The 72089-nt window shown below is 43.6% G+C and overlaps 1 protein-coding gene across 1 annotated transcript; it reads left to right on the top strand.

Annotated features, from left to right (window-relative positions):
• Positions 1 to 55665: 55665 nt before the first annotated feature.
• LOC143765216 (uncharacterized) lies at positions 55666 to 69790 on the top strand. The gene is made up of 6 exons (XM_077251662.1): positions 55666 to 55812; positions 59541 to 59717; positions 62636 to 62815; positions 65543 to 65680; positions 66891 to 67028; positions 69452 to 69790. The coding sequence occupies exons 1-6, from the start codon at positions 55722 to 55724 to the stop codon at positions 69508 to 69510; spliced, it is 783 nt and encodes a 260-aa protein (XP_077107777.1). The 5' UTR covers positions 55666 to 55721; the 3' UTR covers positions 69511 to 69790.
• The last annotated feature ends 2299 nt before the right edge of the window (positions 69791 to 72089 follow it).

Below are 72089 nucleotides of genomic sequence, written 5' to 3'. Positions count from 1 at the left end.
GGAGGCTGCAGTACACTCTATGAGGGGGGATGCAGTATACTCTGAGGGGCCTGCCGTATACTCTGAGGGGGCTGCATTATACTCTACCAAGGACCATGGAAAGTGCATTTTACTATATGTACTATATGGGACTGCAGCATGTCTATTTGTATTTGTCTCGGCAAAATAAATTTCACCTGTACAATATATTGGACACAGTGAATCTGCACGGTTCAATGAACACATGTAGATTCACCTGTGTTCAATAGCTGGCAGTGCTACCAGTTACTGAACGTGTACACCTACCGTAAGGAGGCCGGGAAACAAGTGTCAAATGACTGCAATATTGTCAATCGCGTTTAGCTGTCTGAACTTAGTGCTTGTAAATGTTTCTGTGTGATGGTGCAATATGTTAGTATTTGGGGCCCCACTTTAAACTTTTGCCCAGGGCCCCACTTTGTCTAAAACCAGCTCTGTCTATAATGTTGTATATAAGCCCCCGATCCGACCTGTAAGAGAAGAAAAATAACTTTTATTATACTCACCTGGTCCGGTATGATGGGCGTCGCTGGTCTTGGTCTGGTGACTCCCATCTTCTTGCGATGCCATCCTCCTGCTTGCTTCGACATCCCTGTGTCATCCACTCAGGCTCCTCGGAATTGCACTCCTCTCTGACCTTTCCTGGCGCCTGCGTGCTGCAGAACTTTTCTCTGCCCTCAACAGGGCAGATAAGTATGTCTGCGCAGGAATGCTGTGCCGAGGAGACTGTGTGGATGACGCAGGGACACATCATCCACATGAAGCAAGCAGGAGGACGGGGATCGTAAGAAAATGGGAGGCGCCGGTCCAAGAAGAAGATTGCCCCGCAGGTAAGTATTGCAAAACTTATTTTTCTTCTCTTATAGGTCAGGTTGGGGGCAGATATACAGCATTATAGAATGCTGTATATCAGCCATTAAAGGGTTGGCCATAACTCGTATCGGCCAAACCTTGTGACAGGTTCCCTTTAAGCTTGAAATGAGTCAGACTTAGCTCTACATCAGTATGAGGCTTTACGGTACATCTCTAAACATCTGCTTTCTCCATCGATTGTGCTGTACTGGATTTATCTTTACAAATAAGGCCATATTAAGACATCTGTGATAAAAGGTTGGAGTACAGATAGCAAAGCACAGACTGGCCTAGGGTCTCCTGACCGGAACTTGATGGCCTCATAGCCTCATATATGAAGCTACTAAGTTTGGGTCAGGAGACCCATAGCCAGTTCATACATTTTGGTCCATACTTTGTATTACGCATCTATCTTGGCTTGGCAGGGCTCCGAGTCCTTCTCCTATGGCTGCTGCCCTCTGCTTTGCTCCATATCAGGTTTTACAAGTGGCCTGATGTGCCATCCACACATCATCTCTCTAGGCCTTTTAAGGTCTGTTTGGACACACCCCATGTCTGAAAGTTAAACCCCAACTGTGTCCTACAGACGTGTTTAAATCTGACATTATCCAAGTCTTTGGTTCCTGTTGTTCCCTCAGACTTCTAAGAACTCTTCATCATTATAGCAGGTTGAACTGAAGCCTGTTTGCAATACTATTTGCACCTGTTGCCTTTTAACCCACTACCTACTGTAAACATTCTGAACTGTTATTGAAGACAGTTGATCTGCGTGCTTGCTTCACACCTGACATCTTCCTACTTCTGTCCTCCTGCTTCTGTGACCGCCAGCATGTCCTGCATTGCCAGTTTGGCTGTTGCTTGCATTGCCAGTTATCCATATCCTCATCATACTGTACCACGAGCCTGACAGCCTGCTGTGTTGACACCTGGGGTCCGTGTGTCCACCCTGACCTGTGACATTGTGGACCCGCCTCACCAGGCGAGCCTAACAATTGGCCTGTAATACACCAATGTCTGAATTTTGCCTAAAGAAATTGTTGCCTAAAGTTTCCTTTTCATGCGAATTGTCTACCTGTACACTGGCTCGGAATGGAGTACACTGAACTGCTTTAGTGATGCTTTTAACCAGAAATAATATATTTGAATACATTTTAATATTTATATCTATATTTTCTTTAAAACATTACTTGGCAAGAAAGTTTTTTCAGAGAAGCTGGTATGATGGGGGAGTAGTTTCAAAAGTTTGCGATGGGGTTGTGGCTCCTTTAGTTATAACTTTGCCTGGATGCCCATAGTTGCTAAAGTCAGATTCACATCATCTAATCATCTGGTCAGCTTCAGTTTGTAAAGCAATTGTATTGATGTGACATCTTTAAAGAGAACCTATCAGCACAATTTTGTATTGTAAAGTAAAGACATGGCTGTACTGGGGCTGTAAAACTGATTACACTGATACAGTACATTTGGTGAAGAAATTCGATTTGTGGTTATTTTTTAATCACCCTTTGAAGTTTTCTGCTAATTAGATTTCGGTGCACAGGGGTCGGACTGTACACTGGGTCCTCTTCTACCTCTTTGTGATTCCCTGGCCCCTCCGCCTGCGTCTGGTCTTTGAATAATAGGTTACTGCTGATATTTCAAACAGAGGAGGCAAGTTATTCACAGACTGGGGGCAGGTCATTCACATATTGGGGGAACCACAAACAGGGAGGAGACCCAATGTACAGCCCAGCCCCGTTACACTGAAAACTAAAGGTACCTTCACACTAAACGACTTTTCAATTATAGCGATCCGTGACGTTGCAGCGTCCTGGATAGCGATATCGTTGTGTTGTTGTCCTTTTTGGAAGTGCATCTGAACAGCAAGGTGGCTTGTTGTTGAAGGGAAATAGAGGAAAAAAAAAACAAACTATAAATCTTCAGCATAGCGAGTGTGAGCGAGCTGAGTGTGACCTGAGCGTAAGTGTGGACGGCGGTAAGTGTGACTTGTGATTCAGTGAGGAGGTATTTGGAAGGCCTTTAACAAATACCTGTGTGAATTTGTGTGAGTTGCTGAATTGGGAGTAGCTATATTCACAAGGGGTTAACTTAGGGTGGGCGGTCATAATCAAGGGTTTATAAGGGGCAGCTGTTTGGGGCTCAAGTCCTTTTTGGAAGTGCATCTGAACAGCAAGGTGGCTTGTTGTTGAAGGGAAATAGAGGGAAAAAAAATCTATAAATCTTCAGCATAGCGAGTGTGAGCGAGCTGAGTGTGACCTGAGTGTAAGTGTGGACGGCGGTAAGTGTGACTTGTGATTCAGTGACTTTGGAATCAGGGAGTTTCCAAGGGAGGAATTGCTGTCTGTTTTTAATTAATACTTGTATTTAATTTTTATTTAACATTTCTGTGTGGTGCAATCCCCATTAGGAAATGTGCTCCACTATTGTTAATGCCATCCAGTGCACATCTTGCCACATGTATGCAATCCTTGATCAGCCGGTCGAGGGTGCATACTGCTGTGCGAGATGTGAGCACGTTGTGCATTTGGAATCCCAGATTCTGGTTCTAAATGTGCAGCTGGCAACACTGAGATCCATAGACAATATGGAGAGGAGTCTTCTGCTCACTGAGCAGACGCTCAATGGGATAGATGAGGAGGGGGATGGTAGGATGGAGCTGCAGGACAGTGAAGTAGGTAGCTGGGTGACATTCAGAAAGCGGGGTAGAGGGAAGAGTGCCAGGGAGGCTAGTACTGATCTGGCTCACCCCAATAAGTTTGCTAAGTTGGCAGATGAGGGGGGTACCAGTACAGGGGTAGCACTGCTGCAGCCAGGCATGTCCTCTGAAAGCCGGAGGAGTGACTGCTACAGTAAGGAGGGAAATAGGAGAGCAGGGCAGGCCAGACAGGTGCTGGTAGTGGGGGACTCAATTATTAGGGGAACAGATAGGGCAATCTGTCACAAAGACAGGGATCGTCGAACGGTGTGCTGCCTACCTGGCGCTCGAGTCCGACACATCGCTGATCGGGTGGACAGATTACTGGGAGGGGCTGGTGAGGACCCAGCGGTCATTGTGCACATTGGCACAAATGACAAAGTTAGAGGTAGGTGGAAGGTCCTTAAAGATGATTTCAGGGAATTAGGCTGCAAGCTGAAAGCAAGGACCTCCAACGTGGTATTTTCCGAAATACTGCCTGTACCACGTGCCACGCCAGAGAGGCAACGGGAGATTAGGGAGGTTAATAAGTGGCTCAAGAATTGGTGTAGGAAGGAGGGGTTTGGGTTCCTGCAGAACTGGGCCGACTTCTCAGTTGGCTACAGGCTCTATGCTAGGGACGGGCTGCACCTCAATGGGGAAGGTGCAGCTGTGCTGGGGGAGAAAATCGCTAGAAGGTTGGAGGAGTGTTTAAACTAGGGATTGGGGGGGAGGGTATTCATTTTATAGGAGGGGAAGATAGTGCAGATAGAGACCTGGGCACAAATAAGGAAGTTGGGGGTGGCGGTGGCATGGGGGGTGGGGTTAGAACAGTTAGTAATTTAAGAAAGAATAGAGGTACAGAGAGGAACATCAAGTGCATGTATACTAATGCCAGAAGCCTCGCCAACAAAATAGACGAATTAGAACTAATGTTGTTGGAACATAATTATGACATGGTGGGGATATCTGAAACATGGCTGGATGAGAGCCATGACTGGGCTGTTAACTTACAGGGCTATAGCCTTTTCAGAAAAGACCGTACAGATAAGCGAGGGGGTGGGGTGTGTCTGTATGTAAAATCGACCTTAAAACCCATCCTGCGTGATAATATAGGTGAATCTAATGAAAATGTAGAGTCCCTGTGGGTGGAGATAAGGGGAGGGGGAAAAAATAATAAATTACTGATAGGGGTTTGTTATAAATCTCCAAAAATAATGGAAGCAATGGAGAATATCCTCGTAAAGCAAATAGATGAAGCTGCGACTCAAGGAGAAGTCATTATTATGGGGGACTTCAACTACCCTGAAATAGATTGGGGAACAGAAACCTGCAATTCCAGTAAAGGTAATCGGTTTTTGACAACTATGAGAGACAATTACCTTTCACAACTGGTTCAGGACCCAACAAGAAGGGGGGCACTGCTAGACCTAATATTAACCAACAGGCCAGACCGCATATCAAATATAAGGGTTGGGGGTCACTTGGGGAATAGTGATCACAAAATAATAAGTTTTCATGTCTCCTTTAATAAGATGTGTAGTAGAGGGGTGACAAGGACACTAAACTTCAGGAGGGCAAATTTCCAACGGATGAGAGAGGATCTTGGTTCAATTAACTGGGACGATATCCTGAGACATAAAAGTACACAAAGAAAATAGGAGACGTTTATTAGCATCCTGGATAGGACCTGTGCACAGTATATACCGTATGGGAATAAACATACTAGAAATAGGAGGAAACCAATATGGCTAAATAGAGCTGTAAGGGGCGCAATAAGTGACAAAAAGAAAGCATTTAGAGAATTAAAGGAAGTAGGTAGTGATGAGGCATTAAATAAATACAAAAAATTAAATAAATTCTGTAAAAAGCAAATCAAGGCAGCAAAGATTGAGACAGAGAGACTCATTGCCAGAGAGAGCAAAAATAACCCCAAAATATTTTTTAACTACATAAATAGTAAGAAACTAAAAAATGATAGTGTTGGCCCCCTTAAAAATAGTCTGGGTGAAATGGTGGATGAGGATGAGGAAAAAGCCAATATGCTAAATGACTTTTTTTCATCAGTATTTACAAAAGAAAATCCCATGGCAGCCAATATGACTAGTGATAAAAATTCCCAATTAAATGTTACCTGTTTAACCCAGCAGAAAGTACGGCGGCGTCTAAAAATCACAAAAATTGACAAATCTCCGGGCCCGGATGGGATACACCCCCGAGTACTGCAGGAATTAAGTACAGTCATTGATAGACCATTATTTTTAATCTTTAAAGAGTCCATAATAACAGGGTCTGTACCACAGGACTGGCGTATAGCAAATGTGGTGCCAATATTCAAAAAGGGGACAAAAACTGAACTCGGTAATTATAGGCCAGTAAGCTTAACCTCTACTGTGGGTAAAATCCTGGAGGGCATTCTAAGGGATGCTATGCTGGAGTATCTGAAGAGGAATAACCTCATGACCCAGTATCAGCACGGGTTTACTAGGGACCGTTCATGTCAGACTAATTTGATCAGCTTCTATGAAGAGGTAAGTTCCGGACTGGACCAAGGGAACCCAGTAGATGTAGTGTATATGGACTTTTCAAAAGCTTTTGATACGGTGCCACATAAAAGGTTGATACATAAAATGAGAATAATGGGGATAGGGGAAAATATGTGCAAGTGGGTTGAGAGCTGGCTCAGGGATAGGAAACAAAGGGTGGTTATTAATGGAGCACACTCAGACTGGGTCGCGGTTAGTAGTGGGGTACCACAGGGGTCAGTATTGGGCCCTCTTCTTTTTAACATATTTATTAATGACCTTGTAGGGGGCATTCAGAGTAGAATTTCAATATTTGCAGATGACACTAAACTCTGCAGGGTAATCAATACAGAGGAGGACAATTTTATATTACAGGATGATCTATGTAAACTAGAAGCTTGGGCTGATAAATGGCAAATGAGCTTTAATGGGGATAAATGTAAGGTCATGCACTTGGGTAGAAGTAATAAGATGTATAACTATGTGCTTAATTCTAAAACTCTGGGCAAAACCGTCAATGAAAAAGACCTGGGTGTATGGGTGGATGACAAACTCATATTCAGTGGCCAGTGTCAGGCAGCTGCTACAAAGGCAAATAAAATAATGGGATGCATTAAAAGAGGCATAGATGCTCATGAGGAGAACATAATTTTGCCTCTATACAAGTCACTAGTGCGACCACACTTAGAATACTGTGCACAGTTCTGGTCTCCGATGTATAAGAAAGACATAGCTGAACTGGACCGGGTGCAGAGAAGAGCGACCAAGGTTATTAGAGGACTGGGGGGTCTGCCATACCAAGATAGGTTATTACACTTGGGGCTATTTAGTTTGGAAAAACGAAGGCTAAGGGGTGATCTTATGTTAATGTATAAATATATGAGGGGACAGTACAAAGACCTTTCTGATGATCTTTTTAATCATAGACCGGTGACAGGGACAAGGGGGCATCCTCTACGTCTGGAGGAAAAAAGGTTTAAGCATAATAATAGACGCGGATTCTTTACTGTAAGAGCAGTGAGACTATGGAACTCTCTGCCGTATAATGTTGTAATGAGTGATTCATTACTTAAATTTAAGAGGGGACTGGATACCTTTCTGGAAAAGTATAATGTTACAGGGTATATATATTAGATTCCTTGATAAGGCGTTGATCCAGGGAACTAGTCTGATTGCCGTATGTGGGGTCGGGAAGGAATTTTTTTCCCCATGGTGGAGCTTACTCTTACCACATGGGTTTTTTTTGCCTTCCCCTGGATCAACATGTTAGGGCATGTTAGGCTATGGGTTGAACTAGATGGACTTAAAGTCTTCCTTCAACCTTAAAAACTATGTAACTATGTGTTTGACACGCAGCAGCGATCTGGATCCTGCTGTGATATCGCTGGTCGTTGCTGAAAGTCCAGAACTTTATTTGGTCGTCAGATCGGCGTGTATTGTCGTGTTTGACAGCAAAAGCAACGATGCCAGCAATGTTTTACAATGGTAACCAAGGTAAATATCGGGTTACTAAGCGCAGGGCCGCGCTTAGTAACCCGATATTTACCCTGGTTACCATTGTAAAAGTAAAAAAAAAAACACTACATACTCACCCTCTGATGTCTGTCACGTCCCCCGGCGTCCGCGCTGCTACTCAGAGCTTCCTGCACTGAATGTGTCAGTGCCGGCCGTAAAGCAAAGCACAGTGACGTCACCGCTGTGCTTTAGGGCCGACGCTTACACAGTGCAGGGAAGCTGAAGGCGAGGGACCCGACAGACACCGGAATGTAAGTATGTACTGCTTGTTTTTTTTTACATTTACACTGGTAACCAGGGTAAACATCGGGTTACTAAGCGTGGCCCTGCGCTTAGTAACCCGATGTTTACCCTGGTTACCCGGGGACTTCGGCATCGTTGGTCGCTGGAGAGCTGTCTGTGTGACAGCTCTCCAGCGACCACACAGCGACGCTGCAGCGATCGGCATCGTTGTCGATATCGCTGCAGCGTCGCTTAATGTGACGGTACCTTTAGTAATAGAAAACTTTAAATGGTGATTAAAGAAGAACAACAAAGCGGATTTATTCACCAAGCATACCAATTGAATTAGTATTACAGGCCCATTATGGTCATGTCTTCACATTACATTACAAAATTGTGCTGATATGTTCTCTTTAAGTGCAATGAAAAGTACCTGTAAAAAAGGCTCTAAATTTATAATGCAAATGCACCTTAGATAGTTATAAAGACATCAGACTTAAGTAATTACATGTACACCATGTTACAATTTAGTTAGATAACTAATCTGGGCTTGGTTTTTCATTGTCTCCCTAATGTGTTTTAACTACATTTCTTAGTATAAAGTTTCATCCTAATCTGCATACAATAGTTTTCATTTTATTAGCATGCTAGGAATGCTGTTCTCCATATCACCAAGCTCAATTATTTCTCTTCCTGTTTTTAAAGGATTATCTCAGTAGATCATTGGGACATCTACAAATTGCTGTAGTAAAACCAGAATACAAGTCCATATAGAGAACAGAAGGAGCAGATAACCAGGTCAGACAGCTGGAAAACAACATTGTGTAATGGCTTTGCATTGTCACGTTTACTCAGCATGTGATTTGTTTTTAACCCAGCATATATGATTAATGAGTATTCCAACTGAAATGCGTGATGTGTCAATCACTCATATTTTCTTTGATTGCAGGAGGGAAATCCTTACGTTTTTGGGTTGTTATAGTTATATCCACTTTTCCCAAACTAACAATCTAGAATTAACGAGTGATTGCGTGCCCTTCGGGCACAAGCGGTGATTACGAACCACACAATGGGGTGTACCCACGGAGCAGACTGGCGTATTTGCAGACTAAGGCTACTTTCACACTAGCGTCGTACAACGCACGTCGAAATGCGACGTGCCAACGTACCGACGCATACTGTGAAAATAAAACACAACGGGGGCAGCGGATGCAGTTTTACAACGCATCCGCTGCCCCACTGTGATGTCCGGGGAGGCGGGGGCGGAGTTCCGGCCGCGAATGCGTGGTCGGAAATGGCGGACACGACGCACAAAAAAAGTTACATGTAACTTTTTTTGTGCCGACGGTCCACCACAACACGATGCATCCGTCGCACGATTGATACAACGTGTGGCAATCCGTCGCAATGCATCGCTAATGCAAGTGTGTGGAGAAAAAAACGCATCCTGCAGGCAATTTTGCAGGATGCGTTTTTTCTCCAAAACGACGCATTGCGACGTGCGTCGTACGACGCTAGTGTGAAAGCACCCTAATAGCAAACATAAATACCTGGTGTACCTCTCCTGCCACTCCTACCTTATGTATGAAAAAGCTCTGTAGTTAATACTGTTCAGGTAGAGCTATCCGATAGCGATATCCATGAAGAAAGTGAATGGGTAGAGCTGTCCTATAGCCCTATTCCTCAATGTTACTGAGCGTAAGCTAGTTCAATGGTTGACCGCACTTGGGATCTGCCCCCAAGGCCCTGCCCATGCCCAATGTTTGGTCCATAGACCACGGCTAGGAGTTAGTGCCGCTTTTGTGTACAACATTTTTTGGCTTTTACAATTGTTAAAAAGCTTAATAAAAGACTTCTTTGTATACACAGTTGACAGTAAACCATTTGTCAACGTTAGGAATAAGTTTACCTTGCTTCTGTGTCTCAAATACTTTGACCCTTAAGGTACCGTTACACTAAACGACTTACCAACGATCACGACCAGCGATACCACCTGGCCGTGATCGTTGGTAAGTCGTTGTGTGGTCGCTGGGGAGCTGTCACACAGACTGCTCTCTCCAGCGACCAACGATCAGGGGAACGACTTCGGCATCGTTGAAACTGTCTTCAACGATGCCGAAGTCACACACGCCAATCCAGCGATGACAGAGGGTGATCAGCGACCAAAAAAAGGTCCTGATCATTTCCTACGACCAATGATCTCCCAGCAGGGGCCTGATCGTTGGTCGCTTTCAAACATAACGAGATCGTTAAGCGGGATCGTTGCTACGTCACCAAAAGCGTGGCGTTGCAACGATATCGTTAACAAAATCGTTATGTGTGAAGGTAACTTTATTTGTTGGCTTTTCCTTCCCCTGGAGAAAACCACATATAACTATGAAAACACTGGGAGAGGCAAATAAATTCCAACAATATCCAAGGATTGTCCCTGAGATTTATTGATGGTCATTGCAAAAGACAACATGACAGGAAACTGACGCCATCGCATCTGGACTGGCAAGTTTTTATCTTTGGAAATCAGGTCAATTCTTGGAATAAGAAGTGTCTGACCCTTTGCTTTTCCATTTAAAGCAATGGCATGAATAACATTTGTTTTTAACTTTTCACATAAAGCCTTGTGCCATTACAAAGGCCACGCTTTCTGTTAAGATTACGCAGGAGCATAATTACAGCTCCTGGTTTCAGCTTTAGTTCATGAGGAGGCATCCCAGTGGGATTCAAAGAGTTAAGAAACTCTACTGGCTAATCTGTGAGAATCACACCCTCCTCTTCTGCAATTGTGTGACGGAGCGATATGTTGAGTGTTCACCTTGAACTTGACTAAGAATTTTGTCGTTCAAGGCATGAACGTCATCATTCAATGGCGTAAGAATTGCTTTATTGGCAATTGCTTCTACCGTTGCATCGGTAATTTCAATTGAGTCACCAAAAATAGCTGTAATTAAATCACCCTCTTCAATATAAGAATTCAGGATTTCAATTGTGTCCTCTGGTAGACCATATACATTTGACAACTCTCCATTGCCAAGTTTCAGTAACCATGAGTTGTACTCAACTTCGTCCTGAGACGTTCTCATATTCTGTTGTAACTGGAAACATGAAAACTGATTCCAGGATTTTGAATATTTAATGGTGGACTGTACAATTTGGGCTCTTTTTCCACATTCCACTATTGGTAGGGTTTGACGAAAGTCACCACCGTTTATGTAAACTTTTCCACCAAATGGTCTTTTCTTTCCACATGTCAGGGAACAAATTATCCACCGTGTTCATATTAAAACAGGGAGTCATTGTTACTTCGTCCCAAATAACGACAGATGACTCCCTAAGCTCCTTTGCTTGAAGTGAGGTTGGCTTAATTTTTGACACTGAGGTCTCATTTGTTGCAATTCCAAGGCCAAACTTGGAATGGTAGGTGCTACCGTTTTGTAGTAATGTAGTTGCCAATTCAGTGGAGGCTGCTGTGCAAATAGACTTATTTTCTGCTAGTAGTGTCTTGTGCAAGCAGTTGTACAAAAATGTCTTCCCACTGCCTCCTGGGCCGTCCAGAGAAAAACAGTGTGAGCTAGTGTCGTCTGGCTGTGATGCAGCATTGACTGCTTGCATAATTGCATCAAAAGGTGATTTCTGAGCTTCATTAAGCATAGCTTTCAATTGCTCAGCCTCCTGCTTTATTACAGCATAATTCAGTTGGTCCTGTATTTCATCTGGAACATTTACTGGAGTTGGCAATCCATAGTCAGCACAGGACTTTTTATTGCTTAAGAGCACTTCATTAATATCACGAAGAGCGAGTTGCTCAGCAATTTCTGGAGTATACCTCCTGGTGTAATCCTCCATAAATTCAGTTTTATATTTTTGCCATATATTATTATTATTATTTATTTATTTATATAGCACCATTAATTCCATGGTGCTGTACATGAGAAGGGGTTACATCAAAATACAAATATCACTTACAGTAAACAAAACTAACAATGTCAGACTGATACAGAGGGAAGAGGACCCTGCCCTTGCTTGCTTACATTTTACAGGATTATGGGGAAGGAGACAGTAGGTCGAGGGTTGCAGTAGCTCCGATGGTGTTGAGGTGGCCGTGTGGTCATTACACGCTGTAAGCATCTTTGAAGAGGTGGGTTTTCAGGTTTCTTTTGAAGGATCCAAATGTGGTGGATAACTGGATGTGTTGGGGCACAGAAATCCAGAGGAAGGGGGATATTCGGGAGAAGTCTTGGAGGCGATTGGGTGAGGAGCGAATAAGTGTGGAGGAGAGAAGGAGGTCTTGGGAGGACTGGAGATTACGTGAGGGAAGATATTGAGAGATTAGTTTGGAAATATACGGAGGAGAAAGGTTATGGATGGCTTTGTAAGTCAGTGTTAGTAGTTTAAACTGGATACGCTGGGAAATTGGAATCCAGAGAAGGGATTTGCAAAGAGGAGAAGCAGGAGTGTAACGAGGAGAGAGATTAATTAGTTGGGCAGCAGAGTTAAGGATGGACTGGAGGGGTGCGAGAGTGTTAGAAGTTAGGCCACAGAGGAGGATGTTGCAGTAGTCGGGGCGGGAGATGATTAGGGCATGCACAAGCATTTTGGTAGAGTGAAGGTTGAGGAAAGGATGGATTCTGTAAATATTTTTGAGCTGGAGGTGACAGGAGGTGGCGAGGGCTTGGATGTGCGGTTTGAAGGACAGGGGAGAGTCCAGGATTACTCTGAGGCAGCGGATTTTGGGGACAGGGGAAAGTGTGATTTCATTTATTTTGATAGATAGCTCAGGTAGGGAAGATATGCGAGATGGAGGAAAGATAATTAGTTCAGATTTGTCCACATTGAGCTTGAGGAAGCGAGAGGAGAAGGAGGAGGATATGGCTGATAGACACTCTGGGATTCTGGAGAGCAGAGAGGTGACATCTGGGCCAGAGAGGTAGACCTGAGTGTCATTCATCAGCATATAGATGGTACTGGAAGCCATAGGACCTTATGAGTTATCCCAGGCCGAGTGTATAGATTGATAAGAGTAAGGGCCCAAGAACAGAGCCTTGAGAGACACCAAAAGAGAGTGGGCGATATGAAGAGGTAGTATGGGAGTAGGAAACACTAAATGTGCGGTTGGTAAGGTATGAGGAGATCCAAGATAGGGCGAGGTCTTTGACCCCATAGGAAGAGAGGATCTGTAGTAGGAGGCAGTGGTCAACTGTGTCGAAGGTAGAGGACAGGTCTAGAAGGAGGAGTATAGAGAATTGTCTGTTAGCTTTGGCTGTAAGTAAGTCATTAGTAATTTTGGCCAGGGCAGTCTCAGTGGAATGGTGGGGACGGAAGCCAGATTGTAGGTTGTCGAAGAGAGAGTTAGATGCAAAGGGAGAGGAAAGTTCAGCATGGACGTGCTGCTCAAGAAGTTTGGATGCAAATGGTAGCAAAGATATGGGGTGATAGCTGGACATAGCGCTTGGGTCAAGGGATGGCTTTTTGAGGATAGGTGTGATTGTGGCATGTTTGAAAGCAGTGGGGAAGGTACCAGACATTAGTGATAAGTTGAAGAGATACGTTAGGGATGGAGTTAGTGTCGTGGTGAGGTTGGGGAGGTTGGGGAGGAGGTGTGATGGGATGGGGTCGAGTGCACATGTGGTGAGGTGTGATTTGGAGAGAAGATGAGCAAGCTCCCCTTCAGTGATTTTGGAGAGGGAAGTTATGGGGTTTGGGCATTAATTTGGTATACATAGGGCTTTTGGTGGTTTGACGACAAAGACTTGCCTTGTTGGTCTATCTTATTTTTGAAATGTGTGGCAAAGTCCTCGGCAACGATTAGGGAACTCGGAGGGGGCAGTGGTGGGCAGAGGAGGGAGTTAAAAGTGTTGAACAACTGTTTGGGGTTGTGGGATAAGGAAGATACAAGGGTTGTGAAGTAGGCCTGTTTAGCAGAGGTGAGAGCTGATTTGAATGCGAGTGTTGCTTGTTTGAGTGCAGTGAAATCGTCTTGCAAATGTGTTTTCTTCCAACGCCATTCTGCAATTCTGGATACTTGCCGAAGTAGTGATGTTATTGTGCCTGGGTTGTCTGTTGGTTAGTCGCACTCTGCTATGCATGACAGGGGCGACCATGTCGATAGCTGATGCAAGAGTGGCATTGTAGAAAGTGGCAGTGTCTGTGTCGTGGAGAGAGGATATGGATGCTAGTGGTAGGATAGAGTCAGAGAGTGTGTGGGTGTCTAGGTGTGCGAGGTTCCTGCGTGGGTGCGCATGTTGCTGGACATGGGTGATAGGTGAGGAGGACAGAAATGAGAAAGTGAGTAGATGGTAGTCAGATAGAGGGAGAGGGCAGGTTGTGAAGTTAGATAGGAGCAGAAATGGGTGAAGACAAGGTCTAATGTGTGTCTGTCTGTGTGGGTGGCTGAGAGGACCACTGAGTAAGTCCAAAGGATGAAGTAAGGGACAGGAGTTTGGAGGCTGCTGACTGGTGGGTGTCAATGGGGATGTTGAAATCACCCATGATGATGGTGGGAATGTCAGCAGAGTGAAAATGAAGGAGCCAGGTGGAGAATTGGTCAATAAAGGCAGTGGTCGGGCCCGGAGGTCAGTATATGACGGCCATTTGGAGGTTGTAGGGGGAGTAGATGCGGACAGTGTGAACTTCAAAGAAGGGAGGATAAGGGAGGCTAGAGGTGGGACTGGATTAAAGGTACAGTTGGAAGAAAGGAGAAGGCCCACTCCTCCACCATGTTTATTGCCAGGGCTCGGAGTATGGGTGAAGTGGAGGCCACCATAACATAGTGCAGCGGGGGAGGCTGTGTCAGAGGATGTCAGCCATGTTTCGGTGATGCCCAGAAAGAAAAGATTACGAGAGGTAAAGAGGTCATGAATCACATGGAGTTTATTGCAGATGGAGCGGGCATTCCATAGTGATCCAGAGAGAGGGTGCAGGGGGGTGAGCATCATGGGCACGGATTTGAGGTTGGAAGGATTTTGGGTGTTTATATTGGGTTGGGAGCGATAGGAGGGGGTAATAATGGGAGGTATGAGCTGTGTGGGTCCAAGATTGGGAGATATGTCTCCAGCAGTGAGGGAAGCAGAGAGAGACAGAGCAGGTGGGAGAAGGAGAGTGGGCATCTTGTTTTGTATTTTATTAGGAGAGATCTGAGGTTGAGGAGCAGGTCAGCTGAGGAGGTCAGGTGGGGAGACAGGAGGGAAGGAGAGATTATTACTTGGTTAGAGGGTGCTGGGGTTTGGGGATAGCGAAGGAGGCTGAGGAGTAATGGAGCCAAAACTGTTAGAGAGTATGTCAGCATGATGAGTGTAAGTGTGGTGGAAAGGGAAAGAAATTCAGTACATTTATTAACAGAGGTTAGTCTTACCATCTGTTCACTTCTGGCTCATTTCTGGCATATTGCTGTTGTCATATTTGCTGTTATCCTTCTAGAGACGGACCACGGTCCAGACAGACCTGTGTCTCTGAATTTATAACAAGCTAAGTAGTGCACATGAAATAGGCCAGGTGTGATCAGGAGGCAGGAGCAGCAGGGAGACTGGTCACAGACACAGGAGAGGATTAATTAGAAGTCAGAAGGGAAATGCAAGGGGAAATAGATCCAAATGGAAAGATAAATCCAACTATGTATTGGCATCAAGCAATTAAAATGAGAAAACATGCAGGGGAAGTAAAAAAAAATACAGTAGTAGCAGCCAGCGGACATACCAGGAAAAGCAGGGTGAGGAAGATCAGGAAAGTTGGGTGATGGTGATGGGATTGGCGGTGCAGCCAGCGGACATACCAGGAAAAGCAGGGTGAGGAAGATCAGGAAAGTTGGGTGATGGTGATGGGATTGGGGGAGCAGACAGCGGACATACCAGGAAAAGCAGGGTGAGGAAGATCAGAAAAGTTGGGTGATGGTGATGGGATTGGGGGTGCAGACAGCGGACATACCTGAGGATGAAGCAGATCGATTGTCAGATTGATAGCAATAACGAAGTATAGTAATAATAATAATAATGAAGCATCTATAGCAGGGGGTTATTTTTCTGGCATATTTCTGCTGTCATATTTGATGTTATCCTCTTAGAGACATCCTTCTAGAGACAGACCACGGTCCAGACAGACCCGTGTCTCATAATGCCAATGGTTTAGCTGGTTCCCCATATACACAAATTATAGCAAATAATTTGCGAAGTTGGTAGGGCATTTGGAAAGCAATTGCATCCGTTATACCATCTTCCCATTGAGAATCGTCTTCAAAAAGATGAAGATCAATGCACGCATTTTTGTACGTGTCATGTACGACTCTTACTTGAAGGAGTCTTAGGTAATACAGCTCACTATCTGTTAAAGAGACTGTATACATTCAGTCAATTGTTTTCCCAAATTCAGCCCGTCATTTTTTTCCATCCTTCTAGTACAGCTTTTCTATCCTAGACATAGTGTTCAGGGATTTCAATGTACAAATACTGACAGGTGGAAGCATCAACTCTGTTTAGCTCAAAATAAGCCTGCAGAGTAGAGGCTTTTGAGTCTGAAATAACCATATCCACATTGCCATCTTCGAAACACACTTGCTGCATGTTTTCAAGGTGAACAGCAAGCCTTTTAATGGTATGTGAAGCATCATGCATTTTATTTTTTCTGATTCTCCACATGCCCTCAGGGGCGCTTATATACCGAGAATCTAGGTACATGGCTGGTTCATTCCAATTTAATGTATCAAACTTGATATTGGCACAGTCATGTCCTTTGTATACATATTTGAAAAGATATTTAACACTTTTTATCGAAGCACATATCTCAACATTGATATGGCAATTGTACTTGAGTAATAAATAGGGGTTGTTTTGAACTACCCATCTATTGTCGATTTCTCCCGTTCCTCGTCTGGTTTTCCCAGTATTCCATCGACGGTACTGTGGATAACCATCAACATTGGGGTTTATCTCTGTATTAAATTCCTTTGGGATTTTTTTGCGCATTGACCATCTGTCATGCATGTAGCACCAGGTTGATCTTCGCCACATGGGCCATCAATCATGTGCTTCATCACTGCCTCATGCAGTTTTGGATTTGCTGTCTCATTTGGGATTTCAGCAGTGAGCAATTCGTCAATAATTTCTTTGTCCCTCGGTTTATCTCCTCTCCGAGGATTAAGAGTATGCGAGCATGTGGTAGTACACACTTTTGAAATTCCATTACATGCACATAGGCATATATACGGCTAAAAATGTGTTTTTTCAAAATCTCGTTAAGCACGGCTTGGAGTTTGATTTTAAATACTCGTGCAACCAAATCTGGTCTGAACTCTGGCCTTTGTCATGGTTCTAAGTTTTCAGTAATTTCTTTCCACTTTGGGTTATAGGTCATCGAAACAAAATGATCTGGCTTTCCAAATTTTCAGACAATTGTCATGGCGTCTTGGTAATTTTACTGCATAGCTCTTGGGCTTCTAATGAAAGTACGAGTAACGAAAGGACGGTAAAATTACTGGTGTCCCAGCTTTTAGCCCCTGGTGTAATGCAGCATTATGGATGTGATCCATAACACCGGCATAACTGTCGACTAGTGTTGAGCATTCCGATACTGCAAATATCGGGTATCGGCCGATATTTGCTGTATCGGAATTCCGATACCGAGTTCCGATATTTTTGCGATATTGGAAATCGGAATCGGAAGTGTACGGTGCGTATGGTTCCCAGGGTCTGGAGGAGAGGAGACTCTCCTTCAGGCCCTGGGATCCATATTCATGTAAAAAATAAATAATAAAAATAAAAAATATGGATATACTCACCCGTCCGGCGGACCCTGGACCTTAGCGGTGTAACCGGCAGCCTCCGTTCCTAAGAATGTAGGGAGTGAAGGACCTTCGATGATGTCGCGGCTTGTGATTGGTCGCGTGAGTGGTCACATGAGCGGTCACGCGACCAATCACAAGCCGCGACGTCATTGAAGGTCCTTAACTCCCTGCATTCTTAGGAACGGAGGCAGACGCTTGGACTGGTGAGAGCCAGGGGCCGTCCGAGGGTGAGAACATCCATATTTTTTATTTTTATTCTTTATTTTATACATGAATATGGATCCCAGGGCCTGAAGGAGAGTTTCCTCTCCTTCAGACCCTGGGAACCATTCCGATATTTTGTGTCCCATTGATATGCATTGGTATCGGGTATCGGTATCGGCGATATCCGATATTTTTTGGATATCGGCCGATCCAATCCGATACCGATACCTTTGCATATCAGAAGGTATCGCTCAACACTACTGTCGACGCGTAATACCTTTTGATTTTGTTTTATATATTCGATTCTGTCGGATTCACTTTTGACATAACTGTCAACGATAAATTGTTGTGTCAACTTCCCAGCATTTAAAAGGGGATTGAACTTGTCACGAATGGCAAGCCTCTATGTATAGTACTGCAACAAGTTGATTTTTTCTTGTCGATCTTGATCCACTGGTATGGATGGTAGATGAATGTCACCAATTCCTTGATGTTGCACACTTAGGGCAATTGGAGTTGTCAAATTTATTGTCCATCCACTGTCCCCATATGGGAATAGAAGTGGATAGGTCATTGCATCACACTTTCTATGAAAAAAGCTGATTTGAACAGTTTGGTTTTCACTTTTGAGGTGAACTCTGATGTCCCTATTAACCCCTTCCCGCCGCGGCCCTTTTTCGTTTTTGCGTTTTCGTTTTTCGCTCCCCTCCTTCCCAGAGCCATAACTTTTATATTTATCCTCTCTTCCTCTATTTCAAATTCCCTCCTCATTGGGAAGGCTCTTGTCAGTGGGTAAGGCTACTACTACTAGGTCAAGACCCGTGGAAGCGCATTTGCGTGAAACGGCCGTCGTCTTGTGGAAGCCCGTTTTTCCCTGCCTGTCCCGCATTTGACATGTTGCCAGAATAAAGTTTGGATTTTACCTGGCTGGTGAGTGCCGATTTTTCTTCTACTCATTTGCAGCGGTGTTTTGGACTCATTTCAAGCGTGAGCACCGGCCATCCGTTTTTTGCTTCTTGGTATCAGAGTCACACGCAGATAGCTCAGGTGATAGAACCAGCTGGTTGTGCCGTTTCTTTTTTCTGTTTTTTGGATTTCTACTTTCACACTAGCGTTGTTGGCTGTACGTCGCAATGCGTCGTTTAGGAGAAAAAATGCATCCTGCAAAGTTGTCTGCAGGATGCGTTTTTTCCCCATAGACTAACATTAGCAACGCATTGCGACGTATGGCCACACGTCGCAACCGTCGTGTGACGGTTGTGTCGTGTTTTGGCGGACCGTCGGCACAAAAAAAGTTACATGTAACGTTTTTTTGTGCGTCGAGTCTGCCATTTTTTACCGCGCATGCGCAGCCGAAACTCCGCCCCCTCCTCCCCGGACCTTACAATGGGGCAGCGGAAGCGTCGTAAGACTGCTTCCGCTGCCCACTGTCACGATATGGCATGAAATATCATATAAGTTTAGTTCTCTTGCTAGCATGCTGTGGGCTAAGCCCCCTTCTTGGAGTGATTCTGCAACAGCTTGTAGCTGCAAATTCCTGACTTTCTGCTCCCAAAGCCCTCATCCCCTCGCCAAGGTATTTACGACCGGCATTTCCTGCAGTGTAAACTCTTCTCCAGCTATAACTGGATTAGAAACTTCCAGAATCCATGAAAGTCCTTTGTTTTGTTTTTGTAAGATATTAGGCAAACCATTTAAGTTAAGAACACGAAAATATATATTCTTAATTCCCCTAGGTGGAGCTATCCATCCCTCTAAACGCGGGCTTCTAACTCCATCTGGTAAAGAAGTAGGGATTTCTCTGTAAATATGCATGACAGATAGGACATATTTGATCTCATTAGAATGCCCACGTTAATACGAGATGAATGCTGGGTGTGTTGTGATTGTGACATGTTCTGGAGCAGAGATACAAGCATTAGAAAAACTTGTGGTAAAGCTAGTAAGACTGGAGAGGTAGGACGGACTGGGTAAACCAACCCCTTTCTGTGATGTCACAGGCTGCAGCTATAAGTTTTTGGCCAGACTCCAGCAAGGGTTGGTCTATCTGCTGGAGCCTATGTGAGCCTGACGTGAAGAGCTGTTCCTACCCATGCATTGGGACAGATGGAAACTCCACTAGCCTGGTTGCCTGCAATGCTTTGAACACATGTAAGTGTTATTCTCATGTAATCCTTGTTTTCTTTTATATAATTACCTTGTACATATTTGCAATTGTCTCATTTGTAACATCCTTGTAAAATATACCTTTTATAAACACTGCCTGAAAATCATTTATGGGGTATAATATTTAATATACCAGATTCGTTCTCCTGTTCTAAAACGTACCCTAAGTCTCCTGAAGGGAATTACGCTACTGTGTTGGGTTAGCTTCGGACCCGTTTAATCGAAGCTGGTGGCAGCTGACCGTGTGCAGGCATTTGGGTGCTGTAGCGACTGCGGCGTTGATAATTATTGTTCCTGCCTGAGTGGGAGTAGTTTATCGCGTCGCTGCAGCGTGCCCAATAGCCAGTACATAGCAGGCAGCCTTTCTGGTGACTAATTACCCTAGGTGCAGTACCTAATCTGACCTGAGAGTAAGGGGGGCGCCAGAGAGCTGCAAGTGTTAAGTGGAACTGTAAGCGGGATACATAAGTCCCTGCAGTTCGTGGTATATTGAAGAGCAGTGGGATACCTAGAATAAGCCCCTGCTGTAAACTAAGAGGTCAATAGCCTTGTGTGTGTCTTTTTATCACATTGTGGAGTGGAGGGATCACTAAAATAAGCCCCCCTGCACATGTGATAGCCATCTGTTGGCCTAAAGTCACCCCGATCCGTGACGTAGGGGTGACGGTCACGGTGTGGATCCCTGACAAATTGGTGAAACCAGTCAGGGGTTCGTGACACCCACGTCGGGCATTTCTTTCACAACGCGCGTCGGCACGTCGGGCCGACGCATAGCGATGGCCCCGTGCCGATGCTAGTGTGAAAGCAGCCTTAATTGCTTTCATCTTCAATCCAAGAGATGATAGCAGTCTGGGAGGCACTTTTTATTTGCTTTACTTCTTGTACTTAATGCTTCTTCACTGTTCAAGATATAAATGTGAGCAAACTTGGGAGTACTACCCACAGCGAGATGCAATGGGGCAGTTCTGTGGTAAATTTGTCCATTAATTCGAAAACAGTATGGACCATGCCCAGGAGGTGGCGCAACTTGTGCTCCCATTGATGCCAAAGCAAGCAAGCTATTGTATTGCCTTATATTAGCCATAAAGTTATTGGAATGCTGATGCTCTCCTTTCATCAACCTGACTAATTGATCATCCATACGAATGGGACGTAATTGGATGCACCCTCTCTTGCAGCAGGAAGGGAATGTTTTGTCCTGCGCCATTTCGTCTTTGAAATTTTTAGATTGGCAGAACTGACATTGAAATGTCAGTTCGCCAGCATAGAGCTCTTCAATAGGTGTCTCATCAATTTGACTGAGAAGTCCTCTAGCGGCAAATGTAACTTGCCGTCGTTGAGTGGCTGTTGCATTTTGGACACGTATTCCATCTTGTTCTCTTTTTTGTAAAATATGTGTATCACTTTGTGCATTGCGTGTTGCTCATTGTCATGCAGCATTAGATGCTCTACGTGATTCAGTTACTTCATTCGTTTCTCTTGATTTGGCCGCCCTCTGCCAGGCTGCATCAGCAGTTCTTCGACAATTTCGTTCATCTTCTGTTTCATTAAAACACAGGTTACGCATCCGTATGCAATTCACTTCTCTACATGCAGCAGCGCGCTCAATTTGATCCATCTTCGAAATGTTGAAATTACACACACACACAAGTTCTCCCATAAAAATATTTAAAAAATGTAACAGTGGGAAATAGTTTGTCGTGATGCCAGGTGCGTATCAGACAGTTAGAGATGGGCATCTGAACACAGGGCTGATAACAAATCCCATATCTGCGCACTTCAGAGAGGGTAATGTGACAAATGATGACTTGCACAGTAGCTGCCACTGGAAGTAGAGTATGATGGTGGTGGTAGTTGCTTGTGCAGCTAATCCCCAGTCATGAAGTAGTAGGTAATTGTTGGTCAAATTTACACTCACAGTTGAAGGTTGACCCATACATGCTGACCGGCAGATATCTGTGGCATACTTGTCTTATCCAGGATCGGCTCCAGGTTTTTGTGGGCCCCGGGCGAAAGCATATACCACAATCCCTGATGCACATATACAGCAGAGAAATACAGGTCCTTCTCAAAAAATTAGCATATAGTGTTAAATTTCATTATTTACCATAATGTAATGATTACAATTAAACTTTCATATATTATAGATTCATTATCCACCAACTGAAATTTGTCAGGTCTTTTATTGTTTTAATACTGATGATTTTGGCATACAACTCCTGATAACCCAAAAAACCTGTCTCAATAAATTAGCATATCAAGAAAAGGTTCTCTAAATGACCTATTACCCTAATCTTCTGAATCAACTAATTAACTCTAAACACATGCAAAAGATACCTGAGGCTTTTAAAAACTCCCTGCCTGGTTCATTACTCAAAACCCCCATCATGGGTAAGACTAGCGACCTGACAGATGTCAAGAAGGCCATCATTGACACCCTCAAGCAAGAGGGTAAGACCCAGAAAGAAATTTCTCAACAAATAGGCTGTTCCCAGAGTGCTGTATCAAGGCACCTCAATGGTAAGTCTGTTGGAAGGAAACAATGTGGCAGAAAACGCTGTACAGCGAGAAGAGGTGACCGGACCCTGAGGAAGATTGTGGAGAAGGACCGATTCCAGACCTTGGGGAACCTGAGGAAGCAGTGGACTGAGTCTGGTGTGGAAAGGCGTGTGCAGGAAATGGGCTACAGGTGCCGCATTCCCCAGGTAAAGCCACTTTTGAACCATAAACAGCGGCAGAAGCGCCTGACCTGGGCTACAGAGAAGCAGCACTGGACTGTTGCTAAGTGGTCCCAAGTACTTTTTTCTGATGAAAGCAAATTTTGCATGTCATTCGGAAATCAAGGTGCCAGAGTCTGGAGGAGGACTGGGGAGAAGGAAATGCCAAAATGCCTGAAGTCCAGTGTCAAGTACCCACTGTCAGTGATGGTGTGGGGTGCCATGTCAGCTGCTGGTGTTGGTCCACTGTGTTTCATCAAGGGCAGGGTCAATGCAGCTAGCTATCAGGAGATTTTGGAGCACTTCATGCTTCCATCGGCTGAAATGCTTTATGGAGATGAAGATTTCATTTTTCAGCACGACCTGGCACCTGCTCACAGTGCCAAAACCACTGGTAAATGGTTTACTGACCATGGTATTACTGTGCTCAATTGGCCTGCCAACTCTCCTGACCTGAACCCCATAGAGAATCTGTGGGATATTGTGAAGAGAAAGTTGAGAGACGCAAGACCCAACACTCTGGATGAGCTTAAGGCCGCTATTGAAGCATCCTGGGCCTACATAACATCTCAGCAGTGTCACAGGCTGATTGCCTCCATGCCACGCCGCATTGAAGCAGTCATTTCTGCCAAAGGATTCCCGACCAAGTATTGAGTGCATAACTGAACATTATTATTTGATGGTTTTTTTGTTTGTTATTAAAAAACACTTTTATTTGATTGGACGGGTGAAATATGCTAATTTATTGAGACAGGTTTTTTGGGTTATCAGGAGTTGTATGCCAAAATCATCAGTATTAAAACAATAAAAGACCTGACAAATTTCAGTTGGTGGATAATGAATCTATAATATATGAAAGTTTAATTGTAATCATTACATTATGGTAAATAATGAAATTTAACACTATATGCTAATTTTTTGAGAAGGACCTGTATAGGTGTAGTACAATGCCAAACATTTCACTTCTTACATTACATGAGTGACATCTATTGTAAATTCTACAGTAGCTCAGAAACCGGCGAATCCTCGCAGCGCACAGTACGTGCTCTGGGGGAATTCAAAAGTCTGAAGTCGCACACCACATAATCTTCCATACACTATTATGGGCACCACATAGTCCTCCATACAGCATTATGAGCACCACATATTGCTTCATACACTATTGTGGTCTCCAAATATTGCTCCATACACTATTATGGGCTCTATATATTGCTCTATATTGCTCTATACAGTATAATGGGCCCCATATAATGCCCCATACAGTATAATGGGCCCCATATGATGCTCCATACAGTATAATGGGCCCCATATAAAGCTCCGCACAGTATAATGGGCCCATACAATGCTCCATAAAGTAAATGGCCCCATTTAATGCTCAGTACAATATAATGGGCCCCATATATTGCTCCATATAGTATATAATGGTCCCATATAGTACTCTATACAGTATAATGGGCCCCAAATGACAACATTTACAATTAAATGTTTCCTATCCATGTAATCATTTCATTATTTAATTTCTTATCCGTATCTGTCATAATTACATACATTTGTTTTTTTTAGTTTACTTTCACTCTGTATATACTACAATGACAAAGGTATCATATGACTACAAAGGTTCGTTACTGCCACACTTTTTTGAATACTTTGTTCATATATTCCCGCACTTTTTGAATTGTATGCTATCATTGTGTTTGGTCTTGATGAAGAGGTTTGGAAACCTTGAAACGCGTTAACACAATAAGCTGCATTCATGCTTTAACCTTGTGTGTGACTACACATTTGAACTTTGGGTAGCGCGGACTCTTTTTCTGCATCTCTATGCAATGCTCGGCATAGGGCGCACTGTAGTAACATCATCGCTCCCTCTGCCCGAGACGTCACAGAGAGTCAGAAGACGCTGAAGAGACCGAAGCAGCATGGAACGGGGAGAGGTGAGTATTTGAGGAGCGTGCTGGTGTCCCCAGCGGTGAGTGGTTCCCCATTCGTCCAAGGCCTTGGCTCTTGCCCAGGTGCGTCGGGTGGTGATGCCGGCTCTTGTCTTATCAATTTAATTCACTGATTCTTAGGCTGTCCTTCTGGTAATCCTCACTCAATATTTCTTAATTATGACAGAGATGTGCTTCTCCTCTGAGGCATTTTTTTCTTCATGGGGGTGCAACAGAAATTCTTTCAATCCGAAGGCTGTCAGTTCCCCTCCTTTTTTCTTGTTCCCTTCTAGACCCAGCAATCGGGGTCTCCCTGTTGCAGTCTGCCTTCCTCTACTGAGTTCTCTCTCCTGCAACTCTTATCATTAGCTAACCCCAGGGAGCTTGCTCCAGCTCTTTCCAGAAACTTCTGCATAACAAGCAGAGCTGAGTCATATAAACAAGTCCCTGCAGCAGAAGAGGAAAGATTAGTGCTTGGAGTGCTGCCTGTTTGTAACAGTGGTGGAAGCTCATGGACTGCTTCCAGATCCCCAAGGGTTAAATGTGTTTTATGTACTTGTATGTGATACAGATAGAATACCCCATGGGGCTGCAGTTAGCTGGGACAGGGTTAACTGTAGTGGCCAACCCAGATGGAAGGGGGGAAACTGAGTGTTAGAGGCAGAGGAAGATGGTGACAGTTCAGTTAATGAGAGGGCAGGAGTGCATATGCGTCAGGAATAGTGGGCTGCTAGGGACAAGTGAGCTCAATATTCAGGACAGCAGATTGCTGTAAATACCTTCCATGTGATTCCATCTAATGGCCAAGGGTAACCTCAAGATGGACGTAGCCTGGGCTACACTCAGCTTGTGAAGCTGGATGAAAGCATGGACTCAGACTACATGCGGTGGAAGGTATCACAATCCAGAAATGCTGTTAGAGGTGAGGAAGATCCCCAAGGGTTTGAAAAGCCAGAAAGGGAATATGCCTCCTATCCCGAGAACCAGGGCTAAAGTTGTATCCAGTACCTGTGGGAAAAATGACAACCCATTGGGCCTTATTCTTTAAACCTGCTTGTAAATACTGTACAGCAGAGGTGTCAAACTGCATTCCTCGAGGGCCGCCAACAGGTCATGTTTTCAGGATTTCATTGTATTGCACAGGTGATAATTTAATCACCTGCACAGAATGATTCTAGCACCTTGTGTAATGCTAAGGAAATCCTGAAAACATGACCTGTTGGCAGCCCTTGAGGAATGCAGTTTGACACCTTTGTTGTACAGACTGCCATTCTCTAAGTAAAAGTTTGTTTTTTATTAGCCACATGTCTTTTGGATTGTTTGCTGCCCTGGTTCCAGAAGAGGCCTGCCAGACAGAAGTAAGGGTACCGTCACACAGTGCCATTTTCATCGCTACGACGGCACGATTCGTGACGTTGCAGCGTCGTATAAGTATCGCTCCAGCGTCGTATACTGCGGTCACACGTTGCAATACACGGCGCTGGAGCAATAATTTCATGACGTATTTGCGATGTAGAAGCCGTTGGTTACTGTGCGCACATCGTATACAACCTGTGTCACACAATGCAATCATGCCGCCACAGCGGGACACTAGACGACGAAAGAAAGTTTCAAACGATCTGCTACGACGTACGATTCTCAGCGGGGATCCGGATCGCAGTAGCGTGTCAGACACAGCGATATCGTAAATGTATCGCTGGAACGTCACGAATCGTGCCGTTGTAGCGATCAAAATTGCACTGTGTGACGGTACCCTAAGTGAGAAGTACCACATACACTGCAGCACACCAGGACTGAGACACCCCTTGTCTGTAGGATGCCAGAGTGAGTGGGGACAGAAGCTCGCCCACGACTACCTCACTTGAAGTTTAGTGTTAGGACTCGCAAATGTGAGGAACCTTGACGTGGGTTGCAAGCTTACATATTTTGGCCAAAATATCGACCAATACCTCATATTTCTATACATGTTTTTTGCACTTCATTTTTCAGGGTGCAGCCAGGCCCAGTATTTTTGGCCTTGTAAACTTAGGTGTTTGCCCTCATGGGATGCATTTAGATACTGCTGGGCAAACATTGGTTTGCTGCATCCTAAGAGTGCCCTAGTTCAGAGACCTGGACAGGTAAGCACTGCAGCCCCATTGTGCTGTGTGTCAGCAAGTCTCACAATATATTACAACATACAGTTTACACAGAAATTTGCATGGAGAACACTATGCATCCGGTATCCCATGAGATGGCCACTTTGTGGGATACCACAATAGGATTAATTGTTGTCCTTCATCTGCTATGGAGTCTTATACAGGAAAGATATACTGTATATCTTTGTACTGTGTTAACCAGTAGATAGAAAAATATTTAGAATTGAGAGTCCTCCATGGTTGATATCTTTTAACGGCTAACTGAAAAGATGGTAGCTAATTGCAAGCTTTCGAGACTACTCGGGTCTCTTCACTAGGCATAGACTGATATAAAATCTAAATAATCACATATTTATACAGAACACAGCACAGAAATAATGCAATAGATAAGACAAGTGACACGGAGCAGAACTATCATTATGGGAGAGTGATAAACAGTTGTGGCCATAAATATTGGAACAGTTCATAGATAAGGATTGTGAATGTTTTATTGTCCTCTGATTGGGGTCTGGTTCTGTGTTGTGATGCCCCCAAAAGGTCTGAGGAGCAAATTCCTTAATTGATGTAAAAAGACATAAATCCATTTGCCACATTCATTCCTGCACTGAGAGTGTCAAAGGTTGTCATCAGTTTATACTCCCAGACTCTTCTGTCTCTCTGAGATTTGAAGTTACCTTTTAATGCAAGTAATTTTATGTCCATGGTGCTGTGATCTGGGATACAAAAATGTTTGCCACAAGTAGATCCATTCTTTTTTCTGTTATTGTGTGGTGATGAGAATTCATCCTTGTTCTAAGCTTTTGCTCTGTCTCCCCTAAATACAGATCCCCAGTTGGACATTTAGTACAAGTAATTAAGTATACCATATTGGATGTGATGTAGCTGAAAGTACCTGGGATCTTGTAGTCCTGATGTGAATTGGGGATCTTTATCTTGTCCGTGGTCATTATAAATGGACAGATTTTACATTTTTTCTGGTTGCAAGGAAAGGTTCCTGCAGCTGTTGGAGAGGACAAGGAGCTTCTGACAATGATGCTTCTTAGATTTGGGGGCTGCCTAAAACACAGTAGTGGGGGGTCTGGAAAAATGGATTGTGATCGGGCATCTTTTTGTAGTAAAGGTTGTAATTTCCGTGCAGCTCCCCTTAGCTCCTCCAGAATTGGATTTTAGGTGACTACTAGAGGCACCCGGTTATTTTCTTCTTTATCTTTGTAATGTAGCAGGTGATTCCTTGATATTCTAGTGGCTCTTGTAATTTGGTTTCAAATTGTTCTTGGATGGTAGCCCTGATTCAAAAAGGTGTTTCGGAGGCGACCAAGGTGTTCATCTCTGTCCATGGGGTTGGAACATATACGATTGTATCTGATGGCTTGGCTGTAGACAATAGAGTTTTTTATTTGTTTTGGGTGAAAACTTCCATTTAATGTATGTTGGACGGTCGATTGGCTTCTGATACAGGGATGTCTCAATTTCATTGTTTTGTAGCTTAATGATTGTGTCCAAAAAGTTAATTTCAGTGCTGGAGTAGCTGAGTGTTAAGTTGATGGTGGGATGTAATTGATTAATGGAACGTCTTTAGCTGTGGCTCAGACTCTGTCCAGATGATTAAAATATCATTAATGTATCGGTAGTCGGCCAGAGGCCTAATGGGACATGAGGACAAAAAGTCACTTTCAAGCTTGGCCATGAAAAGATTTGCATATTGATATTGTGGAGCCATTTTACTTCCCATTGCTGTGCCATTCTCCTGTAGATATATTTTGTTGTCAAATTCAAAGTAATTGCGGGTGAGGATGAATTTTATAAGTTTCACCACAGAATCAATGTATTATGTATGTATGTATGTATGTATGTATTATCTATGAACTGTTTCAATATTTATGGCCACAACTGTTTATCATTCTCCCATAATGATAGTTATGCTTCACGTCACTTGTCTTATCTATTGCATTATTTCATTCTGTACTGTGTTGTGTATAAATATGTGATTCTTCAGATTTTATATTAGTCTATACCTGATGAAGAGACCTGAGTAGTCTCGAAAGCTTGCAATTTGTTACCATCTTTTCAGTTAGCCATTAAAGGTATCAACCACTGAGGACTCTCCATTCTAAATATTTTTCTATGGAGTCTTATAAGAACCATACTATGTGTCCCCGAGAGGAAGGCAACACCACTGTGGTACCCAAACTCCTGGGGTGCCACACTTGTACTGCTCGAAAAGCATAGACTTAGCGCTTATATGTGTTTTTAAATTTGTTTTAATATACTTCAAATAAATGTGATTTTTTTATATTTTTTTATAATGTATTTGCTTGCGGTTGCTGTACTCTTTTTCTGTGTTTGTGTGATTTGTTACAGCATAGTCTGTGTATGTCCAACCACCCTCTTATGGAGGATAGCCCTGGCATCTTTAGTTAAGCACCAGGCTGTCCTAAATGTAATGACAGTTTAGGTTCCTGGCCCCCTTTTACCGTAATCAAATTAAAGTTTATGCTAGTTGTTCTTTTGGCCAGTTTTACTCCCTGGTTACCTGAAGAACCTTAAAGAGGTTGTTCAGAACTTACATATCCGTAGGATATGTCATGTAAGATTTCTGGACACATGGGACCAGGGCTTCCACTAGGAATTTAAGGGCCCCATAGTGGCAAAATTTTTGGGCCCCCTTGAGACTCCGCCCAGGCTCCACCCCAGCTCTGCCTCCACCGTCCACTCTTGGAAAAACTTAATTTCTCCATCATGTCAGATATTAGCAGTTCCCATCAAACACCAGAACACATTCATAACCATAGGAGCATATACAGAGATAACAAAACCACTTGTTAACCTCAATAAATCCAATGAAGGAGAATTGGACTAGTGTCCGTTAGAGGGACCTCCCACAGTCCCACCGCCCACTCTTGGAAAAACTCAACTTCTCCACCACATCCTTACCAATCAAATATTAACAGTTCCCATCAAACACAAGATAACATTCATAACCAGCAGCTTTTGTTCTGGCCAAAATAATTTTTAAGCTGCCACCATGAGACGGTAGACTCTTTTAGCCAGGCCCTACTCTACTCTAAACTATTAAAAATAAACATATTTTTATGTATTTTTCTTTAAGGGAATGAGTCACCTACATTTTTTTTTAAATGACCATTGATACCACATACAAGGGACAAATATCACACCATGACCAGACCATATATTACCATCACATAATGACCGAATAATACCACATACAAGGAACAAATACCGTTACACCATGGCCAGACCACATATTACCACCACATCGTGACTGAATAATATCACATACAAGGAACAAATACCACCACACCATGCCCAGACAACATATTACCACCACATAGTGACTGAATAATACCACATACATGGAACAAATACCGCCACACCATGGCCAGACCACATATTACCACTACATAGTGACTGAATGATACCACATACAAGGAACAAATACCGCCACACCATGACCAGATCACATATTACCACCACATAGTGACTGAATGATACCACATACAAGGAACAAATACCGCCACATCATGACCAGATCACATATTACCACCACATAGTGACTGAATACTACAATACTGTACTGATCATTAATAAAAAAAACAAACACAATACTAAGTGCCATTGTATACAAGAACTCTGTATTTTCCCTCAGTTTACAGGTAATACAGTGATCACTGGTGACATTATACACAGGAGCTCTGTATACAGTGTCAGTGTACAGATAATACAGTGATCACCAGTGACATTACATACAGGAGCTCTGCATATAGCATATAGTGTATAGTGTCAGTTTACAAGTAACACACTGACTCACCAGTGACGTCTCTAGCTCAAGTTCTTCATCTTTGCTTTTCTTTTTTATCCAGCACACACCGCTGTCACTTCTTCCAGCCAGGACTCATCTCTGCATAAAATAACAGTTACCTAGAGAACTGCTTCCAGAGCACATTCCCCACTTTTTCCCTTTCTTCTACACTACACAGCTGAATACAGACGTGCATCCACAATCAATATACAATTGGTTATTATGCAACCCACCATTCCAAATATAAATTATAATCCGTCACTGTGCACCCACTAACTATAAATAGCCACTTTACCCATTTCTATCAATTAGCACCTGTACTATTTCCCCCTATTCATTGCCAGTCATTTCATCCTCAACGCCTCCCACTATGTACCTCCAACTCTAACCTTAACCCCCATTCATTATATTTACATGCCTCTCCCCCCCAATTCATTGTCATGTCTTTTTCTCCAACCCTCTATTCATTATCAACTGCTCTACCCCACATTCATTTACTCCCCACCCTCAAAATTCAATATTTGTTCTCCCTACCCCCACCTTCAATTCATCATTTGCTGTCAACTTCTACAAGCGAGGTGTCTACAGTTGCTTAACCCCTTCACCCTCGGAGCTTTTTCCGTTTTTCCGTTTTCGTTTTTCGCTCCCCTCCTTCCCAGAGCCATAACTTTTTTATTTTTCCGTCAATTTGGCCATGTGAGGGCTTATTTTTTGTGGGACGAGTTGTACTTTTGAATGACATCATTGGTTTTACCATGTCGTGTACTAGAAAACGGGAAAAAAATTCCAAGTGCAGTGAAATTGCAAAAAAAGTGCAATCCCACACTTGTTTTTTGCTTGCCTATTTTGCTAGGTTCACTAAATGCTAAAACTGACCTGCCATTATGATTCTCCAGGTCAGTACGAGTTCATAGACACCTAACATGACTAGGTTATTTTTCACCTAAGTGGTGAAAAAAAATTCCAAACTTTGCAAAAAACAAAACAAAACAAAATTGCACCATTTTCCGATACTCGTAGCGTCTCCATTTTTCGTGATCTGGGGTCAGGTGAGGGCTTATTTTTTGCGTGCTGAGCTGGCATTTTTAATGATAGCATTTTGGTGCAGATACGTTCTTTTGATCGCCCGTTATTGCATTTTAATGCAATGTCGTGGCGACCAAAAAAACGTAAATCTGGCGTTTCGATTTTTTTTCTCATTACGCCGTTTAGCGATCAGGTTAATACTTTTTTTTTATTGATAGATCGGGCGATTCTGAACGCGGCAATACCAAATATGTGTAGGTTGGGGTTTTTTTTTATTGATTTATTTTGATTGGGGCGAAAGGGGGGTGATTTAAACTTTTATATTTTTTTTATTTTTTTCACATTTTTTTTTACTTTTTTTTTTTACTTTTGCCATGCTTCTATAGCCTCCATGGGAGGCTAGAAGCCGGCACAACGCGATCGGCTCTACTATGCAGCAGCGATCATAAGATCGCTGCTACACAGCAGAAATGCAGGTGTGCTGTGAGCGCCGACCACAGGGTGGCGCTCACAGCCACCGGCGATCAGTAACCATAGAGGTCTCCAGGACCTCTATGGTTACAATGTACAAGCATCGCCGACCCCCGATCATGTGACGGGGGTCGGCGATGCGCTCATATCCGGCCGCACGGCCGGATGCGGTAGTTAAATGCCGCTGTCTGCGTTTGACAGCGGCATTTAACTAGTTAATAGCGGCGGGTGATCGCGATTTCACCCGCCGCTATTGCGCGCACATGTCAGCTGTAAAAAACAGCTGACATGTCGCGACTTTGATGTGCGCTCACCGCCGGAGCGCACATCAAAGCAGGGGACCCGACATCTGACGTACTATAACGTCAGATGTCGGGAAGGGGTTAAAGACATGGGAGTAGTGTGTGTCCCTAGGTAGCACCTATGTAGAGAAGGACTAATAATTGTGCCAAGTTTCATTGCTCTCACTCCGCAGGATGTGGGTCAGGGGAAATCTTTAATGAACGCCCCTCGTATATGATGTGCAGAGCAGAGCACCCAATAAAATGAATGGGAGAAAAACTGCAGTACTAGCAGTGGCCACAAAACAACATAAATTGCTGTGTTATTCAGCTTTGCGCCACACAAATATCCAGGCACTACTGGAGAAGCTACCAGATTTGGGGTACTGGGTATAAGAACCCCACCAACCTCATGGTGATAGATTACCAATGTGTCCTAAACAAATATACTGGGAACAAAAAGCACAGCATACATTGTTTTTCTGCTAAAATGATAGAAACCACAGCAGATTCCTAACCAACCTCATAAGGCTACGTTCCCACGATGAGCTTTTGGTGAGTGTTTGACATTGCAGACTATCTGCACCATTTCTGCACCCATTAAGTGAAATACGTTAATTTTGTTTTTTCTAAAATATGGGATATTAAAAACTCACCAAAAACTCATCATGGGAACGTGGCCTAAAAGTAAACAATGATGGAAGCCGTTGGTGTCACTTATGAAACAAATCCAACACTGTCATTATTTTTGTTTTTCTGAATAATGGAAATATATCCTCCATAATATGGTGCGGTGCACGGACTCCAACTGGGCAGCAAAGTCAAAGAGAAAACGGGATTCCAGCATCCTCTTGATGCTGAGATTAAAACATGACTTTTAATGATAACATTTAAAATGAAAAAATCATAGTGATAAAATAATTGTGGGGGAAGAAACAGGGAAGTGAGGAGTGAGAAGGGGGAATTAGGACATCTGTCTACACATTTCAAGCTCAAGGCTCTTAGTCAGGACTACACATTTCGAGCTCAAGACTCTTAGTCCTGACTCCTGACTAAGAGCCTTGAGCTCAAAACGTGTAGACAGATGTCCTAATTCCCTCCTCACTCCTCCATCCCTCCTTCTTCACCCCACAATTATTTTATCATTATGATGTTTTCATTTTAAAAGTGATCATTAAAAATCATGGTTCTTATTATTCCCAGGGAGACTTTTTCTATACCTTATTATATATTTTAATGAAGAGTATGTTTTAGGTTTGAACACTCAGCTGATGCACCTGGTTTGATGACGTTGGGTCACAAGAACCTGTCACAAGTAATATTTGTATTGTGCTATATGTAGACATGCACTGGCTGTGAATAAGATTCCTATAAACAATAAACCAATTGCTTCTATTGTTGTTAAGTCATAGATAGATTATAATCCTGCTATGTGGCATCCACACCCTGCTGAAACTGTGACATCTATGTCATATGCATGTAACCCATTGTTAACTAGTCTGACATAATAAAACACTAACTGGTGTTGGGCATGGTGTGTTTTACTTACCCTAGTTTTAGTAGGTGTATGAAAAATTCATCAAATACAGTGAGACTTGTCATACAGAATAACCGCAGTGGAAACACATCATCATGACATTGTGTATACAAATACACCCTTTCTTTCTCAGCACAGGAACATTTTTCTAAAAACACATCCAATTGTGGAGCTTATTATTATTCCAAGATCTCCTGTATTAACCCCTTCACCCTGAAGCCTGTTTTCAACTTCCTGACCAGGCCTTTTTTTTCAATTCTGACCACTGTCACTTTATGAGGTCATAACTCTGAAATGCTTCAACGGATCCTGGTGATTCTGAGATTGTTTTCTCGTGACATATTGTACTTTATGATAGTGGTAAAGTTTCTTTGATATGACTTGCGTTTATTTGTGAAAAAAACAAACGGAAATTTGGCGAAAATTTTGAAAATGAAAATGTTGCAATTTTTAAACTTTTAGTTTTTAAGCCCTTAAATTAGAGAGTCATATCATACAAAATAGTTAATAAATAACATTACCCACATGTCTGCTTTACATTAGCACAATTTTGGAAACAGAATTTTTTTTTGTTAGGAAGTTATAAGGGTTAAAAGTTGACCAGCGGTTTCTCATTTTTACAACAAAATTTGCAAAACCATTTATTTTAGGGACCAGCTCACACTTTGAGGGGCCTATATGACAGAAAATGCACAAAGTGACACCATTCTAAAAACTGCACCCCTCAAGGTACTCAAAACCACATTCAAAAAGTTTATTAACCCTTCTTGTGCTTCACAGGAATTTTTGGAATGTTTAAAAAAAATTGAACATTTAACTTTTTTTCACAAAATTTTTACTTCAGATCCAATTTGTTGTATTTTATCAAGGGTAACAGGAGAAATTGGACCACAAAACCCTGACCACACCCCTAACCCCAACACACATCTAACCCTAATACCAGCCCTAATCTCAACCCTAACCATAACCCTAGCCACACCCCTAACCCTGACACACCCCTAACCCTAATCCCAACCCTAACCCCAACCTTAAACATAATCCAAACCCTAACTTTAGCCCCAACCCTAACCTTAGCCCCAGCCCTAACCCTAACTTTAGCTTTAACCCTAACTTTAGCCCCAACCCTAACCCTAACTTTAGCCCCAACCCTAATAACTTTAGCCCCAACCATAACCCTAAAGTTAGCCTCAACCCTAACGGGAAAATGGAAATAAATATATTTTTAAAATTTTATTGTTTTTCCCTAACTAAGGGGATGATAAAGGGGGGTATGATTTACTATTTATAGCGGGGGGTTTTATAGCGGGTTTTTGTTTGGTAGCTGTCACACGCTAAGAGACACTTTTTATTGCAAAAAATAGTTTTTTGCATCACCACATTTTGAGAGCTATAATTTATCCATATTTTGGCCCACAGAGTCATTTGAGATCTTGTTTTTTGCGGGACGAGTTGACGTTTTTATTGGCACCATTTTCGGGCACATGACATTTTTTGATCGCTTTTTATGCCGATTTTTGGGAGGCAGAATGAACAAAAACCAGAAATTACTGAAATTCTTTTAGAGGGGGCGTTTATACACTTCCACGTTTGGTAAAATTGATAAAGCAGCATTATTCTTCGGGTTAGTATGATTATAGCGATACCTCATTTATATCATTTTTTTATGTTTTGGCACTTTTACACAATAAAAACTATTTTATATAAAAAATAATTGTTTTTGCATCGCTTTATTCTGAGAGCTATAACTTTTTTATTTTTCTGCTGATGACGCTGTATGGTGGCTTTTTTTTGCGGGACAAGATGACGTTTTCAGTGGTACCATGTTTATTTATATCCGTCTTATATCCGGCCAGCGCAATGTGTGCTAGAAGTGACTCATCGACAAGGGACTTGCGACCTAATGGTGTAGTAGCATAGACATCCGTTAGTGCCTGGACAGCGTGTGTTATTACTACCAGAGTGACAGGGTAATGACAGTGACAGGTATACGACTGACTGTGATGCACCAAAGGATAGAATAAGAGAATAGAAACGCTTGTATCTATTGTAAATGTTTTCATCATCTGCGCTGTTGCATACCAAGCACCTGTTTACACTCTTTTGAAGAAGAACTAAGAAATAGGCATTGATCGTAACCATAAACACAGTGGGCAGCCAAGGAATGTAAGTGCACCCATCAGCTATTTGGAGAAGTCTGGCCAAAAGTGGTCTTCATGGAGGAATTAGGGCCAAAAGCCATACCTTTGAGAATTGGAAAAAAAATAAGAGAGGACTGTTCTCAAAGGGCATTGTGTTTTTGCATAAGAATGCACACATTTGCCTATAATGTTGATACTCTCCAAAAAAGGTTTTAAAGCATCATTCCTATAGTCCTGATCTTTATCCACAGTTCCGTCACCCATTTTGTCTCTCAACAGATGCCATACGAGGGGCAAGATTCACATCTGATGTACCTAAAATATTGTTTAATGAGGGAAAATGAAAGCTTATTGACATATTGACTGTGTTTAGAAAAGCAGGACAATGTTGAACATTGATTTATTTGTCCTCCCTGATAATTGATTAAAATAATTTCTACTGCCACAATGTGGATAATTTTTTACTCACCCTCCGGTATATAGATACATATTGACAGGTTAGGCGATTAGCTCAAGGATCAACATTTCCTGAGTCACAGGCGCTTCACACAGTCCATATGAGGCAAGTTTGATGCAACTCTGCAACTGGCCACAAACAGTTTTTTTGGATCCGTGTATAATTCAGCAAAAGTAACACTGAAAATTAAATTCCCAGGCAGTCTGTCCGCTACCTATACATGAAAATCCTGACTCAAGAAAGTTGGGCATAGTGCACAGTATCCCAAACAAACAATTGTTTTACTTTCCGAGAGCACAGAAAGCAATTCGCGTGGGGATAAAATGAACGAATGTTGCCAAATAAATTGATCTTGATTGGTTTGGTTGGGGGGTATCCCGGCTGTTACCCACTCGGAGCGCTGTAAGTCAGAAGGAGTAGCTGAGTCCAGTTGGGTAGTCGAGTCAGGCTGTACAGGTGAGGGCGGGGACATGCCCATTTCCAATGGGACAGCCACTACAGGGACTTGTCCCTCTCTTGGTTCTACATGGGGCTGCTCAAGGCCTTCTTCTTGACAATCAGCAACGACTGGCGAGGGTTTTTCAGGAGCATTTTATATCTCCTCTATCTGATCAGGATCTTTTGACAAACAGGGCAGTAGCATATTCCAGATTGAATTTCGTAGATGGGTCCTTCTGAGTTGATTCTTCTCTTCACCCGATACGAGATCTTCTCCCACTGGTACTCCAGCTTTTCTCGAGGACGTTTATCTCGAACCAGCACCCGGTCCCCAGATGGAGAGCTATACCTCGCAGAGGAGTTGTTTCTGGATGCTCGAGTTCCTGAAATCTGGTCTGTACTAGATCCGTGGGTAGTCCTCCTCTAGATCCAGCTCCAGCTCGAAAATCTCTTTTCCTGGGCGGCCAAACAGCAGGGTATACGGAGTGTAACCGGTGGTGTTGCGGTTGTTGTATACCCACAATAACTCAGCTACGAATTCAGGCCACCAGGCCTTGCCTTTCGATCTTCCTCCAGCGTCCTTAACATCTGAATCAGAGTGCGGTTGAACCATTCACAGGCTTCATTTCCCTGAGGGTGGTAACGCGTTGTCCAAGATTTTTCAATCTGGTACAGACGGTGCAATTCTTCCATCACTTTCCCAAGAAAACAGGCTCCTTGATCGGAGTGGATTCGCTTCGGGCAGCTGTACACCTAGATGAAATTTTTGCAGATGGCATGTGCAGCGGATTCAGCGGTTTCATCACATGTGGGGGTCACAACGGCAAACTTCGAGAAGTTGTTAGTCATCACCAGACAATGTTCATATCCTTGATGAGCTGGGCCAATTGTCAGATAGTCTATCATTAGTACTTCCAGGGGAGCAGAGGTCACGATTGTCTGTGTGGGAGCTCTCTGTTCTGGAGGTTTTGCTAATTTGCAGATTCTACATAGCCGACATGTTTCTTCCACCGCGGCCTTCAGCCGAGAATGATAAACTAATTTTTGTAGCCACTGAAAGGTCTTCTCCTGACCGAAATGAGCTCCTCTTTCATGCGCTTCTGTGGCCACCTTGGTTAGCAACACCTCAGGGATCAACACCTGCCAGGTGACACCCAGCTCCCGCTGAAGCTGGATCTTCCTATACAGTAGCCCTTTCCTCAGTTGGAGCCTTTCCCACTGCCGAAGGATCTGCAGAGTCCTCAGGGACAGAGCGTCTCTCTCTTTCTGACTGGGGAGTTGTTTTAGTGTAGCCCACTGTCTCATTTCAGCGAGTTCCCCATGTTCTTGCTGTAACTGGACCCACTCATCAAGGGACCATCCCAGTATGCATTCTCGATACACTACCTGCACCTGCTCCTGCATAGTTGCCACTGTCCTGGTAGAATCCCGGAACTCAGGGACATCTTCAGCCTCCAGCTCTGCATCTCGGTTGGGCCCAGGTTTCCCATGTGTCACTCTGGATAAGGCGTCTGCCTGAGTATTCATAGAATCATAGAATGGTAGAGTTGGAAGGGACCTCCTGGGTCATCTGGTCCAACCCCCTGCTCAAAGCAGGATTCACTAAATCATCCCAGACAGATGTCTGCCCAGCCTCTGTTTGAAGACTTCCATTGAAGGAGAACTCACCACCTCTCGTGGCAGCCTATTCCACTCATTGATCACCCTAACTGTCAAAAAGTTTTTCTAATATCTAAGCTGTGTCTCCTCCCATTCAGTTTCAGCCCATTGCTTCTAGTCTTTCCTTGTGCAAATGAGAATAAAGATGATCCTTCTACAATGTGACAGCCCTTGAGATATTTGTAGACAGCCATTAAGTCTCCTCTCAGTCTTCTTTTTTTGCAAGCTAAACATTCCTAAATCCTGTAAAAGTTCCTCATAGGACATGGTTTTCAGACCAGTCACCATTCTGGTCGCTCTTCTCTGAACTTGCGCCAGTTTATTGATGTCTTTTTTAAAATGTGGTGCCCAAAGCTGGACACAGTATTCCAGATGAGGTCTGACCAAAGAGGAGTAGAGGGCAATAATGACTTCACGTGATCTAGACTGTATGCTTCTGTTAATACATCCCAGAATTGTATTTTCCCTTTTTGCTGCTGCATCACACTGTTGACTCATGTTCAGTCTGTGATCTATTAGTATACCCAAGTCTTTTTCACATGTGCTGTTGCTTAGCCCTATTCCTCCCATTCTGAAAATGCTTTTTTCATTTTTATTGTCCAGATGCAGTACTTTGCATTTTTCCCTTTTAAAAATCATTCTGTTGGTTGCTGCCCACTGCTCTAGTTTAGTTATATGTTTTTGAATCCTCTCTCTCTCTCTCTTCTCTAGTATTAGCTATCCCTCCCAGCTTTGTGTCATCAGAAAATTCCTTCATCTAAATCATTGATTTAGATGTTGAACAATACAAGGCCCAGGACAGAACCCTGTGGTACCCCACTTGAGACATTCTTCCACTGGATTTGCAGCCATTTACGACCACTCTTTGGGTCCGATCACTAAGCCAGTTATGAATCCACCTAACAGTTTCCTTGTCCATTCCATACTTCCATACTTAGTCTTTTTTCAATAAGAATTGTGTGAGATACTTTGTCAAATGCTTTGCTGAAGTCAAGATATACTATATCTACAGCATTTCCCCGATCCACCCAGTCAGTGATTCTGTCATAGAAGAAAATTAAGTTAGTCTGACATGACTTATTAGTTACAAACCCATGCTGACTGTTTAATCACTTCATTCTTACCCAGGTACTTACATGCATGTTGTTTAATAATTTGTTCAAAGATCTTTCCTGGTATAGACGTCATACTCACCTGCCTATAGTTCCCTGGGTCCACCTTCTTCCCCACATTTGCTCTTCTCCAGTCTTCTGGGACTTCTCCTGTTTTCCAAGAATTTTCAAAGATTATGGAGAGTGGTTCAAAAATTTCTTCTGCTATCTCCTTCAGTATTCTGGGGTGTAATTCATCTGGACTTGGCGACTTGAATTCATTTATGTTAGCTAAGTATTTCCTCCCTATCTTTCCATTTAAAGATATCCTGGATTCTTCTATTCCCTTAATAGGACAGTGAAAATCAGTTGATGATAGATTTTCTTTCTGAGAGAAAACAGATGAAAAAGTTCGGCCTTCTCAACATCCTTTCTTACCATTTTTTCATTTTCATCCTGTAAAAATCCTATAGCATCTTTGACTTTTCTTTTATTTTTGACATATCCCCAAAATCCATTATTATTGCTTTTGACATCTCTTGCAAGCCTTAATTCATTGTCAGCTTTAGATAATCTGATTTGTGCCCTGCAGGTTCTGCAGACAGCATTATATTCTTCTTTAGATATGCCTTTCTCTTTCTTTTTGATACATTTCTTTCATCCTTTTTAGCATGTGTTCTTTTTAGCATGTATTCTCAGATCCCCTCTTGTATGCGATTTTATATAGAAACTGCACCATCCGAGCCACCCAGCGCTGCTCCAGGGACCCTAGTTTCACATTTTCCAGATGGGCTAATGGGTTATTGTCAGTGCGTACCAGAACTTCAGAGCCAGACAAGTATTCAGCAAACTTCTCCGCCATGGCCCACACTAATGCCAACAGCTCTAGTTTAAATGAACTGTAATTGTCTGGATTCCTTTCGGAGTCATGGGGAGACCAACTTGCTTAGGCGATTATTCGTTCTTTTACTTCTTGGATGTGGGACAGCACAGCTGTGAGTCCATGCAGGCTTCCATCAGTGTGCAGAATAAATGGTTGTGAGAAATCGGCGTAAGCCAACACTGGTGCCTCCGTCAAAGCCACCTTCAGAGCTCGAAACGCTTTCTCCTGGCATTCTCCCCATGGGATAGTTCTGTTTTTCGCGCCAGATGGCTCCCCCTTCAAAAGTTCTAACAGCGGGTTCACTATGCGGGTAAAGTTCTTCACGAATTGCTGACAATACCCGGTAAGCCCATACATCCTTCACCGTCTTCGGGGTAGGCCAGTCCTGTACTGCAGCAATTTTCTTACTTGACAGTCTCACTCCTTCAGCAGAGATGACAAGTGCTCAATTTGGGTGTGAAACAGATGCCACTTTTGAGGTTTCACTTTCAAACCGTGTCTTTGTAGGGGGCTCAACACTTGTTCAAGTCTGTGGAGATGTTCTTCGAACGAGGCAGCATACACAATGCTCTAAATAGATGAGAGTGGTCTCAAAGTTCAAATCACCTAAACACCTCTCCATCAATCGCTGGAAAGTACCAGGAGCGTTAGCCAGGCCAAACGGCATCCGGTTGAATTCGAATAGACCCATAGGAAGTATAAAGGCCATCTTTGCTCGGTCCTGCTCGGACATCGATACTTGCCAACAACCGCTGGCTAGATCTAACAATGAGAAGTATTTTGTGCTTCCTAAGGCAAAGATTCTTCAATCCTTGGTAGCGCGTAGGAATCTTAGGAACAAAAATGCAAAATACCATCTTTCATTTGCACCAACGCAACGGGAGCAGCCCACGGGCTCTGACTTTTTCGGATGACACCACTCTGGAGCATCTGGGTCAGCATCCATTTCACTTCTTGGTACATTTGCGGTGGAATTTGTCGGTACCGTTCTCTTATGGGTGCGGTATTTCCAGTTGGAATTTCATGCGTGATTGCTGTAGTGCAGCTGAAATCGTCCCCATGACGTGAGAACACATCCTGATATCGCCCTAATAAAGCTTCTACCTGCTGGACTTGTTGCGGTGTAAGTTCTGTCAATTCGGCCCACATACTCTCTAGAATACGGCGCTCCTCCCGCAGGTGCTGAGGTTCTGGAACTGAAGACGTATCTACAGCCATGGTCCAAGGATCTCCTTGTTTCACCATCAATTGTATGGCCTGTGGTGGTATCAGTTCTTCTGGCATGCCCAGAATTTGCTCTACTTCACTCTTAGATGGGAGTGTAACATTACTTTCTCCTAAATTAACACATCGTACTGAGACCGTCCCGTCATGGACAGTGGCTATTGTCCTCACAATTAGGAGCCCTGTGGGTAGTTGTTCCATCATAGCTGGCTCTATCTTCCAGAGGGGTACAAGCCCAGAAGGGCAAGGTTTGTCCTGGTGGCAAGACGAGATTGGCAGAGGCTGGAGCAATCACTTTTCCCAACATCTTCCTATCACTAGAGGTCTCTTGGGCTTGGGCCATACAGATTAGCTGCTGGAAGACTCTCCTTTGGGGAGTGCAAGGGCTCCACTGTTTCAGGAACACATCTGGGGACTCGTTGATGAGAAGATTTCCGAATTCTTTCAGCACGTTCATCCCTAGAATGACAGCATGTCTGTTGCCTGCATTCCCAGCAGTGACCACCACTCCCTTCTGACCCATGTCTTTCACGCAGACGGTTGTTTGCATCCAGACCACCCCTGCGACCGGGATGGGCAAGTGATTGGCAACCGTCAGCTTTATTACTGAGCCCCATTCAGGAAGCATCGCCTTGTGAAAGTGTCGTCGAAAGTATGTTTCAGGCATGTTGGTCCCTAGCGAGCCAGTATCTACCAGACAACGTACAGCCCGACCATCCATTTCGGCCCAGACAAGAGGAGACTAGATTTGTGGGACTTCTGATACTCCCTCTTGACTGTTCAGGCTCTGGGCGGTGCCCCCCAGACTCGGAGCCTCCTAGTTTAACGGACAGCATTGAAGGGGCCAACTCTGTGGTGCTCACCTCCGAGCCAAATGTCGTTTCACCACAGTTGTAACACGTGGGGAGTTCCTCTCAGCGGGGCGTTCTTGTTTCATGAAGAGGTTCAGGACCATTTCTGCCCCCAAGTGGATTTGATGAAACTGCTGGTTTCTTTTTTGAATCAGCCAACTCTACTCATATATCCTGAATTTCTTTCCGCAGCTCTTCCACCCATTTTGGTTCTGTGGCCATTGTTACAGATAACGCTCCGCTCCAGACCTTCCCCATCGGGACTGTCGCCCCCTGTTCCTGCTCTCGCATGCGCACCTCACTCCCCACTTCGGAAAAGGTCATGTGTGGATTTACCTGCAAGCGCTTTCTCAAAGCTTGTTTCAACAGCACGTCTCACAATCCGGTCATCACCTGATCCCGCAACACTATGTCAGTAGACTCTATGCCTATGCCGTCTTTTCTAGTAATGGCAGTATGGATCTTCTGTAGCGCGTTCATATACTGGGTCACCGTTTCCCCCTCCCTTTGTACCCGGCAAAATAAACGCATACGTAACTCCCCTATGTCCGTGGGGTCTCCATGGTTTTCCTTCAATCTTTGTAACACTTTGTTAAAGGTGTTCCGTTCTCGGGGGGGTCGTAGCATGACTGAATCCCTCGCCTCTCCATCTAAAGCCGTCATGGCAACCTCCGCTTCTAATGCAGGCATCATGGGGTGCATCATCATCATTCCCCGTATATGCTCAGTCCAGCTCCATAACATGGTATTGTTCCCAGTAAACTTCGGTAGGTTGCTCAACAATGCCCCCAGGGATATGCTGGACCTATGGCACACTCCAACTGCTTGATCTGACACCTCGGTGCTGTTGGACCGCATCCTGCCGACTACACCAAGTGTGAGCAGATTGCGGGATGCAGTAACGGACAGGAGGCAGATCAAGAGTTAACAGATTTAATAACAGGGGTATACTCCACGCAGGGAGGTAATGGGTTAAGCAGGGGGTAGGGGAGGTGATACTATCAAGGTATGAGTGCAGGGTGAGGTAACAAAATAAACAACTGTCCATGAAAGGGTTAACTTATCAGTTCGCCGGTTTCCTGGCTGCAGAGCCTTGGGTTCCAATGGAGGTGCCTACGCAACTGGCGTTTTGATGACTCTGGTGTCATCCTGAAGAAGCTGGAGGTCCGGTTCCCGGGGATGGCGGGGAGTCCTCATTGTACCGAGCGGGGTCCTGGATCCAAGGTTCATCATACGGGGTGCAGCACAGTCTGTAACACCACCGGAGCGTAACTCAGCTCGGCAGTAGTAAGCAGGTGAGGAATGGCACAGTTCTCTATCAGTCACCTGGTCTGTCTTAGGTGGCACGTGCACAGTAACCACTGGCCCAGAGCGTCTGTAGCTTTCTATCACGGGAGACCACAGGCACACGGCAGATGTCTGTCCACAGTCAGTGTACCTGGACGTAGGGAATCTACAGAGCGGGCCTGCGCTATCATGATGCTCAGAAGACTTCCCCTGCTGCACGCTCTGTCTTCCCACTAAGTCTAACCTCTCTTTCCTGCACACAGGACCTTTTATCATCATCATCACGCCCCCTGCTGTCAAGGGCAAAGGTCACTTCGGGTTGGAAAGCTTTCCCTCAGGCAACAATGGTGACAGCCCCAACAGTTCCGGAACCGGCGCAAGAGGTACCCCAGGTCCGATCCATCTTCTTACACAAGAGAGGGGGAGGGTGTCACTGCTATACGCACACTACTGCACACCACGTAATTTCCTCTATGTCAACTGGACAATTCTATTTCAAGGCAGCTTAGATTGCAAGTGCTTGCCCTACTGCAAAAAAAGAGAGTGATGGTGGGAGGGGGGATGAATGCCCCCTTACCAGTGGCTTCACAGATGTATACGAAGGTAAAGAATAGTATCTGACTCCCAGTACAATACCTAATAGCCCTCCTTAGGTCAAATATCACCTATAACATTGGTATCTTCTTATGTAATAGAGTAAATGTTGATGGCCCTTCCGTTTCGAGGGCCAAGGAACTGCCACTTGTACACCTGCATTAACCCCTTAATGACGTCAATACGTCTTTTAACTGACCTGAGATATAAGAGAATAGCATTCCCATACAGGTGACAATCCAGCAGCTTTCGACTGTACACTATAGCTGGCAACTTGCTGCATCAACCACGATCAGTGTTGTCACCGTCCATATATGTTTAACCCCTTAGATGCTGCTGTCAATAATGACTATATTGTATAAATGGTTAAAAGAGTGTGAGGGCTCTGTCTTTATCCCCATCGGCACCCTGAGATCATGATTGTGTGGTTCTCATGTTTGCCATGGCAAATCATGAGCAAATAGCGGCCTTAGAGTCTGCCGGCTATAGCAGCATGTTCAGAAGTCAGCGACATTTAGTTGTTAAAAATCAACATTTTCATTCCTATCATGCCACTTTGAATAAATTCCTGAAAAGCACCTGAAGGGTTAATGTAGCGCCCCCACTGCCGCAGGGCCGAGGGGTACCTGGTACCGGGCCTCTGAGTCTCTGTTCTGGGGTTGTCAAGGTGGCTAGACCCGGTCCGTGACCCTGCTGAGGGGCGTACAATGAAGGGTGTGGATGGAATGATGATGATGTTGTGGTGGTGCGGTGCAGGTCGCAGTAAATAACGAGGACACCAGGTTGCAGTCTCTTTACCTCTTTACTGAAGGTCCCAGGATCCTCAGTCCGGAATACGGTTAACCGGGCTGCGCAAGTCCGGCCGGTCCGATGGCACCTCCAGAGTTCCCTTTGCAGGTGGAAATCTGTGCCTACCTTATAGCGCTTGTGTGTTGTGGTCCTCCCCTGCTGTGCTTACGGGATAGTCCCCACAACTGTTGTGTCTGTTTCTGAAGTTCCCTCACAACTCGATTATGATGTTCTTCTTCGTCCCCCAGATGATATGGCTAGGACGCACCCGTATGACGGGTAGGCTCGGAGTTCTTCCTGGACCCTAGTGTCGCCCTTCTCCTATTGTTGCCCCCTGTGTCTTCGTAGGTGATTTGTGTGAGACAGCCCGCCTATAGCTGACTGTCCTGCCGTAGGTTTGAAGTATTGCTTGGAGCCTAGTACTTCCTCGGCGTTCCGGCCACCGGCTACGCGCCTCAGTAGGATGTTGCCTCGTCTTACAGCACGACTCCTACTGGTATTTCTCCTTGTTGCGTTGATCTCGTTTCTCACTCAGCACAATATACCTCGCTTCTTGTCCTTTCTTAGGGTACCGCCGCGATCAAGTGCAGGCACGGTCCCATAACGTTCTCTCTGTTCGCTAGGCCTCTGTCAGGATCCCACCTCTGACAGGGACCCCTCTGAGTCTCTCCCCGCAACACCCTCTGCCACAGGGTGTTGCCTGTTCGATTCTCAGTCAGCTTCTGACTAACTTTCTATCCAACCCCCAGTTTTACCAGATTGTGAGGAGTGGCCTAATACATAGCACCCTTAGCTCCCCCTGGAGGCCAGACTGTGAAGTGTATTGGTGACTGTGATACCTGGTCAGAAGAACTCCTTCAGTGCCATCAGACGTACCATAGCCCCCCTTAGCGGCGGAGTATCAGTACTGCAATGACCAGGACTCTGGGGCGCTGCACTCGCCCCCGGTTAAATCCAGTACTCCTGGACTGGGAAGAAAACAACAATACATATCAGCAAAAAGACATACAATTTTGAAATGCAATAACAATAAGCAAGTTTGAACAGAGCTTCCCTTTATGGGAGGTGAGGACACTTGAACGTTACAAACATGGTTAAATACTTTAAATAACATACTATACATAACTTTTCTTACCCAACTGGGTATTCTACTTAGTGCAAATTTCTGAATAATAATTTAACATTGCCTTTAAGGACGTACACGCTGAATCCACTAAAGACCTTCTTATAAAACATTATAAGGCTAATCAACTTTTTCTTCATTTTCCATCTTTACATCTGCAGGACCGCCTGTCTATCTGCCCCAGGCCTACTGCCTCTCGTTCTGTTGCAGGACCGCCCCTTTCCGCCCGGACCTACTGCCTCTCTGCTACTATACACAGTATAGAACGTATCATCCATCTCTCAGTTCAAGATCTCTGAGCCATCTCTGTATGGCTCCTAGGAGGACTCACCGATTAACCCCGTATGGGTTCACTTCCTGTCCTCATTCTTCTAGCAACATCATTAAACATTTCTCACAATTAACTAGCTCACTACATATAACTTTTTTTATACGTAAGCATTATTAATACTTTCTTTTAAAGCATCATCATTCTTTAAACGCTATCGATGAACGTTCCCTTTAAGAAGGAACCAAGTCTCTATGAGGTAGTGCAACTTCTCAAGTGCAAGTCTGTACACAGCAAGGACTCCGGTACTGCTTCCAGGAACAGTTTCTTCGCAAAGAGTCCTTTCTTTTATAAAACCAGTAGAGGGCACCTTTAAGAAGGTGCAAACTATTTACAAGGAGTTTGTAATCATGCAGTGTTCATGATCCAGCAGTTCTTTCAACAATGATAAAACAGGAAACAAAAACAAAAAGCAGAAGAAGGGATCCCGGGTAAACAAAGGGATCCCTTTAAGAGTTACCCTGATCGGGTGATAGCAGCAAGAGGACAAACAGTTAACTATTTACATATCCATGGCATCGAGGTTTACTCTCGCTCTGGCGGCCGTAGCTCCGCATAGACCTCGCCCGGCAAGGTGATCGGCGAGATCGGGGCCTTTAAGAAGTGCTCCATACCTGTGGCCCGATCCCAGGGTGTAAGGAGCCGGAGTCTATAGGTCCCAGGGAAAGGGGGTACCGCGACGGGGCCTATCAGCAAGTCCTCTGCTGGCGAGGCAGGGTCGTTCTTCATACCTGCTTCAGATGCGGTCCCTCCGGTGCCGATCTGCTCCGTCTCCGCTGGGGTCTGGAACGCTAGTTGCAGGGCCTTGCGCTGCGGCGTTGTCATCTCCGTTTGCAGCACCTCGCTTTCCGGCAGGGCCTTGCTTTCTGGCTTCGGAGCGCTGAAACTTCTTTCCTGCTCCGGACCAGACGAGGCTGCCAACAGACGTCTGATGAGGCTCCCGATGAAGGTCTTCTTCCACCCGGCCTCAGTGCTCAGCTGCATCCGCCGAAGTTGCTCGCCGAGCTTATCCACTCCGGCCTGCAGGAAGTCAATATCAGCGGTGGAGGCCTGGTTGCGGTGCCCCTCCGAGTAGCTGGGGGAGTCCTCGGCTCCGACCCCACGCTCCGGCTCCGGGCGGCTGGCCATGGCATCCTCCATGTGGTTGACTTCCTCGTTGTCCTTTTCCCGCTCTCTCCTTCGTGGGTGGTTTCGCTTTCTTTGCCTCCGCCCTCCATTAAGGATTAGGAGGCGGATCTCGGCTGCTGACGGACACGTCCTCAAGGGACAGAAATACTTAGACTGGGCGGCCATTGTCTTTCGCGCTCTTCAGCTTGTTTACGCCCACTTCACGCCCCTCTTCTTCTCCTGCGCTCTCCTTAGCGCTGTAATGGCGGCGGTTTTTGGCGGGAACTTTTGGCGGCAAGTGGCAGTCCACAGTCTTTGCAATAAGTCACAGTCCAAGCACAATAAATCACAGTTCCAAGGCACACATGACCTGATTCTTCAGGCTTAAGTAGATCCTGTTTGTGACGCCAAGTTGTAGCGCCCCCACTGCCGCAGGGCCGAGGGGTACCCGGTACCGGGCCTCTGAGTCTCTGTTCTGGGGTTGTCACGGTGGCTAGACCCGGTCCGTGACCCTGCTGAGGGGCGTACAATGAAGGGTGTGGATGGAATGATGATGATGTTGTGGTGGTGCGGTGCAGGTCGCAGTAAATAACGAGGACACCAGGTTGCAGTCTCTTTACCTCTTTACTGAAGGTCCCAGGATCCTCAGTCCGGAATATGGTTAACCGGGCTGCGCAAGTCCGGCCGGTCCGATGGCACCTCCAGAGTTCCCTTTGCAGGTGGAAATCTGTGCCTACCTTATAGCGCTTGTGTGTTGTGGTCCTCCCCTGCTGTGCTTACGGGATAGTCCCCACAACTGTTGTGTCTGTTTCTGAAGTTCCCTCACAACTCGATTATGATGTTCTTCTTCGTCCCCCAGATGATATGGCTAGGACGCACCCGTATGACGGGTAGGCTCGGAGTTCTTCCTGGACCCTAGTGTCGCCCTTCTCCTATTGTTGCCCCCTGTGTCTTCGTAGGTGATTTGTGAGACAGCCCGCCTATAGCTGACTGTCCTGCCGTAGGTTTGAAGTATTGCTTGGAGCCTAGTACTTCCTCGGCGTTCCGGCCACCGGCTACGCGCCTCAGTAGGATGTTGCCTCGTCTTACAGCACGACTCCTACTGGTATTTCTCCTTGTTGCGTTGATCTCGTTTCTCACTCAGCACAATATACCTCGCTTCTTGTCCTTTCTTAGGGTACCGCCGCGATCAAGTGCAGGCGCGGTCCCATAACGTTCTCTCTGTTCGCTAGGCCTCTGTCAGGATCCCACCTCTGACAGGGACCCCTCTGAGTCTCTCCCCGCAACACCCTCTGCCACAGGGTGTTGCCTGTTCGATTCCCAGTCAGCTTCTGACTAACTTTCTATCCAACCCCCAGTTTTACCAGATTGTGAGGAGTGGCCTAATACATAGCACCCTTAGCTCCCCCTGGAGGCCAGACTGTGAAGTGTATTGGTGACTGTGATACCTGGTCAGAAGAACTCCTTCAGTGCCATCAGACGTACCATAGCCCCCCTTAGCGGCGGAGCATCAGTACTGCAACGACCAGGACTCTGGGGCGCTGCATTAATAAACTACCTGACCGCAGTTTTCAGTATGTCAGGAGGTGTTGTTTTTAAAATGGTATCACTTTTGGGCGTTTCCCCAATATATAGGACCCCCAAAGTCACTTCAAACATGAATAGGTCCCTAAAAAATAATTTAGTAAATTTTCAGGGAAGTCCCCTTGAGAAAGCAATCACATCGGAGGGCGAAACGCGTGTCGGGGGTTTTTGCTGTGGATCCCACCCGGTGTCTTTTGCCCTGGTGCCTTATTTTGGTAAGTGCTGCTTCTTACAACTGCTGATTCTGTGTAGTGGGGTATTTCCCACCCACTTGTTGACTTATTTGCTGACTTGGTATACTGATTATTGGCAGCACTTTCACTTTGCAACTTTTTCATGTTGGCCGCATGGGCAGCTTACACCGGGGGATACCCACTTGCTTTTAATTATCCTTATGCACTCTATTTATAATTGGTGTTTGTACTGTATGCACTTTAAGCTTGTTAAAGATAATTTAATAAAATATTATTTTTTATTACCTATATGCTCCGCTTGTACTCCTTTCTAATTAAGTGAGACTGGTCAGTTTTTTAAAATTTGGCTCTGTCACTAATAGGTTAACTTTGCCTCTGTATATAAACAAACACCCTATTGTAGTATGTTACATGGAATTGTTCTACATGAATTTTGAAGAAGATTCTGTTCCAAAATAAACTTCAAAAGCAGCAAAATACTTCTTGCATAAGTTTTCTATTCATTTCAACAGGAAAACATGCTTATAGTGCACATGGTACTGTTTTCCACGTTATTTAATGTAGAGAAAGATGGAACATTCTTCAGGCAATTCTGCTTGAAAAAAATGCTCCAATTTTTCAGTCACAGGATACAACGGGCACACGGCAGATGTCTGTCCACGGTTAGTGTACATGGACACAGGGAATCTACAGCGCAAGCCTGCGCTATCACGATGCTCAGAGGATGGAGCACCAACTTTCACCTGCGGCGCGCTCTGTCACGTGATCGCTCGGCAGCAGGAGCTGCTGGAAGCTGGAAAAAGATGCAGCGAGGGCGTGCAGGGAAGGCAAGTAGAAGGTTTTTTTATGCATGCAATCAAGAATAGGGATGAGGAACCATGCATACAAGGTTATTGGTGAGGAGCCATGCATACCAGGACAGGGATGAGGAGCCATGCAGACAAGGACAGGGATAAGGAGCCATGCATACAAGGATAGGAATGAGGAGCCATGCATACCAAGACAGGGATGAGGAGCCATGCATACAAGGATATGGATGAGGGGACAATGCATAACCAGCTTATACTCGAGTCAATACGTTTTCTCAGTTTTTCGTAGCAATATTAGGTGCCTCGGCTTATACTCGGGTCAATTTATACACGAGTATATACGGTACTTAACTAACTGAAATAGAAAAAAACATTCAAAATCACGTCAAAAATCTTTTTCAAGTGTTTCGTTTAATGTCGATTTTTCAGCCATAACAATCAATGTAAATAAACTCTGTGTGAACATACCCTAAGAGTATGACAGAACTACTACATAATGTTCCTAAGGACGTTCAGTGGTTGTATGTATCCTTTACATTCACATGTCAATATGCTGATAACGCAAGAACAAACAATAAAAGCATCATCATTATTATTCATACCTTCTGTCATTCAGCAAATGACCAGATGTATTATAAACATGCCTATCATCCTCAGCATTCCCGAAAAGCAAAATAAAAATGAGTTTGTGTTGTGAAAGACGTTCTCCACCTGCACTGATTTCTAGAAAGCTCTTATTAATACACTGAATGATTTCATGTGACAGGGCTTGTTAGAAAGGATATTAACATAAGAATATATTAAAGGAGTATTCTCATCTCCAAGATCCTATCGCAATAAGTAATAGGTGTAAAACTAATAATAGCTCCAATAAGAAAAGTAGTATAGTTATTTTGCTTCGCTATGTTGCTTAGGCTAGTTTCACATTTGCGTTTAAATCCGCAGCGTTTAAAACGCATCCGCAAGTGGTGGAAAAAACGCATATAAACGTGTACAAACGCGGCGTTTTTTAGACGCATGCGGTGTCGCATGCGGCTAAAAAAACGCCGCGTTTGTACGCGTTTATATGCATTTTTCCCTGCGTTTGCATTTTTGGTACGCATTATGAGAAATTTCACAAGAGAAAAATCAAGATAACCAGACACCACAAATGGGACTACAGAGGGCGTGTATTATGACGAAACGCGGAATGGTATAAATGGCCCCCCAAAAGAAATTCATGAATAGCTGGTTTTTGGTCATTCTGCTTCCCAAAAATCGGAATAAAAAGCGATCAAAAATGTCACGTGCCCGAAAATGTTACCAATAAAAATGTCAACTCGTCCCGCAAAAAACAAGACCTCACATGACTCTGTGGACCAAAATATGGAAAAATTGTAGCACTCAAAATGTGGTAACGCAAAAAATATTTTTTGGAATAAAAAGCGTCTTTTAGTGTGTGACAGCTACCAATCATAAAAATCCACTAGAAAACCCCCTATAAATAGAAATCAAACCCCCTTCATCAACTCCTTAGTTAGGGAAAAATTAAAAAATTAAAAAAATGTATTTATTTCCATTTTCCCATTAGGGTTAGGGCTAGGGCTAGGGTTAGGGTTAGGGCTAGAGTTAGGGCTAGGGTTAGGGTTAAGGCTAGGGTTAGGGTTAGGGCTAGGGTTAGGGCTAGGGTTAGGGTTAGGGTTTGGATCCCTTTATCACCTTGATGGTGTGGGGTGGCTTATCAGTGTCTAAACTTGTTTTTCTCTATTGAAACGCATGCGTTCAAAAACGCAACCAAACGCATGTGCTTAAAAACGCATGCGTTTACATAGACAGCAATGCGTTTTTTGTAGCAATCCTTGCGCAATCGACCGCATGGGTTTCCTGGCGGCAAATAGACGCCTCTAGAAATTACTACATGTTGCATTTCCACACCAAGCCGCAAACGACGAAAAAACGCATGCGTCGTCAAACGCGGCAAAACGCGAGAAAACAAAAACGCATGCGTTTTTAATGTTAAATATAGGAAAACAAAACGCATGCGTTTATATGCAGTACAAACGCTGCGGCAACAACCGCAAATGTGAAACCAGCCTTACACATGTGCAGGCATTGCAGTAGTTTACATATCCATGGTTATTACCACTAGTGACGGTTAGGTAGATAGTTGCTAGTGGTCATAACTATGGGTATCTAACTACGGCAATGCCCTGCATATGAGGTAAGTGACATAGCGAATCAGAAGAACTATACTACATTTCTAATTGGAGGTATTTGCTAATACTATTATAATTACATCTACTACATAATGACAGGTGAGCTGTCATGTGCCCTTTAAAGGGAATCCGTCGACAGGTTTTTGCTATATAATCTGAAGATAGCAGGAGGTAGAGACTGAAACACAGAATTCAGGGATGTGTCACTTGTCAAAGTGCATGCAGTTGTTTACTGACTGTGAAGTATTTATCACTAAGAGATTAACAGTGCTGGACTAGTCCAGCAGCACCCCTTCCTGTAATAAGCACCTCACTGTCTATGGACTTTGTACTTGGAGAGCCTGGTGTGGGCGGAGTTAGCTTTCTCAGCTCTGCTTCATTCTAAATTTAAAGCTCTGATTGTGTCAGAATTGCTGTACCCAGTAAACTAAGTGGTACATTGTTGCATTCACCTTCTCTAGAGGTAGCTAAAACCTGCTGACAGATTCCCTTTTAAATTACCTATTACATAGTTTTAAGGTGAACAAATACATTAGATGTTACTCCCAAATGCTGTTACTCCCGACCTCCATATAGATGACTGTGCACGTGTTTTCAGTGGGGAGAGAGAAGTAAGCCACTGACAGACTCCTAGTACTGTAGAACCCTGGCAATAAAAAGATCAGACGTTGTAATATAAGAAGCTTGATCCTTTGTCTGTTCGAATATAGTCTGGAGACCTTCTTTCACATTAGATCTTCAATATTGGAAAGTTCAACTAACATTATTCTAATGTGTATGGGGGCCTCCAATATGGGCCATCATTTTTTGATTACTGGAGATAAAACTCCTAGCACCTCATCTGATCCATAGAATGGAGAGGTTGAGAATTGAACTATTAGGCATAGACACAATTGTACTAGCATGGGTTAACAATAAAGGCAATGCAGTGCTTAATTCAGTGTTGCCACAAATGGGTTAAGCTACTGGCCATCATATCTGAGTTCAATTTATGTATTTAACACCATGCTGTATAGCAACTTTCATTGGATCAGCAACAGGACCGAACTAGCCAGCCGGCAAATCTATCAAATGCCAGATGGGATGGTCTGGCTGCGAGTCACATCCACAGGGTATTGATACTGTTAACAACTGTGGATGAGCCTTAAGCCACCATGCTTTGTCACTTGCCGCATGCCGGAGGACGTTTGTGACACAGGTTGCCTTGGTCTAAACGATCACGTCACTGCATCGCGCCACCCTTGTCCACTGCAAGACAAGATAGAGGACGAGACAGCAGTTGCAGATGGATAAGGTGAGTATAAGGGTTTTTTTGTGAGTTGTGATGATCATAATACTTTGAGGGGGATAATGAACGTTGTGGGGGTCCATCTTACGATATGAGGGTCTGTGGAAGGAACATCATAACATGGGGGCAATGGGAGGACCATCATACCGTGTGACGGGACTATCATTCTATATGGAGGGGCAGTAGAGGGACCAAAATAATGTATTGGAACTGTGGAGGACCATCATATTGTGTGGGGGGAACCATCACACAATATGGAGGGCTGCAGGGAACCATCATACTGTGTGGAGGGACCATAATACAGTATTGGGGCTGTAGAGGTTGATCATACTGTGTAAGGGGACCATCATACTATATGGAGGGCTTTGGTGGACCACCATACTGCATTGAGGCTGTGTGAAGCAAATATACTATGTGTGGGGACTATCATACTCTGCGTAGGGCTGTGGGGCACCATCACACTGTATTGTAGTTGTGGGAGAACCATCATACTGCGTGATGGACTATAATGTAACCATTATACTGTTTCAGGAAACCATCATACAGTGCGTGGGGACCATCAAACTGTATTATGACTGTGGGGAGGATCATACTGTATTGGGGCTGTAAGGGACTATAATACTGTATTATGGCTCTGGGGGATCATCATACTATATGGAGGACTGTGCGGGGACCATCATACTATGTGTGGCGACCACTATACTATATCGGGGAAGCTATGGTGGAACCATCATACTGTATTGGGGTTGTGAGGGACCATCAAACTTTAGTTGAGGGCCATCATATTGTGTGGGGGAGCCATTATACTGTGTGGGGGCAGTGGGGTAACCATCATACTGTGTGGGGAAACCATTTCAACAAATTAAATCAACATTAAATCAATAACTTAATCAAATCTACTATGTCAACCCAGCAATACCTAGGAGACTAACCCCCGTCTAATAAACATTGTGACAGTGCAAAGAGGCTTTATATATGTGTGTATGTATAAATATAATCGGCAGGAATTCTCCTACACCTAGAACTTTTTAGACCCTGGATGAAAAGAAATCCCACCGAATGCTCCAATGGACCAATGAGGGATGGCTCAAGACTGGCATGAGCCTGCTGAAAAATGTTCTAGAAACAGCTTGTGATGGACACAGCTTGACCCTGGAATAATCTTAGAAGATTATGCAATTAAATTATGTGAAAAAGGAGGAGGGGTGAGACCTGAGGACTATGTGAATAAGGTGGGCTGTACTACCATGTGTTCCCTTGGTTTCAGAGAGAGGGAATTTTTGAGAACACGAGTTCATGATAATTTAGGCCTCCACTGTGTCTCCTGTGGTTTTTCCTCCTCGTCTTGGTGATCTGCATTCATTTTCCATTCTTGCTTTCCATGATACACAGTTAATACTAATTAGATCAAATTTCTGAGTTCTGTGAGCCCCCTTTTTTCCTGCTACTTTAGTATTTGCACACCTGGATTTCTGTGAAATATCCATGCCCAATGTAGTCATACGTTAATTGTTATAAACTATAGAACAATTCCACATTACTCATTGCATCATTATGGCACCAGCTTCTATGAGTAACTATGGATTCCTTTCCTATTCTTGTACATACCCTAGTGACCCAAAATGTAAAGTAGATGGATGACTCACCTGTCTATAAGGACATTAGCTCCAGGCATGGCCACAATAGCAGCTTAGTTGGATAGTGGGAGGAATCCTAACTTGCTCCAAAAAGGTCCTCACACCTCTACATGCCACCACCCACAGTAACAAAGCGCAGATATATATAATGGCCTGACACTGTGGTGGAAGACATCATTGCCGCCATGATGAAGATAACACACGTCTCCGTTCTGCTCTTGCTGCTTCCGCTTTCTACCTTGGTCATCAGTGCGTCAGTGAATATCAATGATAAAGGTAGGTGGAGAGACATCCTTTAGCCATTTGCTACTTTAATATTTATAACAACTTTTGTCCTTTTCTGATAACTATAAGGTCTTTTCATATGATTCAGGTACCTCTATAGAGTCAGGAACAATACATCCAACGGGTGCATATTGGTAATAGATTAGAAGGCCACAAAAAATCAGAACATTATTGATAAAGACCCATCAGCCACTCCACAACTGATAAATCCTAGAAAGAAAAGAACAAGGAGTTACATGGCTAGAAACAGTCAATATTTTACTCATGTATATACAGAAAGCATGTAGGATGACAAACACCAGCACACTGGTCATCAGATAACATTAACAAGGTTATTATGAGGTGAGATGAGTATATACTGTATAACATTGAGCAGTCCATCTCACCCATCATAGAATACACCTAACTCAGGTTGCCAGACCTCTATAGAGTCAATAGTTGTACAAAGCTATTATCAGGCTTACATTGTAGTCTATAGGGCCACACTGTACCACCATAGGCTCCAAATTTCATACTGACCTTTTTATTTTGTATTATTTTTAACCTACAATAACTATAACTATTACTGAAGTACTGACATTTGGAGACTGTGTGCTACCATACAGGCCGGCCTGGATCTGGCTTCTCTAACTCATGCTATTCTTACTGGAGAAGGTTAAGTATAGGCATACATTTTAAAGGACATCCGTTAGCAGGATCAACCCTCCTAAGCCGTTTACATGGGCATGAAGGTCACAAAAGTTGAATAAAGTGATAATCGTTTGATGTTTGCGATCCAATGTCTTATTCTAGACAAATCCACATTTTTGTTACTATGTAAATGGGCTTTTAAGATCTATGGGTGGGATACAGATCTCACTGGGAATTTGCCTCCAAAGCTTATTTTAATTGAAAGAAGGTGTTATAAGTGTGGTATATAATGGTTACCAGTGAAATGTTTAGTGGCCGCTCTCTGCTTTCCTGATCTCACTGCAGAGCTGTGTGCAGGTTCCTCTCGTCCTCAGCTTCCAGCTCACAGGCAGACAGGGTTGCAATAGTGTTACAATACAGCAGAGCTGTGAGAGCTGCAGCTGCTAAGGTGCTTGTAAGGAGACAAAGTTACAGTATTTTTCTGATTATAAGTCATTTTGAGTGTATTCACGTACTTGTAAGCAGGTGCTGAGACACAGTACACAGGGATTGCAGAGCAATGCAGTATAACAATATTATTTAATTTAACAGTAAGGATGAAAGTAACCTCGCAGGGAGTTAATAAACAGTCAACAAGAATTAAAGTAATAGTAAGAACTGATGCGATAGTCTGAGGTTTAAACAACACTTATCGTGACTACCGCTGGTCCTCCTTGGTATACAGTCCGATGGGGGTTGTAGTGCCAGCAATGGCCGGCATAGGGTCCTCTGTCAATGGTCCAACTTCTGGCAGCAGCGGGTGGTCTCTGGTTTTACCCGCTGAGTCCCTAGTCCATAAGTCTGAGCAAAGTGAGGCAAGCTGCAGAAGTCCCTGTAACGATTGTGGGCTGATGAGTGCTGGTCGGCAGAGTAAACCGCTCCCCGGTGTCATGTAACCGGCCCACACTTCTCCATTTATCCGGGCGCACGGCGCTCTTCTCAGTCACAATCCCACTGGAGCGTGTGGGTAAGCCTGGTCGCGGCACGTCTCGGCTCCGTTGGATGTGGAGCGGGCTGTTCAACCTGCTGCACTCTCCCTGATGGCAGGAGACCCTCTGCTGCTTCTCATGCTCTCCACTCTCCTCCCGGCTTAAACACATCCCCTCTTCCTGGATCATGGGACCTGTCCCATCCCCTATTCCTTCCCCCGGGGCAACATAGGACGCAGCCTCGACAGTTCCGGACCCAGCTCAATGCAGGTACCCGCCGCCTGGTCTTCTTCCTTCCATACTCACCTACTGCAGGTCTCCTCGGTGTACAGCGCTCCTCTTCTGAGTGACTTCACTGCTTTTCAGACTAGCTGGCTCACTCTATGCTCTATGTGTGAGCCTGAAGTCTCTTTTACAATGAAAGCTTATAGTACCTCTTTCTGATGCTCTAGAGACTTACATTGTAAAAGTCACTTCCGGGTCACATACAGCACAGCGTGACCCAGAGGGTCTTCAGAGTGGTGACGTCACTCAGGTGAGGAGCAGAACAGCACTGGACACCAGAGAGAGCAGCAGTAGGTGAGTGTATTAATACACTCACACTACAATACATGCATGTGCACACATTTAATAATTAAAAAAATTAGATGAGAATGCTTCTTTAACTGCTTGACTCCCTTTAAATGAATGGCTGACTGCGTAATGCATTTACTGAACGGCTCTGTCACAGCAAGAGCAGCTCTTCCATGGACCTGGATCTATGAAGCAGGGATTTGCACTGTAATAAGTGTTGGATGAGCAAAATATTAAATTGGTATACACTTTTTAACATAAGAACCGAATATATATATATTCATAGTGCTCTTCAAGTTCCATTTTTGGACCATATACAGTATATATAAAATATATATAGACAATATTTTACAGGCATAGTAAGTAAAGCTTTATAAAACTGTCTGGAGCCTGTTCACCTGGTGTAATTTCTCTGCTTTTCCACATTAGTCTTTGTTTAGATGGCTTCAGTAGTGATATCTAATCTACAATATGTGGCCGCTACAGCCAATCACTGGGTTCAGCAGTGACACTGAGGTAGATAGGCTGTAGTGGTCATGTGTTGAAGACGGGAAGTCATGCTGCAGCTGCGAAAACCAAGAATAGTGGAGAACAGTGTAAAGTGCCAAAGCAAGGCAGTCGCCGTGGGTGAGCTGCTGCTCCCACTCCTGGTGTCCCCTTCCTGGTGTGCTGCTGTGTGGGGGGTGCATCACACTTACTTCTGGCCCACGGGCCTCCATTGACTCCAGGTCTTCTTCTTCTAGAACCATGGCAGCAATCAATCCACAGGAAAAGTGATTTGTAAAACCAGTCAAACTTTTACTTGACAACTGTCAGTATTTACAAGCAGGCATATAGGATAAGGCCCAATGGGTTGTCGTGTTTCATACAGTTAATGGACACAACTTCAGCCCTGGTACTCAGTATAGGTAGAGTGACCCTCTTGCCATTTTCTCTAGCACTAGGAATTCTTTGCCACCACTAGCAGGGCACCCGGATTGAAACACCTCTAGCCTCCTTGAGTTTGAGTCCATCTTTCCCTGTAGTTTCACAGTGAGCCCAAGGGCCCCGACATCCATCTCAAAGTTCCCCAGGATGTCAGACGGAATCACACAGAAGGGTATTTTTGGCAATCCACTGCCCCGAGTAATAGGCCCACATTGTCCCTAGCAGCCTATTGCATGAGACTGCTGCTGTCACTTCACACTACTGTCCTCCACTGAACTGTCACTTCCTGAACTTAGCACTAACTCTCAGTTCCGCCTCCATTAACTGGGCCAACCATTACAGTTAACACTGGCGAGGATAGACTTGTAGCTTCAGTGGGTGTTACCCTTGACAACATGCATGAATATATAACCCCAGGGAGCAGACCATCAGCTCCACCATGCCTACAGCAGCAGAGAGGCGGCCCAGGGACTGCAGAGGGTAAGTAATGCTTATTGTGTTACTTTCAAACATTACTTGCCCCCAACCTTTTGTACACCAAAATCTGGTCATAACATAATATAACTGCATGTATATATTTAGTAATTGTTAAAAATTATTTGTTCAATCATTTTTCTACAGGCTTGTATAATAATATCATCTTCAATATCAAGCCAGGAAGTTGCCCCCCTCAGAGGTACTATATCAAGAGTGAACACGAGGTATATCACAGGCTCTGTGTCCGCGACACCGAATGCCCAGGGGACTTTAAGTGCTGTCTTGATAATGGCCACACCATTTGCAAACCTCCTGTCAAGGGTAAGTTTAACTGCTAAACCAAGCACCACATGACTACTGTAAGCTTTCTGTCCCGAGTATGCCAGCTTCTGATTATACTTACTGAATGCGGTAAACTAATCAGTTTGGATCAATCTTAATAATATGGAGAATAAACAGTAGGACATGTACAAACTACTGTATATCTGCTTAGAAAAACGATTGTTTATGTGTGTGATTGGTCCATACAGAACACAGAAGATAGTGGTAATCAGGAGAAAACACTCATAAAATGTATTTAATTCAGGGTAATTTGTCATCAGAAAATTAGTTATTGTTTAAAGTAGATCTGTCACCAGGTTTCTCCTATGTAATATGAGAGAAATATGATGCAGGGGCAGAGACCCTGATTCCAGTGTTGTGTCACTCACTGCTCTGCATGCTGTCATTTTTATAAAATCTCTGCTCCAGATCTAGCAGTTCTCTAATGCTAAGCTCTGTATTACCCGCCCATACCAATGATTGACAGCATTCTGTTCACACTGTGCATAGGCAGAAAGTTGCCAAAAAGTGTTGGAGGCGGGTTATACAGAGCAGGAGGACTAGATAGCTAGTCCTGTAGTGATAATCTGCAAACCATGCAAAGAAGAAGAAAATTGCAGCACTAACTGTTCATAATAAATTCCATGATTTTATTTCAAAGGATTGAAAAGCAGCAGGGAGGCAAATGAAGCACCTGGAAGGTACAGACAACATTCGTTTCGCCCTAAGTAAGCGCTTCTTCCTGGACCAGTGTTTCACATGCCTACTTGCTGCTTTTTAATTTATTTTTAATAAAATCAAATTGGAAATGGCATTTATTTTATGACCGGTGAGTGCTGCAATATTCATTTCCTTGTATGGTTCACAGATTGTTATTACTACTTTTTGGTGCTAATGCAAAGCACCACTGAAATAATTGAGGATATCAATACTTAAGATTGCCGGTATTCATTCAATGGATTTTTTCATGCAGTGATAATCTCCTGCTGATGGAGCACTGATTATTTTGAACAGCCTAGCAAGTGATACATCACTGGAATGAGACCTTCAACCTCTATATATTGTTGCTCTCTGATTACATAGCAAAAAAACTGCTGAATCATGCTTCATTGAAAATTTATTTATTACAATTTCTTGGTAATTTTGATTTTGTTGTTCACATGGTAAGCTGTATAAAACCCCCAGGAATCTTGCAATTTTCATATTTGCTACTAGGACTAATACTTTCTGCTTTGTACAGCAGTTTCATTATCATGACAGACAGGATTACATTGAAAGATAACACCTCCATATACAATAGACATACCAATATAGAAAAGGATCCAACAAGCAGGATAGGTGAAGTCACAAAAATCCCTCCCTGTACTATCACCTTTGCACACACTTATTAGATGCTTCAATACAGTGAATTAGGGTCCGAATCAGTCTATTGCTGCTAATGTAGATGTCAGTTTCTTGAAAGAGCAGGAACTGGCTTGTGTGAAAATTGAAAAAAATCGAAATGTGAAATTAAAAATTACCGATTTAAAAAAAAATTATATTTGCCATAAAAACTTGATTTAAATGGAAGGTCATTTTCTGATGACATATTATAAATGATTTGCATGACTCAATGTGGTATAGTTTTGATAAAAAATGATTCCATATTAAAATTCCTGTTATTTCTGGGTTAAACAGTCAAAATGGCGGTGCTAATAGGCAAGCAACAGCTATCTCTTTACAAGGACCACCCTTTTTTAATGAAATAAAATAAAAGTTATCCTGAATCTTTTCCCACTAAACTATTTGTCAATCTGTTCAGTTCCTCTTGCGTGGGTACCCACTGCCTGCACATCAGACTGCAAGTTCAATATGACAGGTTCCTTTTAAAGCAAATCTGTCACCTTGGAAAATGCTATTTACCTGCAGACATAGGATTCATCTTAGAGTTCCAATGCTGCCTGGGCGCCTTACTGCAAATTAACTTATTTCCTCCCCGAAGCCGCCAGCTTTCAGTCGTTGAGCGATTACAGTCATCGCTCCCATCACTGCTCACAGCCCTGTGATTGGCAGCTGTAAGCACGCCCCAGCACTTTGATTGCTCGCACTGCAGTCCGGCTGTGCACAGCAAGCTGTCAATCAAATCGTGCAGTGCTTTGGGTGGGGATTGTAATCCCTGTGTGCCCACCCTATGACTGAAAGTCGGCAGTTCTTGGGAGGAAATAAGCTCATTTTCACCTGGTAGCTCCATTTTCAGTAAGGCGCCCATGAAGCATGGTAACGCTGTGTACTTATATCTGCACATAAACAGTGTTTTCCAAGGTGACAGGTTCCCTAACAGCATAATGGTGCTTTCACACCATTAGATAATTGGAAAATTATCATTTGTTTCTGAGTATCCATGGTGTAAAGTTTACTCTTTCCAGAATGCAAATCAGCAGAGCAAGGTGCAAGGCAGATGTCGCCATATTCATTAAGAGGCATACTCATCCTCCTTCAGTCTTGATGGATCGGGGCCTTAATCTTTATTAAAAATGATGGGTGCCCTCTCAAGTTCCACTGCATCATGCAGATTGAATAAGGATACAACATATGGGAACACTGACAATAATCATGTATAAGGTGTCAGTTTTATATGTTGGATGCACTGATACATGAACAGCAAAAGTTTAGGGGTCAGTACAACACATTACACCTTCTTCTCTGTTACGTTATCAAAAAACTTGAAAGGGATAACATAAAAAATGCGCAAATTTCAAAAAACTGACTGTCACATCCAAACATAAACTAAGTGTGAACAGGTGATAACCTAGAGTCACCAACTCATATACACTCAAATAAAAAATGCACAAGGCACATCTAACCCCTCACTTATTCAACCTATTACCCTGATACATTGAATGCGTATTCAGACCAAAAAATCCTGTGTTCTTCCACAGAAAAAACAGGCACATGTCCATCTTTCACTAATGCTCTCTCTTCTGCTGAAAAATGTAATGACCACTGCACATCGGATTCAGAATGCCCTGGAACTTTCAAGTGTTGCCTAAAGACTTGCGGACGTTCCTGTGTACCTACTTTACATGATATGGGCAAACCAAGCAATGGGTCCACAGCAAGTAAGTTCATCTTTATTACACAACAAGGTGTTTAAAACAAAAAATTTTACATAAATCAATTGTACAAGCGATTTTAAGTAACGTTGTAATATATGTTATCAGTGAGATCAGCATCTTTCTCCACTGATGAGGCACTTCTTCTACTGCACTTATTATCGACTCTGAAAAACAGCTCAACTCTATCTTGTTCAAGACAAGACAGATTGCCAGCAAGGGATGTGTCAGGTTACACTTTACACTTCCTATCATACTTTCTATGAAAAGTGGTGGGGGATGGGCTAGTGAGGAGCAGAGACAGACAATAGGAAAGGGATAAACAGAGACAATGAGGAGCTTTCAAACAAGTCTTTTACCTCAACCCAGAGCTAGATTCACATCTACACTACTCAGTACTGTGTATAATCTCCTCCACGCTGCCTCTGCTTATTTCTTATCTTCTGTATATGGAAGGCATCATAACAGTTCAGACTCGATTGAAAATTATTATACTGTACTGTACCGTACTGCAGAATATGTTGGCGCTATATAAAGATTATTATTATTATTAATGAAGCTTTTAGAGGGCAAAACTGGTGAAAATGCAAGATACAAACATAAAATAGCCAGAGATAGAGCTATTCTGTAAAATCTGTCTGATGCTACCAACTCTGAAAGGCAACTTTGGACAGTCTTGGCACTAGTCACTCTGTCTAACAGGTCCCAAACTAACCCCAGCTTTCACCATTTGTACAGGAATCTGTATTGACAGTGGGGTCACCTGGGTTATGTCCATGGAGTAGCTGCTGACTGGAAGACTGGAAGAGTTAGCCTGAGGAAAGATTGATCATACTAGCGGGGTTAGCAACTGGAGGGCAATAATCAGAGGAATTTCTGGAGGTCAGATACCAAGAGGTCTGTCAAGGGAATAGCAAGACAAGCAAATCAGCAAATAAATAGTATATGTACAAGGTAAACCAATCACAATGGATGACAACTCCCTGCAGTATGCTGGGAGCTTATGTAGTGTATGGTACTGGCACATTGGCACAGCAGAGAGCAGGTCAGCACATACAACCCACTCTTAGCCACACAACTAGCATTGAGTGGACAGTACCTGCACCATCCATGGATATTGGCCATGACGTCTCCTCCATCACCAGTGTTGCCCCTATATTGAGTATACGGTGACACTTGGCTGGTGACAGAAGCAGATGTTGTTGGAGCAAGTCCAGGTATGTAACATACTCTTCATGCTATTTTGAAAGAAGCTTGGAAGTATAGATATCCTTTAATGATTTACTGTAGAAATCTTCCTAATTGAATCTGATTTCTGTTAGTATTTATCTTACAATTATTTAAAAATCTTTTTTTTTTAATTGTTATTTTAGTTGCTTGTTAAAGATAAGCATACCAGATATCAGCTTTCGGGAGTACTGACTTACTGGTGAGCCTGTGCTCCTACACTGCAGTCAATCAGAACAAACAGAGCTGGAGAATAAAAGAACCTTGAGTGGCTTAAAGTGTTAAAAAAAATAACAATTAATTAAGAAGAAATAAAAAAAAGTAATTTGCATGACTCCAGGCAATTAACATTACTGCAAAACTTTAAAAGAATTGTCATCAATTAGATTGATGTCCTATCCTTAGGAAAGGTCATCAGTATCAGCTCAGTAGATGTTTGACAGCTCCAGTCCCCTCCCTAATTATACGGGACATATGGGAGTAGGAATAACAAAGGGGCTATTTATCAGCTTATCGGGTCATAGTGTATGGTTCCTGAGGGACCATGAAGCTCTAAATTGGTCTGGGGAATTCATCAGGTGTCTTAAAAAATGTCTTATTTGGTTTGGTGATTTTTGGGGGACTTCCAGCAAGGGAATGTTGGGTCTCTGTGAGTCTGTTCATGGAAAAAGGACCCTTGGGGAGATGATGCTCCTGAGCCTGTGGGGTGACGGCTGCAAGTACTAATTATGGTTTACTTGGGTTGTTTTTTGGTAGTCACTAGATATTCTGCAAGAACTATACCAAATTTACTACATTGCTCAGGCTTTAAATTGATCCAATCTAAATGTCAGAGTTTTATTGGGTGGGTGGTGTTGGTGGGGAGGAATAGGGAAAGGAGAGTAAGAGATAGGTCGAGGTTTGGGTCAGACCATGAAATCAATCATACATACATGAATCAGCTTCCTGAGCAGGACAGCAATGCTCCACACACTGTGTAGTGTCCGCACCCAGGTACGGTACTCCAGATTAGCGCCTCATGCATTTGAATAGGAATGGATCTGCTATATCCTGGAGCACAGTTCTGCTCTCTACACAATTTACATCCGGCACCTGCCGATAGCGGTAACAATTGATCGTTGGGGGTGTTGGGTACCCTCTGATCCAGATACTATAGGTCATCGGTATCAGAGTAGAGGACAACCCCTTTAAATATATCTTTAAAATAGTTGTTTTCTGGAAACAAATTCTCCCAAATTACAGTTGTCTTGCAATCTCCAGCACATGTTATTGCAGGAATTCCTTCTGTATTATATCCCTCTATTTCACACATCGACTTTTCAGACTCGCATCAAAGACTCCTCTCAAGAATATGATGCCTCTATTAGTGCACGTTATAGGAGCGATAATGGCAGTATGCTGATGTGTGGTGTGTAGTCCGCTAACACTAGGAGTCCTGCAGCTTACTTCATTGGGCAGTTATGACTTACTATGAGACAAACAGAATCATCCATCTTATTTTTCCAGGAACAGGATTTTGTCCTCAAGAGGAGATTTCTAACTGTGCAGTAAAAGAAAGAGCGTTTTGTGATGCTCCATCGTGTCTGGATGGGTACAAATGCTGTCCCAAAATCTGCAGAACGGAATGCCAGAAAACGCTTCCAGGTAAAATTTGGGTACAGTATAAGGGCTTGTTCAGACAACCGTGTGAAAATAAAATTGCAGCATGCACTATTCTCTTCCGTATTTCGGAAAAAACTCGTCCAATCAGGTCTATGGGAGAGCAACAAGCAAAAAATTGGATCCATTATGAATCCTACTTATTGCAACTGATTTATTTGATACATTGCAGTTATTAAAGGGGTTGTCCAGTCAAAATTGATAAGTCTGCAGTCACTACGTGTAACTGCAGACTTATGCATCCCCCAGAGTATGTACTGTGCGCTGCGGGGATTCGCCGGTTTTAGACCGGGGACCGGAGGGTATGTATGAATTATACATACTCCCGGCCAGTGGGCGCAGCCTCGCTCTCCATACACTTGTATTCTAGTCGATCATGCCCAGTGGCGGGCAGCGTCACAAGACGGGGCACAGCCTCGCTCATTACAACTCTATGGAGAGAGGCCACTCCCACTGGCCGGGATTATGTATAACTGATACATACCCTCCGGTCCCCGGTCTGAAACCGGCGACTCCCTGCAACGCGTGCGCTGGGGACGATTCACGAGTCTGCTGTCACACAGAGTGACTGCAGACTTATCGGTTTTGACCAGACAACCACTTTATTGTAAGAAACTGAATTTGATCAAGTACGTTTTAAAATTTTTAGACTATTGATGTATAATTACAGAGGCAATATGGATTAGAAACAAACAGACATAAAGATACAGATCGGATGAGTTACTATATGCTCGTCTGAACCTGGCCTTAAGAGAAATTTTGAGAAAGAGTTTACTATTAGACCTTGACGTGAGCTAAACTACTAAAAATGGAGCCAATAAATGAATGTATGAGACTGGAAACAGCACAACACAGGTCCGTGGGCAGCTCCTAGTATGGCAGCTCAGCTCCATTTAAGTAAATGCAACAAAAGACACAATGCCAATGGACAAGAGTTGCGCTGTTTCTGGAAGAAAAAAATGCCGATCCTTTCTTGTAACCTCAGACAACCCCTGTACATATATTAAAAGAAAATGTAAATGTAAAGAGGAGGATCTGCCCTTATGTACACAGGACATATCATACATGTTTGCAAATGACAATCTGACGATCTACCTGATCCCTACCGGCAAGTATCAGTGGACGTGACATCGCCTGCCCTCTTCAACAGGGACAAACCCTTTAACCATTATTTCTTGTGTTTGTTTTTTCTTAGAAAGACCCGGTGGATGTCCTACCAGCGCACCATGTGTTTTTGAAAGTGAGAGCAACGCCTGCTCATCTGACTATGACTGCTCACCTTTATTCAAGTGCTGTGCAATTTGCGGAAACAGATGTGTTAAAGCGCAGAACAGTAAGAAAATCCATTGTGGTACTCTACTTTCATAGAATAAACAGTTTCAATCCCAGGTTGGAACATAGGGCTCCATTCATCAAAGCTTTCACGCCAAATTTGTGGTAGTAAAAAGCTTTGAAAAGTAGCAAAATTTTGGTTCACTGAGAGTCTGTGGTAAAATTTTACAACTTATGGTGTCCTCCTGCCATTTTCACCCCCAGCTCCAACAAAGTTGGCAGAGCTGGGTCGTAATGTAGGTGTGGCAACCCCCATTTTCAAATTTATGACAAGTGGCAACATTCCCTATACAACAAATCTTACTCCAGTCACAGACTGGAGTAAGAGTTGTGGCGAGGCACACAAGGAGGTACACGCAACTCATCAGATGCCCCTCATTTATTACGAGGCGTGCACCTCTCAATGAATCAGGACTCCTGCATGCCCTCTCATCAAGACCAGTGGGGAAATCGTGGTCTTGATGAATTGGAGTCATATCTTTTGGCTGGGTTTTCAGATACTGTTCCACCACTCTTGGTACCTAAAGAAAAGCATAGATGTTACATAGGCAATCACTCACCCTCTATAAGTGTTCATCCATAAATTCCACCACCTTCCCATAATGGTGCCCTAGGTAATTTAAGCGAAGTATTTAAGAAGATACTATATTTTTATGTAGTTTTTAGGTTGTGTTAAAGGGGTTGTCCATTGTTTGGACAATGCCTTCTTAAATGCTGTAGTCCCCCGTGTAAAATAAAAATGTCTTACATTCATCTCTGGCGCCATTCTATCAGTGTTGGTACTGGGTATCCCAGCGCATGCATGACATTGTTGTACCACATGAGCACTGGCCACTGATGGGCTTCAGAGCTCAGGTCTTCCCCGGACTTATGGATTTTGTTTGGGGAAGTGGTCACTGATTGGCTGTAATGCTTATGTGGCATAACAATGCTACACAGGAACCAGGAGCCAACATTGCTGAAATGGCGCTGGTGCAGAAGGTGAGTACACAGAAGACTATAGCATGTAAAAAGGTACATCTGGTTGTTGTAGTATGCATTTTAAAAAGAAACCCCAATGTTGTCCACAACTTGTGCATTACTTGGACAACCTCTTCCTTATCAGCAGTGTGGTTGCCATTTATAACACATGGCATTAGTCACTGGCATCAAATCTGTATCAAAGGAGATTCCTTGTGTTGTCCATGCTGTGCAGTGCTGGCCTTCTTGTCAGATATGATCGAATGTTATCCTTAAGCTTAACTGAACGTCTCAGCTGTTTATGTTCATCCATAACTATTTCCACTATTTATTTTTTACCTATTTTAATTGCTTATATAGCACCTTTAATTTCACAGCACTCCCCAGACATCATCACTGTCCCCACTGGGGCTCACAATCGAAGTTTACTATCACTATCATTTAGAGTGCAGAGCTCCCTATAACACGGCCAAGTGTTATCTGCTGTTTTGTCGGATAGCACTAGGACCAATGTTATACTATGGGGCAGAGCAGATCTACGATTTTTCTTCTCATACCAATTCAGCCTGAGAACACAATCATAACATGCTGCAAGTAGCTCCGATAATTGGGCATGTGAAAAATCGGGCTGCACTCTGATGTCATCCAAGTGCAGTCTGATGTACACTCACAGAGACAGTGTAGATGGAGAAATCAAGTTCTCCGTCTTCTCTGCACCTGTAATACGATTCTCTCATGCAAGAGAGTCGGGTCAAGCTAAGATGACAATGAGTTTTTAGTGAGTTTTTGATGCTGCAGAATTTCTGCACAAATTACTTAAATTAGGTGCCGTGCGATTTTTTTTTTTATGGCATTTTGTGTGTGTTTTGTAACATGCAGTTAAATAAAGGTGCTCTGTTTTTGATACTTCTTGATATTTGGCTTTGACAAAAATGTATTGATGTACTTAGGTGCATGTAACAAGCGTTGTCAGTGCGTTTCCGCACTAAAAACGTATATGTGTTTTTACCGGTGGATTTTCCACATCTAATGCAAGTCGATGAGGAAATTTCACATATAAAACTCAGTAAAAAAAAGCACAGTGTACATGAGATTTTACTGGAACTGTAAGACTCAGCAAAAATACGCAATGTCAAAAAAGCACCAAAAGCTCGTCATGGGAATGTAGCCGGGAATAATCGAAACAAGAGCTAAGCAAATGGACAATACTAAAAATCACCACTAGGTGACTTCAGAGACTATCCATTCGACAAGAACTGCAGCTTCATTGGGTTGCGCCGTTTATTAAAGGAATCAACTTTAAATATAACTTTAGATTTTATTTCTGCACTGTAATCCCTGACTTAAGTTTTATATGTGGAGATTACACTTAACACCGTTCACTTAAATAAATCTAATATACTGATGAAATAGATTATAGTCCAAAAACACAGCATTAATGTATTTTCCTGTCTTTTATTCCAGTTCCTTCATTCCTCCATAATGGCACTAACACAATATTCTTGATCGATGGAAGAAAATGAAGAGCTGAACAATCTGTGTGTTTCGGATGTTATTTGTGCACGCGTTTCCCTCTGGGACACGTCCTATAATACCTGCGCCCGCTTTAGTTTGTCTCCTATTTTAACACCTATATCACTGTTTTCAGTCATTTCTTTAGACGGCAGTGTCCGTGACTTTTAAGATGGTCACTGTAGATATATTCCTGGGTTGTTCCTTGTATGTCTCACACTGTGTACATTGCAAAAGAAAAAGCGAATGTATGTAATAATAATGAATAAAGATTTTTGTGGAATATCGGTACATTATTGATCATTTTTCTTACTACACCCTCATAACACCAGACCAAATTTTTAAGAGAAACAACACTTTTTTTTTTTTAAAGGGAATCTGTCAGCAGGTTTTTGCTACCTCATCTGAAAGCAGCATTATGTAAGCAAAGAGACCCTGAATCCAACAATGTATCACTCAGTTTACTGATTGCAGCATTTATGACACAGAGGTTTTAGATTTATAATGAAACAGAGCTGAAAAAGCTAATCTTGGCCACACCAGGCTCTGTATGCACAATGTACAGTATATAGACAGTGAGGTGCTAATCATAGGAATGGGCGGAGACAAACCAGTGCTCATTTTGCCAGATGATGCCCTAGTAATAAAACTTTCATTGTAAGTAAGCAACAACACACAACTTGATAAGTGACACATCATTGAAATATGTGTTTAACCTCTACCTCGTGTTGTCCTCAGATTACACAGCAAAAACCTGCTGACAGATTCTCTTTAAAAATTCGAAAGTTATAAAACTTGAGATGGTTTATGTTATGTGCAGGATTTGACTATTTGAGAGACAGAAGTCTCACCAGAATAAATACAAATGCTGCACCATTCTGCAGAATTTCTTCAGCTTCATACACTCATCAATTTAAAAAAAACATGGTGGCTATATAGTACAGATTTATTCAGTTTAGAATTCAGTACACTGACACAGAAATGTCAGCACAGCAGGAAACTGAACAAGGCTTCTGACATCCTGCTGTACCCATCCCAGCAGTACAACTAGTCTCCAACATGTTTAGTAGAATGAATAATTCAATCCAGTACCCATCACCTCGAGAGAAACAAATCAATAATACGTGCAAGACTTTCAATTGTCCTCTTCTGTCAAAATCTTGTCGAAAACCTTCCCAGGAGGGGAGTCAGCTCCATACTAATGTAAAGGAGTGGAGAAGAAGCTGCCCACACAACCTTGAAGATTTGATGGTTATATAATGCATTGTGTGATGTTTTGAAATGTTATTTATCTATTTTCTGCCCAGCAACAGTGAGTTAGGCTATATGCACACGTTCAGGAGTTTTCGTGTTTTTTCGCTATAAAAACGCGATAAAACCGCAAAAAAATGCATACATTAAGCATCATATTATTAGAATGCATTCCGCATTTTTTGTGCACATGCTGCGTTTTTTCTCGTGGCGGAATCACATTCCGGAAAAAAACGCAGCATGTTCATTCTTTGTGCAGAATCGCGGGGATTCCGCACACATAGGAATGCATTGAGCCGCTTTCTTCAAGCATGGGGCTATGCCCACCATGCGGGAAGTAAGCGGATCATGTGCGGTTGGTACCCAGGGTGGAGGAGAGGAGACTCTCCTCCAGGCCCTGGGAACCATATAATTGTTAAAAAAAAGAACTAAAATAAAAAATCATGATATTCTCACCTTCCAGTGTCCCTGGCAGTCTTCCCGCTCCTCACGATGCTCCCATTCCCAGGGATGCTTTGCGGCAATGACCTGTGATGACGTAGTGGTCTCGCGAGACTGCTACGTCATCTGGGGTCATTGCCGCTAGGCATTATTGGGAACGCGAGCATCGCGAGGAGCGGGAAGACTGCGGAGGACGCTGGAAGGTGAGAATATCATGATTTTTTATTTTTTTTTAATCATTTTTAACATTAGATCTTTTTACTATTGATGCTGCATAGGCAGCATCAAAAGTAAAAAGTTGGTCACACTTGTCAAACACTATGTTTGACAAGTGTGACCAACCTGTCAATCAGTTTTCCAAGCGATGCTACAGATCGCTTGGAAAACGCTAGCATTCTGCAAGCTAATTACGCTTGTAAAACACTAGTGTTTAGTGGGAAAATGCATGCCAATTCCATATGTGTTTTTCCCGTTGCAGGGAGTTCCAGAATTGCCGCGGAAATTTCCGCGGAAATTCCGGACGTGTGCACATAGCCTTAGATGAGACAGGGTTAACAACAGTGAGCAGCCTTTAATGGGAGGAGTTACAAAGAAAGCAATTTCCTTTTATGAGTCAGATAGGGTTAAGCTTTAGAAGTAACTAACCTATGGTCTAGCTCAGTAGCATAGCTATGGAGGAAGGGCAGAATGTGTCCTTAGGAGACCTGAAGATGCAGTGGCACAGCAAGAAGCATGTGGCCCTGATTGAATTGAGTTTAAGACTATTAGTGAAGAGTCATACCAGCGCACCTCAGCCATTGGGGTCCTTATTAGTCAGCTGGGAATTGAGAGTAGCTGCGAGGGACTATAGTGTTATGCCTCGACCCATGCGGTCCTCACAGGGGTAGATGGACTTTCC

Source organism: Ranitomeya variabilis, chromosome 4 (assembly GCF_051348905.1).
Source record: "Ranitomeya variabilis isolate aRanVar5 chromosome 4, aRanVar5.hap1, whole genome shotgun sequence".
Taxonomy (NCBI): domain Eukaryota; kingdom Metazoa; phylum Chordata; class Amphibia; order Anura; family Dendrobatidae; genus Ranitomeya; species Ranitomeya variabilis.
Note: the sequence above shows the minus strand (reverse complement) of the source record. Positions and strands in the feature narration are given on the sequence as shown.

Excerpts from the sequence above, each read along its gene's own strand:
- LOC143765216 (XM_077251662.1), top strand. The coding sequence starts at position 55,722 with ATGATGAAGATAACACACGTCTCCGTTCTGCTCTTGCTGCTTCCGCTT. Across the intron at positions 59,718-62,635 it reads TTGCAAACCTCCTGTCAAGG|AAAAAACAGGCACATGTCCA; the intron begins GTAAGTTTAACT and ends GTTCTTCCACAG. Across the intron at positions 67,029-69,451 it reads ATGTGTTAAAGCGCAGAACA|TTCCTTCATTCCTCCATAAT; the intron begins GTAAGAAAATCC and ends CTTTTATTCCAG.